At 38.4% G+C, this 72089-nt stretch overlaps 3 protein-coding genes across 10 annotated transcripts in view; all 3 read right to left on the bottom strand.

Moving 5' to 3' along the window:
• Positions 1–6139, bottom strand: part of c7h19orf47 (chromosome 7 C19orf47 homolog) — an 11437-nt gene extending 5298 nt beyond the window's left edge. For 3 of the 5 annotated variants that reach the window (XM_067390517.1, XM_067390518.1, XM_067390521.1), the window contains exons 1-2: positions 1837–1952; positions 444–558 (exon numbers count right to left, since the gene is read on the bottom strand). In XM_067390517.1, the coding sequence (XP_067246618.1) occupies positions 444–558; positions 1837–1952 (231 nt within the window). Of the gene's footprint in view, positions 1–443; positions 559–1836; positions 1953–6075 lie in introns of those variants that run through there. The other 2 variants (XM_067390519.1, XM_067390520.1) reach the window with 1 other exon arrangement.
• A 1391-nt stretch (positions 6140–7530) lies between these two features.
• fosb (FBJ murine osteosarcoma viral oncogene homolog B) lies at positions 7531–16008 on the bottom strand. Of its 4 annotated transcripts, none has more exons than XM_067390514.1 (6): positions 15762–16008; positions 15439–15626; positions 13959–14291; positions 13751–13858; positions 12133–12477; positions 7531–11993 (listed from the first exon to the last, which is right to left on the bottom strand). In XM_067390514.1, the coding sequence occupies exons 1-6, from the start codon at positions 15823–15825 to the stop codon at positions 11928–11930; spliced, it is 1104 nt and encodes a 367-aa protein (XP_067246615.1). In that variant the 5' UTR covers positions 15826–16008; the 3' UTR covers positions 7531–11927. The 4 variants fall into 4 exon arrangements, with proteins under 4 accessions (XP_067246615.1, XP_067246616.1, XP_067246614.1 ...); XM_067390515.1 differs by having other exon boundaries at positions 7531–11250; XM_067390513.1 differs by having other exon boundaries at positions 7531–12477.
• A 22216-nt stretch (positions 16009–38224) lies between these two features.
• On the bottom strand, positions 38225–71575 carry capn12 (calpain 12). The gene is made up of 20 exons (XM_067389415.1): positions 71390–71575; positions 69114–69183; positions 65613–65731; positions 61101–61234; positions 60724–60895; positions 59774–59863; positions 59110–59189; positions 58948–59025; positions 58448–58623; positions 56587–56843; positions 52772–52980; positions 52627–52663; positions 52446–52520; positions 52313–52358; positions 51815–51876; positions 50044–50112; positions 49675–49753; positions 48928–49044; positions 39948–40000; positions 38225–38341 (listed from the first exon to the last, which is right to left on the bottom strand). Exons 1-20 carry the CDS (start codon positions 71573–71575, stop codon positions 38315–38317), a joined length of 2136 nt encoding a protein of 711 aa, XP_067245516.1. The 3' UTR covers positions 38225–38314.
• Positions 71576–72089: the final 514 nt, after the last annotated feature.

Here is a 72089-nt window from a genome sequence, read left to right as displayed (position 1 = left end):
CTAGAGTTAAACGGTTGAGTTTTACCGTTTTCGAATCCATTCAGCTCGATTTTCATTTTCTGTCGGTCTTAGTACACGATTTAACTACAGAAGAGTCAAGTTTTAAATAGGAAAAATATCAAAACTCTTTAGTCATTTTTAAGCACGATGCTAACGGTCTAATCAGATTCAATGAACAATGCTAAGCTATGCTAAAAGTGGTACCGCCAGAACCGGAGATCGACTGAATGGATTCGAAAACGGTAAAACTCAACTGTTTAACTCTAGGGGAGTTGGAAAATGAGCCTATTTTCAAAAAAAGTGGAGTGTTCCTTTAAGTTAACCTGCCAAGTAATCAAATTCAATAATAAAATTGGCAAAATATTGGCAAATTAATTAGGGTTTCACTAATAGACATTTCACTTTTTGAAACCTTTACACCCTAATCCAACATTTTCACCCACCTGTCTATACACATGCTTTGCATGTTTGAGAATAGCTATGATGTCCCCGATGACTGTGATTCCCAAGTCCATCATTATTTCTTTACTGAGGTCCATGAGCATGTTTTTCTGAATCCTGGACAGAAAAAAAGCAGTTGAAGTTACTTTTTCGAGACATTCACAGCATCCAATTGTGCTACCTGTTGTTCAGAATGCGGTTTGTTCACATTTCAGAGCAAATCCGGACAGCTCAAAATGGTGAAAAAAATCCAGAAAACAAAGCATACACAAGCAGGCTGAGATCTTTTGCTGAATATTCTCTTAATAACAGGCAGTTTGGGGGGGTAATGCATTACAAGTAATGCAAGTTACGTAATCAGATTACTTTTTTCAAGTAACTAATAAAGTAGCACATTACTTTTAAATTTTACTTTTAAACTTAACTTTAAGTAATGCAAGTTACATTGTTTTCCCATTTATTGACCGACAGCTCTCCTGTCCTCATGTTGAGAGAAATCAGGAGTAACGGCAGAGGCGTTGTGTGTGAACATGATGGTTATTGTAGATCTAGACTAAATGTGAGCATGCTTTTACTCATCTCATCTCACAAAAAGAGATTCAGTATTCCTCAATATGAATAAAAAAAATGAAATGCAAACTCAGATCATTATGCAAACCAGCAATAACTAAATATGGTAATGTTCAACGATCCAATTCAACCATACTGAAAAATGACATGCTGGGTAATCGGGCTGATTTTGGGCCAATTTTTTTCATTTTCTGACAATCCTAGGTAATGTCCCGATTATCTTGATGGTTCTACAGATTATCTTATCAGATGTTTCTGTGGTGTGAGGAGTGTTAAGAGTGACAATCTGCTCAGGAGAAAAAGCAGAGGCACACCACATCCACACCACACACTATAGGCGCAAAATGGTTAAATCTTGGATTATTTGTCCTCATGTTTGTGATCTCTCACATTTTGAAAATACTTTAGTGTGTACCCTGCATAAGAGTGTTAAACTTTCTTCTCCTGCAATCCAGAATGGCAGTGCAGCTAAAAGGTTTGTTTGAGCTGCGCCCTCTACTGTAAAGGCATGAATTTGCATTTCCTTCAGCCTGAGGATTATTCATTTCACTTTTGGTGTGAAAGGGCCTTAACATTTGCCAAAAATAAAACTTTTCTGTTGTTGTTATAAAAAAAAACAACAACAAGCAAACCCAGCACAGGAGAAAAAGTAATGCAAACATAATGTAACATTACTTTCCATAAAAGTAACTAAGTAACAGTTACTTTTTAGGGGGGGTAACGCAATATTGTAACATTACTTTCCCCAACAGGAACAGTACAGATGAACAGTTCATGTTTATTTGCATACGATTACTACATTAAAAGGCAATCATCTGTTTTTACCTGTTATCAACAAATGACACAGCATAGTTGACAGCCAGTCCAGGAGGGATCCCAGCATCTTTGAAGAACTGGATCCATTCTGAGGTGGCTAAAGTACCAAAGAAAACAGTTATCATATGCATTATGAGAATACCTAACATTTTGAATTTAAAAGTGGTCTCAAATGACACACTATGCACTTCACTGTGTAGTGAAAGAATTTTATAAGGTTATTTTATCATTCAAAATCTGAGTCTGATATAGCACCTCCCCCTCAACTACGTCAGGAAAACTGCAACAGTTAAAGGTGCAGCGTGCAAATTTTAGTGGCATCTAGCAGAGAGGCTGCAAATTGCAATATAGAGAAGCTACGGTGGCCAACAGGGGACAAAGATGTCATTGTCTGAGACAGCAGAGAATAGCCAATCAAGCAATCACGCTCTGTAAAGCGGTTTGTCTGTTTAGGGCTACTGTAGAAACATGCCGGCACAAAATGTGTATGTAGATAGAAATGGCTCATTCTAAGGAAATAAAAACATAACGGTTCATTATGTAAGGTCTTTATACACCACTGAAAACATTTTATATGAAAACGTATATATCATATTGCATTTCTGTCAATAGATCCTCCTAAAATTTACACATTGCACCTTTAAGTGCATGAAGCGTCCAACGTTTCACACTAAGTGCACTTTGTTTTGTTTTTTCAAATTTTCAGTGTGAACACTACTTGCACTATTTATACTACAAAACGGCATAGAATCGTGCATAAGTATGTAAACTGGGATGCATCTAATGAGAAATGTGTGCATTCTTTTTATGTTACAAAGAACTATAAATTTAAATTAAAGCAATCAGCATTATTAAATTATCTTATTGTTTAGCATGGATTAGCCTCTGTTAGCTTTTAGATATGGCCGCTGTCAGATTAAGGAAAGTGTTGTTGAATGTATAGATAAATTTTTATTTAAAAAAAAAAAGCAATTTTGATATTCAGTTTTTTTTTTTTTCAGCAACATTAATAACTATAATTCCATAGATTGAGAATTTATTTTAATATGCATATTTGGAATTAATTGGATGACACTATTTTCATATGGTTATGGAAATACACCCTCATTCATAAAGGTATAAAATAGGCCTAGAAAATCTATTCTATGAGGTAATCAGAAAATTAGTGCAGACCACACTCCACATGGAGAAGAGGTCAGCAGCATATGGGACATGCATGACAAAGAACACATGGTCAGCCAGAGCAGCTGCATGGGTGTTATTTTTAAAGTTGTGAGACTTGTCGGTAACTGAATTCTCCTGCTCAAGGCCGTTCACAAGCTTAAAGGGATAGTTCACCCAAAAATTAAAATTCTGTCATCATTTACTCACCCTCAAGTTGTTCCAAACCTGTATGAATTTCGTTCTTCTGCCAAACACAAAAGATAATATTTTGAAGAATGTTGGTAACTAGACAATTGACCCTTCGCCGAGAGTTTGACTGACAAGGGATCTAACCAATCAAGACACCAAATCTGCCATTTTGTCCAACAAAGCAGTCAGGAGTTAGATTAACCTCAGTGGACTTGAACTTGAAAAATGGTGTGTACTGACGTCTTTCCGCATTTGAAACAACATTCCATCTCATGTTCATTCATGTGTATTTGATGCTATAAATTAACTAGTAGGAAGAGATGATCGGTTCACAAGCCGCTACAGCAATCTGTCACGACACATTAAAGAGCCACAAAACTGGCTGTTACCTTGGCCAGGTCTCTCTTGTAAAAGAGATTTTAAACCTCAATGAGACTTCCTGGTTAAATAAAATAAACATTTTTTATTGTTCGAATTTCTTAAAGGAACATTCCCCTTTTTTTAAAAAAATAGGCTCATTTTCCAGTTCCCCTAGAGTTAAATTTTAGAGCCCATATGGCTAGGAACTGTACTCTCGTTCCGGCGTAATAATCAAGGAACTTTGCTGCCTTACCATGGCAGGCGCAATGATATTATGCAGCGGCTGTGACAGAGAGCGTGCCTTGCAACCATGGAGACATTTGTGAGAGACGCTGCGTAATATCATTGTGCCAGAATGAGAGTATAGTTCCTAGCCATATCGGCCTAGAAAATCGCAACTTTTGATTTTCCGTCAGTCTTAGTACATGATGTAACTACAGTCAAGTTTTAAACAGGAAAACTACTGTAACCCTTTGGTCATTTTTTAGCACGATGCTAACGGTCTAATCAGATTCAATGAACTATGCTAAGCTATGCTAAAAGTGGTACCGCCAGACCCGGAGATCGGCTAAATGGATTCGAAAACAGTAAGGCTATTTCTCAATTCCAAGAACGCAGAGAACGGACTTGCGTTCTCGTGGAGTCCGGTCTTGCCAGGCGACCTTGAAAGAACGATCTCGGAAGGACGCGAGGACAGAGAACGCATCATTTGAGAATTGAGATGTGCTTCGATCTTGTTGCTCAACTGACCAACTGACCGTCCCAGCATATTATAAGTGGCTAATGCACAGTAAATACAACATAACATCACAAACAGATGTCATAACCTGTTCAAAAAAAATATTTCATATAATTATAGACATTGTTTTCATATAATTATCTTTTTATGTCACCGCGTGTATTTATGAAAATGAGTAGCCTTTGGCTGTTATGCTTTGTCAATGTTAAGATTATTTTTTATATGTCAATAAAAATACTGGCTTTCTTCAGGTTATCATTTTATTAAAATTAAGCAAAACAAACAGTTTACTTTCACGAGCCGTCACGTATTTGCGAGCTTGTAGCTGGAATCTCACAAGAAATTCAAAGCTTACAGGCTTCCGTACGTCGACCGCCGCAGCGTCTTCTGGGATTTTTAACGGTTCGATTCCCTCAAGTTTGCATTCGATGCATCCTCGATATCAAGAACACATCCGGGTACTTTCATGCGTCCTCCGTTCTTGAGTACTGGAATGAACTTCGACGGTTGATGATGACGTAAAGCAAGAACACAAGGACGCAAGATCGCTGAAGAACGCATATTGAGAAACAGCCTAAAACTCAACTGTTTAACTCTAGGGGAGTTGGAAAATGAGCCTATTTAAAAAAAAAAAAAAAAAATGGAGTGTTCCTTTAAAAAAAATTACACAACTTGAAAGCTGGGACTTTGTTTCATATCATAAGTAACCTGCTCTGTCTTGTCAGTGTCCTCTTTACTTTGCGATGCATTTTTCACTGCGTGTGGCACAGCGCCATGGCTTGTCGGAGAACAGTAACTAAGTGGGGCAGGTCTTTGCGAAGGGTCAACTGATGGGACCCCATTGACTTCCATAGTATTTTTTTTCCATATTATGGAAGTCAATGGGGTCCATCAACTGTTTGTTTACCACATTCTTCAAAATATATCCATATGCGCATATAAACATATTCTTCATAATATATTCATATATGCATATAAATTCTTATTTTGTTTTCAGCAGGATAAAGAAAATCATACAGGTTTTGAACAACTTGAGGGGTGAGCAAATAATGACAATTCTCATTTTTGGGTAAACTATCCCTTTAACAAAACTAGCTGCATTGATATAGTCAAATTAATTTATATAACTATAAGAAGTGAGAAGTTTTCAGTGTTCAGTGTGTCAGTCGTATTACTGGTCCACACTAGAGTATATTCTAACAAGTCTAAACTCGGCTGAAAAACTGCTTTAAAATGCCTAAAATGGTCTTAGTTGATCTCAAAGACTGGCTGGTCAGCAAACTGGCCTCACAACTGAAAAGGTGCCAAAATCCTTCATAAATCAGGCCAACCTCACTAGGCAGGGAGACTAGATAAGCGAAACAAACCAGTTTATTATTTTTTTTAGCGGAGGATCAAAATAATTCTTACTTACACATACAGAAAAACAATTATTTTAAGGGGATTGCTCTATAAACACGTTCACATACAGTAATACCACTCAAAATGACTTTAGAATAATACAACACAAACATTTCACTCTATTTGCTAATATGACATATTGAAGCAAGTGCGTGGGATAAAAACAGTATATTAATAACAATGTTGTCGTGTAAAAAAAGAGACAATAGTATTGCAACGCGGGGCCTGATTCATTGAAGCCAGCCGCTGTTTGGCGCTTTAGCCCTTCGTGAAGACCAAACGTAAATAATCTCCTATTAAAGTCTCACCACAGAAAGCTAAATATTAATTTAAGCCACCTCATGTACCTGTATAGTGACCAAATTCCAGACATAAGGGTCATTTCTTTCTCTTACCTGTTGTGACGGTCGCCATCTTCCCAGGGAAAAACCGACGCGTTGCGGAAATCTTGTGACGTAACATCCTCTCCGTCTTCGGAACAAATCGGCTGACCGGAATGTTCCGAATGAACTGAGCAATCACTGGCTCCAAAACATGTTTTATTTAACATTTAGTTGCTCCAGTGGGTCAATTTGAGTGTAATTACTGTTACAACTGGAAGGCTGTTATTAAACGGAATTTTCCATGACAACCTTAATCGCCATTCATTATATGGAAAAGAGATGCAATGCAAATGTTAACGGTGTCATTCTGTCTTACTCATCTATTTTTAATTTTCACATAAGAAAGTCTAACGGGTTTATAAGCAACATAAGGGTTAATAAATCATGATAATACTGTAATTTTTGGGTGAACTATTCCTCTGATTTTATACCTCAATGTGCTGTTTCTATTATATCCAGTAGAGGGCGTTAAAAGCTCATTAAAGGGTTAGTTCACCCAAAAATAAAATTTCTGTCTTATGTACTCACCCTCGCGTCGTCGCAAAACCTTAAAGGATTAGTTCACTTTCAAATTAAAATTTCCTTATAATTTACTCACCCACATGTCATCGAAGATGTTCATGTCTTTCTTTCTTCAGTCGAAAACAAATTAAGGTTTTTGATGAAAACATTCCAGGATTTTTCTCCATATAGTGGACTTCAATGGAGCCCAAACAGTTGAAGGTCAAAATTACAGTTTCATTGCAGCTTTAAAGCGTTTTACATGATCCCAGACGAGAAATAAGGGTCTTATCTAGAGAAACCATCGCTCATTAAATTAAAAATTATATACGTTTTAACCATAGACGCTCGTCTTGAACTAGCTATCTTCTTCTTCTTCTCTATTAAAATTCCAGCAGTGTAGACACTGCTAAGTGTAATGCTGCCCTCCACAGGTTAAAGTTTGAACTAATTGTTATATACTTGCACTAGCATATTGTATATGATAATTTAGTTCAAACTTTGACCTGTGGAGGGCAGTAATACACTTAGCAGTGTCTACACTGCTGGAATTCTAATACTCATGTGCATACATAAACATGGAAGCCTGCACTGCGTTCACTACATCAACTGTGTATGACCAAATTGTTAAATAAAGTCATTATTTTTGTTTTATCTTAACAATTTGTGTTCTGACGAATGTCTTACGGGTTTGGGATGCCATGAGGGTGGGTAATTAATGACAGAAATGTATTATTTACTAACCCTTTAATATCATATATCCTTGTTTGAGAGTTTGTTTTCAGATGCCACAGACCCCAAAATATAAACATCCCCGTGCAAGTGACCCCATCCAAAAATGGGCATCCAAAGGCACCTATATATAATGATTCAATTTATACTGTGAAAAATTAATATTATAATATGTTTTTAAAAAGTACAGATAGAAAGTCTTTGTGAATATGTTTATTTTGTAGACATTTCCTTTACAAGAAAAATTGGACATCATACAAAGATATTAAGATAGGACAGTACACCAAGATTTCACAGTCTAACAATATGAAATGTCCTTCTCCATTCATTAAAGGGCTAGAAATATAGCATAACGGAGAAAGGGTGAAAAGAGAAAGAATGTAGAACGACGGATTATATAATTCACAAGGGTTGTTCAGTATGTATTAAATATGCTGTTCAATATGAGAACTCTGAAAACACTCCGTAAAGCACTCTTGAATGTCCTAAACTCACAACCTCAAATCTCCAACGACACTTTTTCTTGGTCAAGAATATACAAAGACAAACAGTATTGAAAAAGCACCATATTATCTTCAGTTTTGTGATGATTCTTATTACATCTAACTTTCATTTCCCTTCAAAAAGATGATGTATGAGAAATAGGTCAGCCCTCTTTCTTTTAAATTGTGTAACATTAGACTATGATCTCTTAGATTCCACTCTATTCATACTGAAGGCAATCTTAAAATGTGCATTAGAAAGTGAAACAGTTCACCAATCAATCAATGCCCACTAAGCGCAAAATGGCACTGACGTTTTACATCCTCATAATGCATAACCCTCCCATCACTGAGGTCTCAGCAGAGTAAATGATACACAAGGTAAACTGGAAAGACAAAACCAATTGTCTCAAATCTTCACTGTGACACTGTAGCATCAGAAATGACTTTTATCATACAGTTCAGTTGATTTGCTACATGGTTTTCCTAGAGTATCTGAAATATTGCATTGCACCAAAGCACTGTGAATTTGAAAATACCTAGGATGATCTAAAACACGATTGTGCAGCTGAATCTAAACAAGGACTTTCTGCAAAGTGGAAGACCACAGAGTCACTGATACTGCATCATTTAACCAACATCTCCTTCTGCTATAATATCAGAGTCAGATCATATTTGTAAAGATACAGTAACAATATGTTTTGGTGTAGGAGTGGCAAAAGCACCAACAGCTGAAAGATCCAAACAACATAAAACTGTTGTGACACACAATAAAGTCTTTTGAAGAAAAGTTAAACATGGAGCTGTTTGACAATGTGCTTTCTGATATCATATCATGTCCCTCTTTGTGAAATCAAAGCTCTGCCTTCATTACGTCACTCTTTGAGATGCCATAATTCAACGTAATTTCATCAAATGGCTCTGTTGAAAAGAGCTCTCTCTGCTTATATTTGAAACTCTGGGTCTAAATTCGACCAACAAGACAATGGTGCACTTGTGTGTATAAATGTTTCACGAAAAGGCATTTCGATTTAAACAACTGTACAAATATACTTGTTTCCACCCCATAAAATACTGCAGATAAAGAAGCCAAAGTCAAAAAGAGCAATGGACCTCGACTGTTTTTAAAAAATACTTCCAATCTATATTCCGATTTCAATACCAAGTCAGTACTGACATGTTAAAAATGTGACGCTTTGAGTGCTGTTAAGCGAACACCTCTGATTGGCCATTGTGTTCACATGCTCAACATATACGTCTGTGATTGGCTACAATGATCAACGCACGGGAGCATTTGAATTCGAAAGCGGGAGCTGTCCGCTGATAGATGCCTGTGTGTATCTGTGTAACTGTGTGTTCACACCGCCGGCGGCGAGTGCGTCAAAGTGACGCTAGTCATTCATTTTCAATGAGAGCCGGCGGCGCGTCTTGGACGGTGAGGGCGGCGAGGAGAGTTGAAATCAGGTTAACTTTATGGTAATGAGCTATGACGCGGTTCGGCGGCAACCAATTAGAATGTAGAGGTCCTCGCTTGAGAGGCTTCCGATTGGTTGACGCGACTTGTCATTTACTTTGGCTCTGCTTTGACCCTCCCGTCGGCGGCGGTTTGAACGAACAGCACAGCGTTGTTGGCAGGGCGGCCAAGGCGGATGTTGACGCTCTCGCCGCCGGCGGTGTGAACGCACGGTAAGCGCTCGGTGAAGAGCGTCTTTGATGTATATTTACAACGTTTTTGAAGCGTTGATCCCAATCACAGACATATCTGATGAGTGTGTGAACACAATGGCCAATCAGAGGTGTTCACGAATCCGCTCAACAGCGCTTTTGACAACTCTCAATTAGGGCTGGTTAAAGTTGTCCATCAAGCCCTGACTATTACACACACACACACACACACACACACAGTCAAAGGGCACACAGCACACACTGGACAACACAGCTGAATATCAAATGCCCATCTAGAATACATTGAGACACTCAATTCATTTCTTCTTTTTTCTTTAGCATATTTATTGATTTGTTTACGCATTTATAGATATTTTGGCGTCCAGTGTGTTTTGTCCACAGGGGTTGATGAACAAGGGCTGTGGGACCAACCTCATTGACAAATCAAGCACAGCACAAACCTGTGATACACATATGTGCACCACAGTTTCAATACAGTCATCGTACATATTACACGTTTCCAATGAAAGGCAGTGACAATGCTTCTCATATCATAAGGGAAAGCGGGGCTATTATTGTTTATTATAATATATTTTTTGTTCTTTTAGAAAAATATCTATGTTTAAATCAAAACCAAGTGCATCAAGCTCTCCCTATCTGTCTTTGTTGACAAAAATAACATTTTCTGAACATTCATATATTACATTACAATCATTGTATATATATATACACTGAATATGTATATATATGCATACATAATATATATATTTATATATATATATATATATAGTTTTAGACATAAAAAGGTTCATAGTGCACAACATGCCTTTTTAGTTGCCAACATGAGATAACTATGAAATAATAATAATAATAATAACCATAATAACAATATTCGTGATAACTGCAGTAAGACAACAGTAACAGATAGAAGGAGCAGCTAAAAGCCCCACAAAATTCTTCCATTTGGCAGCAACGGCACAATCAAGAGCAAAAAAGCATAATGAAAAATCAGTAACTCAAAACATCAAAAAACATTCACAGGAAAGTAAACGGTTCAAATTCGAAAGCACATCCCGTCATTTAGGTAGGCCACCGTTACGAGTTCCTTCCATCTGCAGCCGCCATTTGTGCTTTTTCCATTTTAAAACCAACATCAACAACCCCCTTAAAGAAAGAAATCAACTGGACATGTAGTCCTCTGTGGCTTCCATTCACAATCAAAGCCTAGAGGTCTCAACTCAAGGACTATGTCAAGAAGCACAGAGGCCACTCATCCAAAACCAAGAGGTTGTCCTTTTTTTCCTTTTTTTTTTTTTTTTGGTCACTCATTATAATGCTCTTCAAACCACTCTCATATGGGATCATCAGATAAGCCACTTTTGAGTTAATACTATCTTTGAAACACAGAATGAAACAAGCAAACATACCCCTCAAGAAAGGGGAAAGGGCGTAACAGGGTGTGAAAGCTCTCAGAAGACCAGCGGGAGATGCGAATACTCTCATCATCTCATACCTCCACATTCCAAAAGCTTGCCAAAGCTCCTCCGCTGGCCTTGCCAAAGTCTAGCGATGTATTTTCTCCGCTCATCCAAAATCAAATCCTCAGTGCTGAGGAGGAATAAAGAGTCCCGTTCCTTTAGCCTGTGCTGAGATGGCGTTTGATCTGCGCGCTGTGGCTGGTTCGTTTAGATGTCTGCTCACTGTGGCCCGGTCCGTGCGAGGGGATTTGAGGTGTTGGGGTGTGGGCTGGCACTCAGTCAAGGTTCCATGGGCTTTCAGGGTCCAACGGACTCTCAGGGGCCGAAGGCTTCAGAAAGAACCCGAGGTACATAAAGACAGGAGAGAGGAGAAACAGATGTGGAGATGGACAACGGAGGGAGAAACAAAGAAAGATAGATAGGTAGAGAGTGTGTGTTCATGTCCTTTTGTCATAGGAAGACGTCAGAAGAGGTGTGGATGAACTGGATGGAGAGAGAAAGGGTTGCAAGGTAGGCCAAAACAATGGAAAAACTAAACAAAACCCACAAAGCAGTTCCGTGCCCCCTTTTTTTGCTTAGACAAATACACAGCAGGCACCTGGCGTGGATAGAGAGACAAGGAGGGAGATGGTACACCAATGTAAGCTGGAGCGAGAAAAGATAAAAGGGGGAGTGTGCTGATGTGCTTGCATTGTTATGTGTCAAACGGATTTAAATGTCTATGACAATTTAAGTGTGTGCGTGTGTGTGTGTGTGTGTGTGTGTGTGTGGGCTACTGACTCATCTTGATATTAAGCCTGAATTCATTGTGAATTAATATACACTTACATCATCTGATGAAGTCACTCAGACACTAACGCATCTGGGCCTTAAATCGAAGGGCTTAAATGTAAACGATCGATACAATGTCTGAGATGCGTAAATGAATTTGTATGTACGTATGTGGTGCTGTCGATAGGCAAGCAGAGGCAGAGAGATTCTCAAAGTGCAAGAAGCGAGGGTGAGTTCAGGGAATCAGAGGACTGATCGCTGCTGCTGGTTCGCTGGTTAGCGCTGGCCCCGCAGGCTCCCTCTGGGTAGGTGAACACAAATGAAGATGTGTATGAGGGGATGTAGCTGCCGGCGTCAGGGTTACCGCCACCGTCGGCAACAAGGCACGGGCCGTCCGGCGCCGGCTGGCCCTGCCCATAGAAAGAACTAGAAAAGGCTACCTCCTGCATCATCCCTTGCTGCTGCTGCTGTTGTGCTGGGGCCGGCTGAGTCTGCGTGGGCTGTGAAACCGGGACGTGGTGGTGGTGGTGGTGGTGGGACGAGTAGGCGGGCGGCAGGTAGAAAGTGTCCTCCTTCACAGTCAAACCCACCACGGAGACGGAAGGCGCCTGTGGGGACGTCTGCGGCAGCGGCAGTGGCAGCGGCGCGGGAGGCTGGTCCTGGTAGGGAATTTTGCAGCCGGGTTGGTGGGCGACCAGGACAAACTCAAGACGCTCCTTCTCCTTTTGCAGCTCGGATATTTCGGCCTCTAGCTCGGCCTTCTCCTCCTCCAATATGTCTGTCTCCTTATGTTGGAGAGACAAGAGGAGGACACAAGGGGACAGAGATTATATGATCGCATGAAATGAGGACAAAAACAAAGGTTTCTCTTTAGCATTCAGAACTACTTCAGAAATACATGTTGCTATGGTTTTAGAGAGCAACAACCCAATAAACGTCATTTTCTTAATTGCGAAACTGCTAAACTTTTTTGACAATATATTTACAGTGGGTTTATTTAATATTTGCTCAAATTAGCCATTTCTAATTACAATGCAGATGTGCGTTGGTACACTCTCAAAAATGCTGGGTTAAAAACAACCCAAGTTGGGTTGAAACTGGACAAACTCAGCGATTGGGTTTTATTTAATTCAACTATTGTTTAAACATTACTATATGGCTGGCTTAAAATGAACCCAAAATAGGTTGAAAATTAAAAATCAGACATAATTACTAGAGGCAACAATTATAATCAAAAGGTGAACCTTTTATTAATAACAAAGACTTTATATATAGAAAGACGGTGCACTCGTATTATTATGAATGGGAGAAAGTGCAACGCGCAATATGGCGGAATAAGACCCTCCTTTTAAATAAGAGCCAATCGCTGATTGGTAAAGTCATCGCGTCACTGCAGCGGCCGTTAGAAACTGAAACGTGTACTTAGGACTGTGCATTAGCTGAAATCCATGCATCCAGCCCGCATCCAGCCTGAAAAATGCTGTTTTTTTGAGCATTTAGAAACATAATTTATGAGACAGTTGTTGTCAGATTTCATTGGTGATTTAAAATATGAAAGCTTGGCAAACAGCTTTGGAGAATTTGATGTTACCTCATTCGAAGCGATAGGAGCTGCACTTGCATGCCTGAGAGGTGTTTCAAAGATGGCCGCTGAGTTAAATGACTTGTCTTAAAGGGCTTTTGTTAATAAGCAATTTAATAAATGTTTATTGTTTAATTATTATTAATTAAACTTATTCATAAATGTTCATTTATTAAACATTAATAAATGTTAATTTCCAACATACTTTGGGTTCATTTTAAGTAACTTTTAAACAATAGTTAAACATTTAACCCAACCGCTGGGTTTAAACAACCCAAATGCTGGGTTTGTCCATTTTCAACCCAACCTGGGTTGTTTTTAACCCAGCATTTTTTAGTGTATCATTTACAAACTGTCATTGTAAAAAGCAGGTTGGCATGTAATGAATCCAGTAATTATGAAGCCTTTGCATTCATCTGTTATCATGAATAAAATATTGTGGATGTGTAATTATATGCGAGTACAGCATCGCTCACCGACTGTAACCTGTCTGTGAGCTCACGCCGTCGGTTCCTACACTTAGCGGCGGCCAGTTTATTTCTCTCTCGTCTCACACGTCTCTTCTCCTCCTCCTCAGGGGTCAGCTGGGAACAGAACACATTTAGTATCTTATTAGTGTGTTGAAGATTGTTTTAGACTTTTCGAATCAAATGACTAACCATGCCGTCATGGTCCCCCACTCACCGATTCATCCCGTGCACGACGGCGGCTCCGAGACTGTCGCACTGGGCCAGGAGTATCAGAGCTTGGTGGGGTGAAGCTTCCAGGGGATGAAAAGCTTGGGCCTGGCAGGTCATAAGGATCAAGGGCAACAGGCTGTGTCATGGTGCTGGAGCCCGAGGCGCTTTGCCCTGGTGCCACGGAGGAGATGAGAGTGGGCTGCACCATCCACTGCAGATCCTGGCTGGTGGTGATGGCCGTCACTGTGGGTACAAATGAGCTGGGCATGTCCACCCCTGCCCCGGTGCCGGTTGACCCTCCACCCACCCCTACCCCGCCAGTGGCAGATACACACTCCTGGAATCCGAAAAACATAAGCAGTATAAAACTACGGGCCTCACCAACTTGCTTTCAACAGGATTATCATTAACTGTAAAACGTAAATCTTATTTTATTTCAGCGAAGGTAACACTTTCTCATTTTTGTTTAGTTTAACTTGAAATGCTAATAAATAAAATGAAATAAATTAAGCTACAACTAATAAAATTAATAATAAAAAAAAACTAGACATATTTGTTAAAAAAAAATATATATATGTGAAAAATCTGCAAAATTACTAAAACTTTAAAATTAAAGTGGAAACTATAAAAATGTAAAAATGAAGCCTAAGTCAAAATATTAATTATATGAAAATAACTTTGGCTGTAAAGCTAAATGTCCAGTGCCTTCATGTAAAGATAGACTAAACATTATGAAAATAGAAACAAACATATGAAAAACTGAGCTTTTTTATAGCATTCTGTTTGATTAAAATAAATCATTTTCACTAAAATGACAAAGAGGTGTTTAAATACAACTAAGCACAAACTTTGCGAATATTTTCTCATTTAATAAAATTATCTTATGCACAACTATTAAAACATATTTAGGAGACAATTCTATATTAGTACTATTTCTTTCTCTCTCTCTTTTTTTTTAGAAAAACAAGCCCACTGATGCCAGTGCGAGTCCATGTTTCATTAATATTCATATGAAAGCGTGTTACCCAAAGCGTACGCAGAATGCCGCAGCCAATCATCGACCTAGAGTCGCCCCTCCCGTCCCTGTTCCTCCGCCCCCGTCACACCCCCGGTGTTCCCCTTAGCAACACAACGTAACACTCCAAAATAGAACGCATTGACGTCACGTCGAAGTCTGAGAAGCGAGAGCTGTAGAACTGAGCGCGAGGCGGAGCTTCGTGTGCGAGCGTCGGAGAGTTCCACAGCTCTGTCATCTGTTTCGCGGCGTGCTGTAAACCTACCACGTTGCTACCGGCCTGAGTCCGCGCGCATGCTGACTTGTCAGTATTCTATTCAGACTTTATAACACATTTAAAAACACTCGAAATAATGCAAATGCACACCCTTAGCAGCGTCGCTCAGAAACGAGCAAATCTCGCAGCTACCGTGATGTTTACCAAAACAATTCTTTGAAGCGATGCTTAAATGTGTTTAAATGCACTTACTTGCGGTGCGCTGGTGGTGGGCGGACTCCCGAAGGATTCCACGGACGACAAGTACTGAGATTCAAGAGAAGGAGATGAGCTTCCACGGGAGCCGGTGTCGGGGTCTCCAGGGAACCCCTGATACATCTCCCCGGTGGAGCCGAGAGAAGCCGAAACACCTACTGTGCCCGGCGAGAACGGGATGTCACCTGTCACCCAACACAAGTCACACTGAAGCGTATTGTCAGGGCATCAACTATTCGCTTTTGTAAACCATAATGCATTATGAAAGAGAAACGCGTGTGCATTATACTTAAATATGTGTTTATATTAAAGTCACCTACCGTAACAAGTTTTACTTGGAGTCTTCGTCAAGATGCCCTTAGTCTCTTTCCAAAATAGTTGCATTAAGACATCAATCCAGTTCCCTGCTGGAGGAAACTTCTAAATTCCAATCTCTCCTTGGATAACACTTCCCAGGCCGTGGTACAATCCGTGAAATGCGTGAAATGTGCATTTATAAATCCATAAAAAAATAATCCGGAATGTGTTTATTACAAACGGGAGTAGAAAGTGGACGGTGTTTCGGCAGCAGCGCTTCTTCTTGTGAATGAAGCCTGAGAACGCATTGTAAAGTAGGGAGTCCTGGCTCCTCCTCTTACTGGTGTTCCGCTGACGTAGGTGCCCATATATGGTCCAAAAGCAGTGTTTTTGTTTTCGGTATCTAAGCAATATGACGTGTAAGGGATTCCCTCACCCACAGAAAGAGACAGCGCGGTCAAGAATAGGTTCGTTTACTATTACTTCCACAAGATATTTTTAAGTGTTACATGGTTTTAACGGACAATATTTAGAAACGACACGGTTTGTGCATATTTTGCCTATGCTACGTCAAAAATGCTTTATGTTTAGCTGTAGCTTAATGTTATTTATATGTCACTGTCAGGTTTAAATGAACCATTATTTTACAATACACTGTGTATTTAAATGAATACACTTAGAAAGAAATATTATTTATTGAAATATTAAAGACAACAGATTGAAACATTGAATAATAAACAAATAAAATAACCTCACGATACTGCCTTCTTTCTGTTGAGAGCTATACATACTATCCCTATACAAAAATAAATAAATACAATTAAAAAACACGGTCAATATATACCGGTTTTTGGCTACACTAACCAGTTTAACCATGGTGTTTAACTACAAATGTTAATCAATCCGTCAAAAAACATGGTTACTACACTTTTACTATAAAAAAATGTTAATTTTCGTAAAGGATATGCTGAACAAAAATCATTATGTCAGTGTAATATTTTTCGTTAAATTAAAAGTGGTCGATAAAGTGCATGTTTTATCTTTGGCACATCACTGTAGTGAGTAAATATAATAGTCTTATAGTAATAGTCTTAATATAATATAATAATTTATATATATATATATATATATATATATATATATATATATATATATATATATATATTAATAGTCTTAATATAATATAATAATTTACAAATAGTCAAGACAATGGATGAACTCAAGTTTATAAGTTTTTAAAAATTAAACTTAAAGTAATCCATTGAATATTTGTGAGTTGAAACAAAGGTTATCTTCAAGTTGAGTTAACTTATGTTTAGCTGAGTTCACTCACATTTTTAAGGCAGCAGGTGAACTTTCATTTCTAAGTTTAATCAGCTGAAAATGTAAGGCAACAGTTGAACTTTTGGCATTGACATGAAGTGCCCCAATCAACCTGAATTCACCCCTATATGTATATGTGGCACATTACAGAGCAAGAGAAAACACGTGAGCAATCGTAAAGCTAATTTAAAGATCTGCTGAGGTAAGCAAGAGGGAAACCATGTGTTTTGACACCACTTGTAAACTTTCTCACCGACACGCCCCACGGAATCCCCGGTAAGCTGGAGCTTCCTTCAGTCTTGAGAGCCGGTCAGAGCAGAGATTTAGCCTACATCGCCTGTTTACTGTTGAGGGTAAGTTTATGCATTTAATTCTTTATTATTATTATTATTATTATGTTATATAAATCTGCTGATCATATACCTCAAAAAAAGATTGTTATATTCAATGAAAAATATTTGTTTTGCAATATCTTACATGCTTAAAATGATTGAAATGCAATGTCATTCAGCAAACAAAGCGCTCATTATTATGCCCGATACCCTCGCCATTTACAAGAAGCGTGAACAAGTTCCAAGTCGGGCAGTGGGCTGTAGTGACGGAAGTCATAGTGAGTGTCACTTTTCAATTCATGTAGCCTAGGAAAAAAAGTGATTCATTCATTGCTCTGTGTGCAAGGAAACGAGAGTGGCTTGTTAAGAGGGTAACACTTAAATAAAGAAGAATAGATAAGTACACTGGAGTGTATCAGCACCTTATAGCTCGACGGTAGGGAAGGAAGGGTGGGGGAAAACAATTAGTCAGCAGCGCGTGAACGTCACCGGCGGAGAACGCCGTGTCCAGAGAGGTAGACGTTATAACGACTGAACAAGAATGACTAATGCGGAGTAGGATACTTCGATGTGAGGCAAACATTTCACCAATATCCGCCAGTCAGAACACCCCAGATTCGCATTAAAACGTCAGAGGAATTATATGTGGGATGCTTAAAGATAAACTAGATAAGGAGATGTGTCTATAGGTTGCTTTAAAGGATTAGTCCACTTTTACATAAAATTTTCCACTCTATTTAAGATGTTAATGTCTTTATTTCGTCAGTCGAAAAGAAATGAAGGTTTTTGATGAAAACATTTCAGGATTATTCTCCTTATAGTGGACTTCAGTGTCCTCCAAACGGTTGAAGGTCAAAATTACAGTTTCAGTGCAGCTTCAAAGGGCTTTAAACGATACCAGACGAGGAATAACGGTCTTATCTAGCGAAACGATAGGTCATTTTTGCTAAAAAATACAACTGTATATGATTTATAAACACAAAATATTGCCTTGAATGTACTTCAGGTTTCCGCATTCTTCAAAACTCTTACGCTGTACGCCTTTCCTATTCTACTTACGAAAAAAAAACTAAAAAAAAAAAAAAAACTAAACTGGCGTTTACAATAGTATACAATAGGGACATTCAGCGTAAGTGTTTTGAAGAATGCGGGAACCGGAAGTACGTTCAAGGCGATAATTTGTGTTTATAAAGCATACAGTTGTATTTTTATTGAAAATTACCTGTCGTTTCGCTAGATAAGACCCTTATTCCTCGTCTGGTATCGTTTAAAGCCTTTTGAAGCTGCACTGAAACTGTAATTTTGACCTTCAACCGTTTGGAGTCCATTGAAGTCCACTATATGGAGAAAAATACAGGAATGTTTTCATCAAAAACCTTGATTTATTATCGACTGATGAAAGAAAGACATAAACATCTTGGATGACATATGGGGGTGAGTACATTATCAGGAAAAAGTTAATTTAAAAGTGGACTAATCCTTTAAAAACAGTGTGACTGTGCTTCATAATGCAAATGTCATGTGTTAGGCCTAGTTTATCTCATTAAACTTGGAAAAAGATTGTGGCTGAGATGAAAAGTCATCATTTACTCATCAAACCTGCACTTTTTTTTCATCAAAATGTGATGTTAAACAGAATAACATCATTGTAGTGAAAGTGAATGGTGACTGAGTCCTGCCTAACGTCTTTTTTAAAGAAACTGTGACTTTTCATCTCTTTTAAGTTCCGTTGATCTGCACCATAACATTTCCATTCCAGTCAAGCAATGTGCAGAGCAAAGGGAAACAATAGCATAATAAACAAACGTCTGTTAACCGTCTCTCATTCTGTGGTTTAATGCAAAACAAACCGAACGGATTCTTAAAGCAAACAATCCCGCAACGTTTACAACCAAACCTGCGTATGTATACAACGTCTCGTCGCCGAGGAAACGCCGTTCCCGCACGTCTTACGCAAGGACGTCACGACGATTGGTACTTTTTTTGTTTTTGCTGCGTAGCAACCGGTTTCCGTGGTAACCCTTAAAGGGGCGGCGCAGTGGTTGAATGTTGCCTGTGGGAAAGCGCGCTTTCGGTTGTGTGTGTATGTTTACATTCTTTTGACTTTTACGAGATCTTAAGAGGCGCATAGTTACACGTTTTAGTTTATTATGAGCAGACCACACGTAGGCTTACTTCAGTCGTCGTGTATGTTTGCAGCTAACGTTAGTAGTCCCATTAGCCATGTAGCCATCGTGCTACATAACCGTGCAAACGGAGAGTAGCTGCACTAAAATAAATGATAGCTCTGTATCAAAACCACGCTCGATTAAAGGGATAGACTGATCGAAATGTGTATAATCTGTCGGATAGTAAGTTAACGTTACCTGTTATAGTACACAATAAAATAGTACTTTCTTTGTCTTTTACACAACTTTAGGTTTGCATAAACACAAAAGACTGGCTGGTGACCATTTAACTTGATTGTGGAACTGGATCAGGATCCTTTTAAGTAGTTTATATTCTATAAAACAACAACCCCCCAATATAAAATCAAGTTTAAGGTTTATAGATCTAACAAATCTCACTGAAACTCTGCAGTTTAAGCTAAAACTCTTCTGCACATGCTAAACTTTTTAATAATTGAAACATGTTGCTTACACAGCAGGAAATCCAGGTATAACTGGTTTAATTTAATGCACAAACTATGTGGACAACTTGAACAGTTGCACATTTTTGATTAAGACATTAGTAATTATTTAACTACTGTAATTAACATATTATAGAAATTGAGAGCAGCATCAAGCTTTTTTTTTAAAAAAGACACACAAGTATCACAGAATGATTCCATGTTGTATATTCTGGGTTTATACAATAGTGTATACAATTGAATGAAATTCTTGACCTTGGCTGTTGGTCTTCTATGCACGACTGTGCATTCGTGAGACTATCAGAGCCGCAGTTCACTTCGACTCACCCAGAAAAGGTGCACAAGTGATGAGAAATCAAGATACAAGAACTTGACATGAAATACAATCTATGCAACTTCTTCTCTGAGGTGAATATAGCTGTAACAAGAAGTTATCGCATTCACATCTGCCAACTGTCATTCTGACTGTCATCAGACAAATAGAGCTTTGGTCCGGAGATATTTAACTCAGTGAAGAAAGTACACAAATACTTCTTTAGCATTGTATTTCATGTTGTGTTTTTATTAATCTTGATTTCTCACAACTTTTGTGCTTTTTCTGGGCGAGTCGGAGTGAGCTGCGGTGCTCATGATCATGTAGTTGTGTACAAAAAAAACAACTGCCAAGGTCAGGTCATTATTAAATTTCAGTTTGTTTTTCACCAAACCCTATCGTACACCCCAGAGCACTTGGAATATACGGCATGTGTCGTATGGGATCATTCTGTGATACTTTTGCATAAAAAAAAGAAAAAAAAGAAAAAAGCTTGATACTGGTCACTATATTGGTTGCTATTGTACAAGCAAATTGATTCATGTTATACAGGATAACTAATTGCATCTAGTTATCTACAATCATCGTCAAAGAAATAGTGCAATTAATTAAATAAATCATGCCATTAGACCCTCGAATTTCCCTAACATTGTTGCATTTAAAGCATGATGCAGAACAAGGGTTTTTGACAGCTTTTTAAAAACGTGGCACCCATTAACAGCTTCATAAAAAAATGTGACACAATGGCACGAAACTAACTGCAAATGTTATAAAAGACAATGATCATTAATAATGCATCAAGTAATGACATTCCCACTTAACTGTTGTATATTGTGTATAATGTTTACAGTAGTATTTTTGTCTTTAATGTCGTGTGCTACAATACTGTCGTGTTTTTTAAATACATAAAAAAATCTGAACATTTAGGAGAGTGTTTTTCAATCCTGATCCATCGAGGCACTGCTCATTTTGTGTGTCTTACTTATTTAACACACTTGAGATCATCAGCTTGTTAGGAACTGAACTGAGCACGTCAGTGCTGTGGATCCCCGGCACTCGGATTGAAAATCACTGATTTAAGAGGTGCAGACTGTGCAGTAAATGAACTGGAAAGACTGACAAAACCAGAAAGTGCAGGAACTACAACCGAATATTAATCAAAAATTCTGTTAATCCATTGACCGTCTAGCTGTTCCAAAGACAGAAGCTGTGGTGTGAAACTGTGTGCTATGAAGTACAAAAATGACTCAGAATTGATTGACACTGCAAGTCATTAAAGCTCTAAAAGGCTGCAATGATATGGAAATGTAATGTTGAGCTTTACAGGACTAAAACAGGCCAAAGTTATGATGAGGCAGCCTAACATTTAGTGTTTTCTATTCATATGCATATTTTTACTTTATTTTTAACAAGTTATGTTTTTACTTGTAATTTGGTAACACTTTAGTTTAGGGTCCAGTTCTCATTATCACTATTAACTATTAACATGCATATTACTAGGATATTGGCTGTTTATTAGTACTAATAAAGCACATATTAATGCCTTATTCTGCATGCCCATATTCTAAATCCCTCAATCTTACCAAATACCTAAACTTAACAACCACCTTACTAACAATTAATAAACAGTAATTAGTAGTTTATTGAGGCAAAAGTCCTAGTTAACAGTTAGTTAATAGTGAGAATTGGATCCTAATCTTAATAATTTTAATATTTAAATAGTTTGTGCACCTATGCTATATTATATTAGCTGTTTTAAACATGCCGTAAAAATAAAATGTATTTCTCCTCCTTAGCTAAGCAAGTTAACCCAAGAGAAAACATATAGGCAGCTCATTTGGCATGCTGATTTGTCCTGTAATCACATGCACAGTTTACTCAGATGATCGTCACATGTTTTGTTGTTTCTTAGGTGACTGTAGTTGCTGTAGTTAATGTGTTACTGGTAGAACAATGAATAGGAAAATATGTTTATTTGCATTTCAGTTCAAACTGCCCAACTGCACTCACGGGTCATGGGTGTTCTCATGCATTCATTTGGCTTTATGCAAAAAATAAAGCTCAGTTTTCCTGTTTTGGCTCTACTTCAGAGCCATATTGTTTTTTTATTTTAATTAACCTTTGCCATCTTGCTACAGAAAAGTCCTCTAATGCAGGGGAGGGCCTTGTGTTTTGTTTACCCAACTCTCTCTGTTTTTGTCTCTGTGGTCTTTGTACAACTTGAACCCCTGCAGCAATCACGAGAGTGTCTTGTTTCCTGGAGAGGCGGGACATGTTTGCCTGGTTCCCTGCCCAAAATATTTGTAACCAGGCAACAGCAAGGCCCATCCCACAATAGCTCTGTGTTGTTGACACCCCTCTTGGCATGCTTGCTTACCCTAATGGCGTTGCATAACCTCTTTCTCTAACTTCCCAGTACCACAAATCAAAATTAGCCAAAACAGTCTCATAATTCTCGAAGAAAACTGCACAACCTGTATTGCTTCTGTGTTATTCCCCTGGACTAGCTTCACTGCATGAACTTCGTTTACTTTTTGGGCTTGGACTACTGTGTTTGCACAGACGCACGGAGTTGCAGAGAACCGGAACATCTGCAGTTGAACTGAAACTGACTGTCTGCGGCTGTATCCTCCATTAAAGTGGGGGTTGTTTACACAGACTTTGGCTTCCCCGCGGACATGTTGTTAAGTTGTTTAAGAAAACAATACTTGCATTGAAAGCATAAAGTACAGTGAGTGCAATGCTAATGTGTAAGGAAATACTCTCTGTTGTGAAGATGAGCTTCAATCTTTAAAATTACCCTACTGAAAAACCTTTTAAACCATGCTATAGGCTGGTTTGCTGGACAGAGCAGTGGTTCTCAACCTTTTAGACCCCATGAGGACCCCCATGACTCTTTTCACATTTTCAGAAGTGGAAGTCGTTGTAGTCGGATAAACTTATTGGTGAATAAGAGACGACAGCAAATATAATTTTTGTATTCCCATTTGCTCAAAGCAGTCAGGCTTCTCAAAGAGAGAATAATGTGAAATTTGCCATCACTCCATTAACCACTGCATTATAAACACCCTTGCAGTAGCATTATTTTGTAAAATGTAATAAACGATACTGTAAAAAAGTAATAAACCATTGATCTATAAATGCCATAGTGAATAACACAAATATAGCGTTATAAATGTATACACTAAAAAAATTATTTTCATGATTTATCACATTTTTTCTTTTGTCAAATCAACTTGGATAATTAATGTGGTCCAGATAATATAACATTTTGAGTTTTTGTAGATTAAACCAGTCGTCTTCATTGTATTATAACTCAAATTTTTAATTTTAATGGCATCCAGGTAACTTACTTTTTTAAGTTAAACCAACAATTATTTTTTACAGTATTAATTAAAAAAAAAAAAAAATTAAATAAAATTTACTAGATTTGCAATGTTGATAATTGTGTTATCACAGTCTGTGAAATTGTCTACAATAATACTTAATAATAGTTTTGTTTTCCTTTTTTTTTTTTTTAATTTACAGACACCAGGAGTGTCCATAGATTAAACTAGCTAAATAATCATAATTAAAATAAGTTTCAGAATTCCATACATTTTAAAAGCATATTTATATTCTTTATATTTCCCATTCTTTTTAACCAATTTTTTTTTTCCCCAAGATGTTTGTAATTTACTGGATAAGGATTTTTAAAAATAAATTTTACTCAAAATTTCTACTCAATAAAATATTTCAGAACTTGGCATAACTAGAAAAATTTATATAATCCTGCTTCTTCAAATAAAAAAACCATGTTTAGGATGTGAATTGTATTTTGTCTTATTGTAAATGATTTAAAGTCATTTAAGTGATTTTTGTGCCCCCTTTTTTTTTCCTGAGGCCACCAGGTGTGTTTAGAGGGGTTTGAACACTTTTCATCTGATCTAAACCAGCTAAACTTAGGCCGTTTTAAGTGGAGTTTTTTCAGCAAGTTGTACCTTAACATGAAGGAACTAGTAATCTATACCTTTGTCATGTCTTACTTGTAGTATGATCTTAGGTTTGATTCTTTGTAAATTATAATATATATATATATTATCTTTAACCATCACACCCCATAAAGAAACGAGTCTCCTTTATTCTCCCTTTGCTTCTGTCTCGTAAACGGGGAAACTCTCCGTCGTGTCTGGAAACATCTGGAGGGGCCGACAGTATGAGGTCATTGCTCTGCCTCCCAAGAGTTCTCATCATTCGGGATCGCCACGCATGTACGTCTGTCTGCTCTGAAAGAATGTGAGAGAAGCTTCGGAATTGACATTTTTGTACCAAATAGAGCCACGTGATTGGCTCCCCTGCATCTATGTTCTTTTTCTTGATAACTTGTTTAGACAATCTAAACTTCAGGATACAAAGGGAAACTGAGGATACAAATTAGGGATCTAAGATTTAAAATATATTGTTCTGTATTGACATCTATGGTTCCATGAAAAACTTTTCACATCCACTTTCAATTGCACAAAAGGTCTTTATAGTGGAAAAGGGTTCTCTACATTATTAAAATGTTTTAAGAAAACAATGGTAGGAACTGTTCTCTGTAAAGTTCTTTAGGGAACACTTTAGAAGATCCCGGTTTGGAACCTTAAACTCCCCCTGTGGTGAAAACTTTTAAGGTTGTTTATATGTGGTGTTTTTAATATGCTTTAAGACAAACCATGTGCAAATTTATAAGTCCGCACCATTGCTGAGTATTTTCTCTTTAAAACTGCGGTGATATAAAGATAGGATGGGAGTGGAGGCGGGGCTAATTTGCATATTCATAGAACTACGTATACAAAATGAGGCAAGGGTGTAGAGTTACATTCAAGCTGTTGAAGGCATGAAGAAGGAAAAAAAAAACATTTAAATGTGTCATTTTGGTGGCCAAAGACGAGTTTTAAGGGATAAAATGATTGACTACAATGGGACTTTAAGAGTCTACGGTTCTTCATGAACATCCTAAAGGTAACAGCGGTCTGGTCTGGGTGACCCTGACCTAGATAGTCAAGTATTTTGATGAGTACATTGCCCAATATTAAACCGCAGACTAGTGACGGGAGTTATGTGATTCTCCATTACATTCACAACTTCCTGTCAGGATTGCAGTCTCTGAGTGTTCGAGGAAACTGCAAAGGAAAAGGAAACTGCGTGCTGTCTTTGATAACCTGACGGAAAAATTTTCCACATTCAGACCTCTGGAATGTGTTTGAGGAAACAAACACTGATAAGTGCCTGAACAGGACCACTTTAAACAAGTTACACGTGACGAGAACGTCACACTATAATTTCAATTCAACGTTGCCAATTGTCTGTCTTAATCCAGCTATCACTGGCACTCCATTGTGTAGAAGAACATGAATTGCCATTTTGTTCCATGCAAGACTGCAATCCGGCCGGCTCAAGCATTACTGAAATGCAATCAGTGGGTTTAGTATTCAGCAGCGTAGTGTGACTCAGACAGCGTAAACCTCAAGCGCGTCAAACGTAGCCTACTTTCAGCAGGCCGCATGCCAGACAGAAAGGAACAGCGCTGGTTTAGAGAGAGAGAGAATGTACTCTTTTTCTACCACCTCTCTGCATATCCATCAGTCTCCAGCAATTCTTTCTCTCAACCCCCACATTCTCTCCTGCTCTTCGCATCCATCTCCCCCACTCCTCCAATGCTTATGCAACAGTTGCCCTATTTTTATGGGGGAGGTTGTGAGGGAAGCGAGATTGAAAGAGCAGGTGGGAGGGAATGATGGAGATAGGAGGAAGGGGGGTCCAGGAGTGCTGTCTGAGCACACTGCACACGTCAGGTGAAAGACAAACTGTCCCTTTCTGACTCCCCCTACCCCCCCGTGTGCCACTCTTCTTCTCCGTCATTACCTCCACCCCCCACCGCTCACCCACGGTCGAGACTAGACAAACCTCGTTCTCCGATTGGTGTTTATTGCAAACAAGGTATTGCTGTGGGACTCCAAATAAAAAGGTTACTTAGAACTCGTATTATACTGGATGTCACTTATATGCTTAGCAAAACTGGAAGGGAAAAATATTCAGTTTTAAGTGTCACATTTACCATTGCTCTGTGAAATTTCATGGACGAAATCCAGTCATTTCGATCGGGAGTTTCGTATGAGGGGGGAAAATTTCGCTCATGGTAGAGTTGGTCATGTCAGTTTGCCATGTTGACCAACAAAAAGCTGATTGGTTTGAGACAAAGTGACTTTGGTGTGAAAAGTGCTAGACATATTTGCCCATGACATTTCGCTAATGTGGCAGCACCTTTAAAGGTGAACTATTATGACCCTTTTTACAAGATGTAATATAAGTCTCAGTGTGTCCCCAGAATGTGTCTGTGAAGTTTCAGCTCAAAATACCCCACAGATCATTTATTATACCATGTTTTAACTGCGCCGATTTGGTGTATGTACCTTTAAAGGTGCCCTAGAAATTAAAAATTGAATTTATCTTGGCATAGTTAAATAACAAGAGTTCAGTACATGGAAATGACATACAGTGAGTCTCAAACTCCATTGTTTCCTCCTCCTTATATAAATCTCATTTGTTTAAAAGACATCTGACGAACAGGCGAATCTCAACATAACACCGACTGTTACGTAACAGTCGGGATCATTAATATGTACGCCCCCAATATTTGCATATGCCAGCCCATGTTCAAGCCATTACACAAGGGCAGCCAGTATTAACGTCTGGATCTGTGCACAGCTGAATCATCAGACTAGGTAAGCAAACAAGAACAATAGCGAAAAATGGCAGATGGAGCAATAATAACTGACATGATCCATGATAACATGATATTTTTAGTGATATTTGTAAATTGTCTTTCTAAATGTTTCGTTAGCATGTTGCTAATGTACTGTTAAATGTGGTTAAAGTTACCATCGTTTCGTACTGTATTCACAGAGACAAGAGCTGTCACTATTTTCATTTTTAAACACTTGCAGTCTGTATTCTTTATAAATCTCTCCAACAGTGTGTAATATTAGCTTTAGCCACGAAGCACAGCCTCAAACTCATTCAGAATCAAATGTGAATATCCAAATGAATACCATGCTTATGCGATTAGACATGCTGCATGACGAACACTTTGTAAAGATCCATCTTGAGGGTGATATTAGCTGTGTCAACTTTGTTTATGCTGTTTAAGGCAAGCGCGAGCTCCGTGGGTGGGGAGCTTGAGCATTTAAAGGGGCCGCAGCCTAAATCGGCTCATATTTAATGAAAAAATAAGCAGTTTAAAAAAATAATTAAAAAAAAAATCTATGGGGTATTTTGAGCTGAAACTTCACAGACACATTCAGGGGACACCTTAGACTTATATTACATCTTTTAAAAAGACATATAACAAGATCTCCTTCCTACATCGCAAGGGGAGTGAAATCAGAACGGCTCGTTTTTTTCACATGCTTGCAGAGAAAGGCTTACCAAAACAAAATCACATTTTATGGCTTGACAGATGCACCAGGGACCCGATTATAACATTTAAACATGGGAAAAGTCAGATTTGCATGATATGTCCACTTTAAAAGGATAGTTTACCACCAAATTAAATCATTTAATCTAAACCTGCATGTCTTGTTTTTTTTTTAATACATACAATAGAACTGTAGAATTGTACAGGTTCGGATTTGACAAGATTTTCATTTTTGGATAAACTTTTCCTTTAAGCAAGTAGCTTCCTCTCCTTTGAAGAACCACCTGAGCTTGTTTGTCTATCGCATCTAAGAAATGCTCTTCAGTAAGCTTAGTATCATCACAAATTTGAAACACACCCTCATTTGTTAATGTATTATTTCATTACTGCAGAATCTCCTGTGCATTTTGATGCAAAAATCTGTGTTTGTTATTTTAGAACTGCATTTAATTTTGGTTTCTGTGCTCTGATTGGCTTAGACGTGCTGGGAGAAGAAAAGAGCGTGGTGTTGTCTTGAAGACGAGAGGGGTGTGAGTGAGATGAGTGAACAAAACTGTGCAGAAATCTGTCATCTTTATACAGTATATATGTCAAATATTTCTGTTTTATAGGTTTATGTACTAATAGCAAAATCAAAATCTTGCCAAGAGCCTTGATCTATGATATATATTAAAAATATGTTAAAAATAATTGTAGTATTTAATTAAATTTATTATGACTGAATCTAATTTAACATGAGGGGAAATTCTTGTATTAGGGGGCCTGGGCCCAACAGTTTGTCAGTAAATCTGTATAAGGAAATGTTGACTTTTACTTGTGTGATCTAAACTTTTAAAAGTCAGAATTGTGAAATATAAACTTGCAACTGCGAGAAAAAAGTAAATTACTTTTTTTAAACTGTGAGTTCTGACTTGCAGTCTGTCAGTAACGCTCTGGGGTGCGTTTCCCAAAGCGAACTATGGTCGTAAATTCCGTCGCTACCAATAGAGTTCAATGGGACTTATGACCATAGTTCACCAACGATGCTTTCGGGAAATGCACCCCTGTTTAGTTCCTGTATATATGAAGCCCCTCCTTCTGAAAAGCGTAATGTGCTCTGATTGGTCGGCCGGACCAGTGAGTTGTGATTGGTCAATCACTTCTAGCTTGTTTGGAAACACACTACAAAATCAACCAGGCCCGCCCCTTTTTTGTGTATGCCTTGGGCAGAAATATTGTGATGTGTACGTTACCGGAAAACTACGTTTCAGAGAGTTCAAGAAAAATTCTGATATAGAGAATAACTCCCTTTGGGGTGACTTAGCGGACCTTTTTCATGCTCAAACAGCAACATTACATACTAAAGGATCTTAATATGTAAAAAAAGCTTAGTATGTATGACCGCCTTCATTTGACACAAATGAAAACGAGGTTGTGATGGGGTACACAACACTATGACATATTAAACAAACTGAACATTTGTCCCTAACAGCCGTGTTTTGATTTGCATCAGATTAACCATGGCCTTTTCTTTAACAAAGGTCCATAGAGTAGTGAAATGTGCCTCTGAGAGCTGAATCCTGGCTATTCAGGTGAATTTGGCATCGTGCAGGTGAATTTTGCCTCTGACAAGAGCAGTTCTCAATCAGAGGGCTAAGGAGGCCTCAGCAAATTATTTAGATTAAGAAATTGATATATTAAAATAATCTAATTCTAATCTTAATTAAAATGCTAAAAATACTGAACAAAGTTCTGGAATACAGCACATGAATCACAAAGTGAATCATGATGAATTACTCTAATATATTTGATTAACTGTGTTAATGAATCAATACAGCAATAAAAAAAAAGTTTGAAAACAAGCATAATTGTCATAATGACTTAAAATATTGTGTGGGATAACGGGGCATTTGAATCCTGGTTTCACATCTTAAGCCTAGTCCCAGACTAAAATGCATGTTTGAGCTGTCTTAACTGAGGCAGCTTGCACTGATATATCTTAAAATATGTCACTGCCATTGTTTTGTCTTAAGATGCACACCAGTAATGTTTTTTTTCTAAGGCACGTTTATAAAAGCTACTTAAATATCCCAATTTAACTAAGGCCTGATCCTGGCTTAATCTAAACCTTGTCTGTGAAACCAGGCCATTTTTCTTAAATGAGTAAACTCGTTAAAGGGAGCCAGTGCAAAAAAAAAAAATGAAGCATATTCATTGTGATGGACTGGACTGACAGTTGTTTGCCATGTAAAATAAAACTCTTTAAACAGAAACAAAAATTTTCTTCTGTGGAACATAAAAGAATTTATCTGTTTTTTATCTATACAAAGTTCTGTCATGAAACTCTAGATGGCGCAGGCTGAGGTCCTTAACTCAATTACTTGCAATCACATCATTCTAAAGGGCACAGCTGATTGGCTACTGATACAGCGGGAACCAATGAGCTTGCTGCTCAACCTTTAAATACTTGGTCAGCATTCCGTTGCAGCGCGCTTTCAGAAACCCTCCATCTTCCCCAGCTCCACCTGTATAGATCTGCTACGGGTAATTCACATATGCTTGATATATATTGTACAGCAGCATGTCTTACTTGCTCACAGCAGCATGTTGTGTATTTATTGTGTCCTGTATTTGCTCTGCAGCAGCAGCGTAGCAGACCTATTCCGCCAAGACCAAACATATCAACATTGTCATATCCATTACCATGCCAAACACTCTAATAGTTGTCATGACAGAAATATAATTAAGGTCAAGGGGATCTAATGTTGTTTGGTTCCCAATGTTCTTCATAATATCTTTCTTTTTGTTTCCGCAGAAGAAACATACAGTTTTGGAATGACATGAGGGTGAGTAAATAATGACAGGATTATCATTTTTTTGCATGTACTGTCCCTTTAAATAAAATGTTCTGGAACCAAAGACTGTATAGCTACAGTAAATGTCCCAAACTGTTTTTAGCTCATGGAAAGAGATCACATAATCCCATATTTTAATCAGGCAAGAGTGATTATAAATTTTGGAGATAACAGCTGTGTAAATCACAAATTTAGGTTGAGATTAAATTTTAAGCGTCTGATGGAGCACTCTAAAAAATGCTGGGTTAAAAACAACCTAAGTTGGGTTGAAGATGGACAAATCCAGCGATTGTTTTGTTTTTTTAACCCAGCAGTTGGGTTAAATGTTTGCCCAACCTTCTGGGCAGTTGTATTTAACTCAACTATTAAATAGGTGGGAAATTAAAAATCAGACACATAATTACTAGAGGCAACACTATTACTGATTATATGATTATTGTTTAATTATTATTCATTAAAGGTGCCCTAGAATTAAAAATTGAATTTATCTCGGCATAGTTGAATAACAAGAGTTCAGTACATGGAAATGACATACAGTGAGTCTCAAACTCCATTGTTTCCTCCTTCTTATACAAATCTCATTTGTTTAAAAGACCTCCGAAGAACAGGCGAATCTCAACATAACACCGACTGTTACGTAACAGTCAGGATCATTAATATGCACGCCCCCAATATTTGCATATGCCAGCCCATGTTCCCAACATTATGAAAGGCATTACACAAGGGCAGGCAGGAGCAGCACAGCCGAATCATCAGACTAGGTAAGAAAGCAAGAACAATAGCGAAAAATGGCAGATGGAGCAATAATAACACATGATCCATGATATCATGATATTTTTAGAGATATTTGTAAATTGTCTTTCTAAATGATTCGTTAGCATGTTGCTAATGTACTGTTAAATGTGGTTAAAGTTACCATCATTTCTTACTCTATTCATGGAGACAAGAGCCGTCTTTATTTTCACTATTAAACACTTGCAGTCTGTATAATGCATAAACACAACTTCATTCTTTATAAATCTCTCCAACAGTGTAGCATTAGCCGTTAGCCATGGAGCACAGCCTCAAATTCATTCAGAATCAAATGTAAACATCCAATTAAATACTTTACTCACATAATTTGAAGCATGCATACAGCATGCACGACGAACACTTTGTAAAGATCCATTTGAGTGTTATATTAGCTGTGTAAACTTTGTTTATGCACTGTTTAAGGCAAGCGCAAGCTCTGTGGGCGGAGAGCACGAGAATTAAAGGGGCCGCGCAGCATCATATTTAATGATGCCCCAAAATAGGCAGTTAAAAAAATGAATAAAAAAAAAAAAAATCTATGGGGTATTTTGAGCTGAAACTTCACAGACACATTCAGGGGACACCTTAGACTTATATTACATCTTGTAAAAAAACGTTCGATGGCACCTTTAAATAAATATTTATTAATTAAACATACATGTTAATTTCCAACCTATTTTGGGTTCATTTTAAGTGAACAATACAATCATTTTTAAACAATAGTTGAGTTAAATAAAACTACCCAGCAGGTTGGGCAAACATTTAACCCAACTGCTGTGTTAAAACAAACCAATCGCTGGGTTTTTTCCATTTTCAACCCAATTTGGGTAGTTTTTAACCCAGCATAACACAAACTGTACAGTTTTCAGTTTTTTTAGTGCTAGGACACAAGCCTGGGAGATGTTTACTAATGGCCCATGGCATTATGGTTGTAAAAGGTTGACATTTATGCAAGAAGATTCATTCCTCAGAGATTTGAAGCTTCTTTGAGTGCATGGTTCACACAAAGTATTCAAATTTGTCAGCATGAAATGTAGTCGGGCATACGCATGTAGCCTAAATAATTGAGCAATTTAGGCAAGACCGCACTTTTGTCATTATACTGAACTAAAGGCACTTCAGTCTGTAATTATATAGCATTAACGCACCTTTAACAGTGCAATTACGAGCAATTATCGTAGTTGTTATTCAATAAATACAGATGAAAGTTAGCAATTAGAACAGGGCTGAGAGAAGAAATGTACCTGCTGGTTATCAGCGTATTACTTTGATACCATTATACTCTTTTCCTCCTGTATATGCAACCTCACTGCAGTGGGCACACAAATACCAACACCATCCTGCCAATTTATCAGTATGTATTTTTAAAACATGCATAAAAATGTACCAAGTTCACCCCAGTTTCATTAATGCGTCAGCCCTTAATGAGTTGACGTAAAAGTGAACATTTAACAAAGTACTCAGTGTGGGGGCAAACAGTCAAATGCAGTTTGAGTGACGCATTAGTCAGTGTGTGATGCACTCACACCCAAAAGAGTTGACATTTTACCCATATTGTTGCTGTTGTTCATAGGCAATGACTCCCAAACGCTCTCTTCATTTATAGTACAACTTTGCGTGAAAACGACTGATACATATTCTCAGCGTGATGAAGCCCAGAGACAGACGCTTTCTGGCTCAAAATGACACAATTGCCTCGTCAATACATAAAATCTTTCAAGTAAATATCTATAAATACATCCAGTGACATCAATTTCAGTAGTATTGTGTTCTCCAGCCAGGTCTAAAAATGCATCTTGGCAGTCAGCTTAAAGAAGGCACCTTCCTCAAGGAGCTTCCACTCTGGAAAACGCTCCCACACACGCTGCACTACAACTCTGGAGCTATTCCTGTAGCCACCCCCATAGAACTGTACCAAATTACCAAGTGTCGGCAAGAAATAGAGGCAAAGCATGTCACTGCGGCGCACCAATGGGATCAATGGGGGAATGAAGCGAGGGGTGACGGAAAAAGGAATTATAACATGAACACAGATGGAGGGAGGTGGAGAAAAGGTTGGAGTTTATTCATTCAACTCTGCGATTCTGAATCAGTCGCACGAACACATGTTCGGCAAGCTGCTGTGCCTATTTCCTCCTTAGTAATTAGATTCAATCAAAGTAAATGTTCTGCCAGATACCCTGAGTCTAATTCTTTGGTTATTTTCGTCATTTCTCCGAAAATCCCCCCACAGAATTCCATATTTCTGGCCATCTGTCATCTTGGCTTGTACATTTTCAGGTAGGCAAACTTTTGAATAGATACACAGAGCTTTCTAAACAAATCAGCTTTATCTGGTTGGAGAGCAAATCTGATACACATGGCTGTAGTAAAAGGTTCAAAATATCAATCATTGCGTCAGAGACAGATTTCACATCTCAGTGAAAGGAAGAATAGCTAACAGTAATAATTATTATTATTGCACAAAAAATGCTAATTTAATACGGTTGTTTAATACGGAAGAGGGTTAGGGCCAAGCAATGATAAAAAAATAAAACCATCTCGAGATTAAAGTTGTTAAATTTCAAGAAAAAAGTCGTTAAAAATAAAACCATCTCGAGATTAAAGTTGTTAAATTTCAAGAAAAAAATGTTAAATTATTAGAACAAATTCGTAATTTAACGAATTTGTTCTCGTAATTTAACGACTTTTTTCTCATAATTTAATGAGTTTATTCTCAACATTTTATCTCGACTTTTTTCTCAAAATGTAACATTTTTCTCATAATTTAACGAATTTGTTCTCGTAATTTAACTATTTTTTTCTCCTAATTTAATGACTTTATTCTCAACATTTTATCTCGACTTTTCTCGAAATTTAACAAGTTTTTTCTCGTAATTTAACAAGTTTATTCACAACATTTTATTTCAACTTTTTTCTCAAAATTTAACAACTTTAATCTCGAGATGGTTTTAATTTTTTATTATTGCTTGGCCCTAATCCTCTTCCGTAGTTTTAACCCAGCTATTGGGTTAAATGTTTACCCAAAGTGTTGGGCAGTTTTATTTAACCCAACTATTGTTTAAAAATGACTATATGGCAGGCTTTAAATGAGAGGCAACAATAATAATCAAAAGGTGAACATTTATTAATAAGCAATTTAATATGTTTACTGTTGAATTTTTATTCATTAAATGTTAATTTCAAACATATTTTGGGTTCATTTTAAGCAAGCAATACAATCATTGTTAAACAATAGTTGAGTTAAATCAAACTACCCAGGAGGTTGTGCAAACATTTAACCCAACCACTGGGATTTAACCCAACTTGAGTAACCCATCATTTTTTAAAGTGTTTTTAATTATATTAAATTCTGCTGCATTTTTCAGATGGTTAACAAATGAATATTTCTTCAAAATTGTTTGTCAAATGCAATATTTGTACAGAAGCTACTGTGTCTGTGTGAATAACCTTGGTCTGCAGTGTTTTTGGCAGACACTTTCATTCTGTCCACAGGAAAACACTACCTTCTGTTTTAATGCTTCTATTTTAAGCCAAATCACTATGATAAAACATTGTGACTCCTTTAGAATGGTATGTATTTGGTGGCATGGCACTTATTTTGTAGTTTTAAAGTAATATTCTTACTTTGAGGATAAGTGACTTTCATGGATTTCATTTGATTATTATCACGGTTTGATTATTCATTTGATTATTATCCCATTTGACTAGTATCCCAGGACTAATTGTAAAGTGTTTTTCATTGGCGGACAGAACATATATACATATATATATTATTTAAATGCAAGAATGTTTGCAAGTAGATGCCATAAACAGTGTTGGGGAAAGTTACTTAAGTAATTACAATATTGTGTTACTCCCCAAAAAAGTAACTAATTTTGTTAGTTACTTTTTATGAAAAGTAAAGCATTCCATTATTTTTCGTTACTTTTTCTAAGTTGGGCTGGGGTTGCTTGTTTATTTTTTTTTATAACAACAAAAAAAAAAGTTCTATTTTGTCAAATGTGAAGGCCTTTTCACACCACAAGTGAAATTAATAAGCCTCAGGCGCCTGTACAGTAGAGGGCGCAGCTCAAACAAACCTTTCACTCTAAATTGAAGAAGAATAGGACACAGGAGGAGGAAGTTCAACACTCTTATTTCTAAATCTAATATAAAGTCATTTTTGCTGATTAGTATGGTTAAATTGGATAATTGAAGGTCAGCAGCAAAGACATTGGTTAATAAATTGAGATTAAATACATGAAATATATTTGTGTAATTTAACACAGTTAATTATTTATTGAGTTTGCATTTCACAGTTTTTATTCATTTTGAAGAATACTGAATGTGTTTGTGCAAGTAAGAGGAGTAAACGCATGTTCACATTTAGTCTAGAACTACAATAACCATCATGTTCACACACAACATTACACAGCACTTTATTTCTCTTAAAATGGGGACAGGAGAGCTGTCGGTCAGTAAATGTGAAAAAGTAACTTATTTGAAAAAGTAATTTTGTTGTAAATTGAGAAAGTAATGCGTTACTTTACTAGTTACTTGAAAAAGTAATCTGATTACATAATGCAAGTTACTTGTAATGTGTTATCAACACTGGCCATAACTATACTATGGGCCCCTAAAAGCAACTTTCTTCATTAGCTATGTTTCCATCCAAAGTTGTGAATTTAACAAAATTGGAATATCGCAAAAAAAAAAAAAAAACTGGTGAATAAAGCAATCCATCCAGTTTTTATGCACATTGTTAGAATTTATGGTGTTTGTGTAATATCCCAAAATGTGCATTAAAATAGGTGGGCCCTATTTTAACAATCTAAGTGCATGGTCTAAAGAGCGCGGCGCAAGTGCACTTAGGGCATGTCCGAATCCACGTGCTAGTTTAACAAGGGGGAAAATGGTCGGCGTGCCCGGCGCATGGTCTAAAAGGGTTGTCCCTGTTCTCTTAATGAGTAATGGGTGTGTTTTGGGCATAACATGCAATAAACCAATCAGAGTCTCATCTCCCATTCCCTTTAAAGGCCAGATGCGCTCGTTTCATGGCCGATTCGCTATTTACAATGCACCTGAACACACCTCATTTTCAGACCAGCCCGCCCATGGGCGCACTAATGGGCGTAAATGCATTTTCTATTTAAGCAACGTGGCGCAGGACGTGTAAAGGATAACTGTGTCAGGCTGAAACTAGCAAAAAACAGTTGCGTCGCCAGGTGTATGATGGAGCCCATAGTATTTACAAGTATTTCAGTATTTCATTACAGCGAATGTTTTACCAGTGCCTAATGATTTTAGTTTTTTTTCAAAGGTTCTTAAAAGTGTAAAATGGACACTTTCTGATTTTCACATTTCAGATCAACTTTAGCGTAGTCAGTCACATGGCAGCCGAAATGAGCAAAATGGCAGATATCAAATCGCATACTTATGGTCAACACTAACGGATGACTTTCTCCAGATATTACTGAAAAGTTATTATTATGTATCACCTCACAGGCAGGCAGAGAGCAGGACAGGGCAGAAAGGGATAACCAAGTCAAGAGCAGCTTTTAAAAAAGCCAATACACAAAGGGATTATGGCATAAAAAGTACAAGATGTAACTGGTAAAGAGAGCAATGACAGACATGCATGCCTGCTTTTCTAGCTGTTTCCAGAGGCGCTTGGACTGTTGCTGGGGGCAACCTCTGTTCGGTCACCTTACGGCAGGGAGGAAGCATTGTGTGAGCAAAGGATTCTATTAATAGGAGCAGCGGGAGAGAGGACAAGAGCGTACGAGTGTGTGTGTGAGCAAGCATACGCGCATGTGTGAGCGAGCGAGCGCAAGGTACACGAGGAGGAGGAAGCAGATTGTGAGAATGAGACAGTTACTAGAGAGAGCTAGAGGGAGGGATGCAGGGAGAGCGTAGCGGAGGAGGGAGCGATGGCGTGATGACGCTGTGCGTGGCGTCAGAGCGATAAGAATAGAGCCGGTGCGTGCAGGGCTGCTGAGACATCGCTTTTAATACCCACAGCTACTATCTCGCTCCCTGAACAATGTGTGTGTGAGAGTGTGTGTGTGTGTGTGTGTGGAGGTGTGGGTATACGCACAGAAAAAAATTTAATATAGAAGTGCCCTGTGATGAAAGATTATGACTTGTGCTTTTATATTTGGAAGCATAAAAACATCCGCAACTTCTGAAGACATTAAGCAGAGAGACATAAATGTTCATAAGAGGGAAACAAAGTAGAAGAGGAAGTACGAGTCATGCTATATGAATGAAAAAAAAAGCAATTAGGCTGCTTGTTACAAGAAATATATCAATATTTGCTACCACTGAATCATACTAAATCATTAAATTGGTAGCTCTATTAAAAAATGCTTTTTAGATATAGATTTAAACACATTGTATACCAAACATTTTACATTTTGTCATCATTTATCTTCATTATGTATTTCTTTCTTCCGTGGAACACTAAAGTAGATATTTAGCAGAATGTCCAAGCTGCTCTTTTCCATGCAATGAAAGTGAATGGTGATCACAACTGTCCCTGGTCTCTAAAAGAGCAACTTGGACATTCTGCTAAATATCTTCTTTTGTTTTCCACAGAAGAATGAGAGTCATATGGGTTTGGAATGTCATGAGGGTGAGTAAATGATGACAGAATGTTCATTTACATGTAAAATATCTCTTTAAAATATCTAATAATAGGAATATCTTTAAAATAGGGATGAAATGTTTTGTATCCAGGCAGTAATGACCTACATGGTCATAGACCCCAACTGATGGAGCAGTGAGTGGGTGGATGCAACTGCAGGGCAAAGGTCCGCAGATCACAAATGAGATAGAAGGGGGTGATGTTGGAGACGTAGGCCCAGATGGATGACGTCAGAGTAGTCTTGGCCTAGCAGGTCTGTCCCGCTGAGGTGTCGGGTCTGGACAGGCTCACACAGCCAACAGCCTGAGCAGCCACTGCACAAAGATCAGAGAAACGATTCAGTGAATGTGCTGTGCACATTAATAAATACATGCTTATATTGTACATACATAGTATAGATGCATATATCCTAAGGAATAGTTCACCTAAAAATGTAATTTCTGTCTAGGAGTGTTTGGCGTGGTAATGGATGTGACAGTGTTGATATGTTTGGTCTTGGCGGAATAAATCTGCAACGCTGCTACTGCAGAGCAAGTATGGGTTCTATACAGCTGGAGCTGGGGAAGGTGAAGGGTTTCTGAAGCTCGGTTGAGCAGCAAGCTCATTGGCTGCTGATACAGCAGGAATCAGTCAGCTGTGCCCTACAGAGAATCATGTGATTGCAAGCAGTTTGGGTTAAGGACCTATCAGCTTGCGCCATCTAGAGTTTCATGATAGAACTTTGTATTTATCCCTCTGGTGCTCTTTTGTTATGTTTTATTGTATGTATGTTTGTTTGCTTGTTTGATTTTTATTTTATCGAAATGGTACGAAACTTGGTAAAGGTTTTGGGACTTGCTATGTAAACACAAAAATAAATAAATAAATAAAAATAATGGATATGATACGAAAAGGTTAAATGGTCATGCTTGTACTCCTCGCGGTCAAAAATGCCCGCATTGGAAATGAATAAGAAACGGATTTTGTCTAGTGGAAACGTTTGGTACTGCGCCCAAACAAAATCTTACTGAAAGCTAATTTTTTGAGATATCAAACTCAAATTTGGAACATAACTTGTTTAGATTTATGGCTTTGATTTTTTCACAGTTTTAGAATAAAACATGTTTTGGAAAATATATATTTAATATAAAAATTGAAAATAGTATTTTTGTGTCTTCTTTAAAATGAGACAAAACTTAAGTCTGTGCTCCAAGGCATGCAAGATTTATGACAGTTTAAGTTGGAAATTTCATCTTCAGGTCTATGCTCAAAACTGGATTTCAACTACTGCATAAAAATAATTTAGTACCATAAAATCCCCCAAACATAAAATATTAAATAAAAAAACATTATCGAACTAAAATATATTACATTAATTTCACTGAAGAAAAAAAACGGTCATTTTTGACCGCCAAACAAAAAGCACGAGAGGGTTATTTACCCTAATGTCGATCTAACCGTGTATGATTTTCTTACTTCTGTGGAATATAAAAATGTTTAAAAAAAATTATGGTAACCAATTTCTCAAAATTGTCTTTTATGTTCCACAGAAGAAAGATATACAGAACGACTTGAGGGGAAATGATGACAGAATTTGCATTTTTGGGTGAACTATACTTTTAAGTGTAACTGTTGAAACCATCTCTAGGATAAGAATTCAAAATAGGATTTATTTATTTTTTATTCTATCTATTTTAGTAATAATAATAATAATAATAATATGCATTTAAAAAAAAAAAATCACTCAGCTGTACTTTTATTGACTAGAAATATCTGCAAGTCGTTAATATCGAATTGCTCTTGGTTATATCTGGACATGCCGTGCGTGATTGATATTTTTATATTGTGTTAATCATTTTAACATTAGTCAAAGATGGCTGTGGAAGAGATTGAAAGAACTGAGCTGATTTTGACAAACAAGGCAGCTGGAAAAGATCTTACAGCGTTGATGCCCTTGTCCTTCACCTCTGGGTTGGTCTCCGACTCATAGAGATCTGAGAAGAAACAATCAGCGAACTGAATCCTTGCAATTAACATGTTTACAGACAATGTGCACACTGCTAACGACGTCACAGACATCCTCGTCCACAGCCAATAAACCTCATGATGAGATGCAGTGCTACACGATTATATTTACCTTCACACTGGATGCAGACAGTGATAACCATATGTTAATGGGCAAACCGTATATTCAATCTAACAAATTTAATAAATAACAAAATGGCTACAAATTTCTAATAATAAATAGCATATGAATCATAATGGATAGTGTTTTTGTCCTCAACCCGTTATGAAAGTGACGTATCTGATTCAATGTTCATTTTGTTTGTGTGTGTGTGTGTGTGTGTGTGTGTGTGTTTGAATGAGCAGCATTCCAGTGCTTACAGGGGATTAAAGGATACATCTAAGCCATAGATGTGTAGGAAGCAGCCATAGATTCACACTGTCTGCAAGAAACTTCATCTGGATGTCACTGAAGAAATGGACTCTTTAGACCAAGCAATGTTTTTACAGTCTTCTACTGACAAGTTTTGGTGAGTTTGTGTCCACTGTAGCCTCAGTGTCCTATTCTTAGCTGACAGGAGTGGAACATGATCTTCTGCTGCTGTAGAACATCCACTGCCACATTTGACACGCTGTGTGTTTAGAAAGGCTCTTCTGCATAGCGCTGCGGTAACGTCTGGTTATTTCAATTACTGTCACCTTCCTGTCTGCTTGAACCAGTCTGGCCATTCCCCTCTGACCTCTCTGAATAAGAAGGCATTTTTTGTCCACAGCACTGCCACTCGCTAGTATTTTTGTATTTTTTCCCCCTGCCATTCTCTGCTGATTCTAGAGATTGTCATACACAAAAATCACAGAAGATCGGCAGGTTTTGAGAAACTAAAACCATTCCGTCTCGCACTAGCAATCATTTTTAAGGTCAAAGTCACTTGGATCATATTTCTTTCCAGTTCTGTTTTTTTAGTTTGAACAACAACTGATTGTCATTCAAATGTGTGAATGTTTTTATGCACTGATTTGCTGCTGCATGATTGGCCGTTTGGATATTTGCATTAACAAGCAGGTGTACCTAATAAAGTGACTACTGCATTTATATATTATTATAATTTTTTATTGTTTTTGAGGTCTCTTATGCTGACCAAGGATGCAATTATTTGATCAAATGAGTACAGTAAAAACACTAATATTGTGAAATATTATTACAATTTACAATAACTACTTTTTATTTATTCCTGTGATGCAAAGCTGAATTTTCAGCATCATTTCTCCAATCTTCAGTGTCACATGATCGGTCAGAAATCATTCTAATATGCTGATTTGAGACATTTCTCATTATTATTTATGTTGAAAACAGTTGTGCTGCTTCAGATTTTAATATTATCTTAATACTTTGATGAACAGAAAGTTTGCAAGAACAGCATTTATTTTAAATAGAAATATTTTGTAACATTATAAATGTTTTTACTGTCAATGTTCAATACTGCTGAGTAATAGCATTAGTTTCTTTAAAAAAAAATCTTACTTATCCTTACTTTTAACAGTAATGTATGATGCCTTCAAATCACAGTGAGTCACTTTCTTAGTTTTAGGCATTTCAATTGTAAAATCATACCTATGATCAAAGGCTATGAAATTTAGTCATAAAGCATTTTGTACTGTTGATAAAGAATGGAAAATAAGGTTGGCAGAAAACTCATCGAGGCAGTTAATAAGGCGACAGACTTGTGTGATGAAAATACACTGTAAGAAAAATCACAACAACGGAAAAGGTACTGGTGACTTTCTGCCCGGACATTATCTGTTCAGTTTACAGACATTTCCTTTGAGCCTAAAAAACAAAATGTAATGCATAATACAAAATACCGGTAAAACACCAGTGGAAAATGAATTCGGAAAATTCCTTCATGTTAACACATATATACACTTTCCATCATACCCTGTGAAAGCAAAAGTATGATATAAAACACATATCATCAATGAAACACCTAATTGTACATCTTTTACTTTTCATTATGATGTATTAGCACTAGAAATCCTCTCATCTCGGTCAGAAAGTGTAAAAAAAGTGCTCAAAAAATCTATTTTATCCTAACCAAAATTGTTTGTCATAATTATGACATCCAAACTCTTAGTCGGCATGAAACGGAAGTTGCTATATGTTTTCTTCCGTATTGTGACATATCTGAGTGAAAGGGCTTCTTGAAGAGAAAAAATATAGGGCGGGACTTAATTTTGTCCATCGGGGATGGTTGTGGTTTGCTATTGGTGAGTGACAGGTTGTCCCGCCCTCGCACCATGTCAAGTTATTTTGATGAAAGATTATAAGGGAACATGAATAACAAAAAATTATGTGCACAGACAAATCATTTATAATAAATGTGACCCTGGACCACAAAACCAGTCATAAGTCGCACGGGTATATTTGAAGAAATAGCCAACAATACATTGTATGGGTCAAAATTATAGATTTTTTTTTTTATGCAAAAAATCATTAGGATATTAAGTAAAGATAAATAAATACTTTGATTGTTGTGATCCTATCAGACTTATGATAGTAACCTGATTCGTAACAAAGCACTGTTCACCAGAGGAGAACTGGCCCCCCGACTAAGCCTGGTTTCTCCCAAGGTTTTTTTCTCCATTTTAACACCTATTTGCCACTTGTTTGCCACCTGATGTCACCTGTTGGAGTTTGGGTTCCTTGCCGCTGTCACCTTTGTCTTGCTTAGTTGGGGACACTTGACATTTGATTTGACATTTGATATTCAACAGTATTCTTGACATTTATTCAACAGCGCTTTGATCTGTCTGCATTGACACTATTCTTTAAGAGCTGCTGTGCAGCAAAAATGATGTACCAGTTATCAATGTAAAGCTGCTTTGACACAATCTGCATTGTAAAAAGCGCTATATAAATAAAGGAGACTTGACTTGACTTGACTCAAAGATCATGTTCCATGAAGATATTTTATACATTTTCTACTGTAAATAAATCAAAAATGTATTTTTGTGAGTGGATATGCATTGCTAAGGACTTCATTTGGACAACTTTAATGGCGATTTTCTCAATATTTTGATTTTTTTGCACCCTCAGATTACACATTTTCTAATAGTTGTATCTCGGCCAAATATTGTCCTATCCTAACAAAGCTTATTTATTCAGCTTTCAGATGATGTATAAATCTCAATTTCAAAAAATTGACCCTTATGACTGGTTTTATGACCAGTGTCAAAAATACTGCAATATTTCATAAAAAAATAAGAATGGTCAATTTTGATTTCATGGTGACTTTAAAGGGATAGTTGACCCAAAAATGAAAATTCTATCGTCATTTACTCGCCCTCAAGTGGTTCAAAATCTGTATAATTTTCTTTTTTCTGTTGAACACAAAGGAAGATATTTTGAAGAATGTGTTAAACTGAACAGTTTTGGGGCACCATTGACTTACATAGTAGTTCCCTTTCGTGGGAACTATCGACGCTACGTCAATGACGTGATGGGAACCCTCTGCATTTTGTGTTCGTGAAGCACCTCTGTATCCAACCAATGAGAAGATGTGACGTCAGAGGCGGGTGACGTCACGGACCAGGAAACTATAAAGCATACCCAGAAACAGAGAACGCCAGCTTCTGTTGTCTTCAGCAAGCTCTATCTGTATCTTGTCTTATTTAATGTTGTTTGTCCCTGCACACTGCACACACTGATCTCTTCGTCTGAGGACAAGAGTTTCACAAGCACAAAATAAGACAAAAAATATATATAAATGACGGAAAAGCAGCAAAAATTTACGAAGTGTGTTCCTCCCTGTCCGCGCTTCATTACGGACGGGGATACACACGATATGTGTGTAAAATGCCTGGGAGTTGAGCACGCACAGGCAGCTCTCGAGGGAGCTGTCTGTGTACACTGCGAGAGGCTCACTCTCAGAGTGCTGCGTTCACGCCGGGTGCTCTTTGAGGAGGGTGCCGCGGCGAGTGTTCCCCGCGGGTCCGGTCCCGCTGATGCTGAGGCACAGCGAAGGCTGCGCCCGTGGGGTTCACAAATGGATTTAGCAGAGAGGGGAGAGACGGGTCCTGCCCTATCGCTCCCCTTACCTGCTGAACCCAGTGTCTATCCTCCTCTGCGGTTTCTTCCCCCCGGAGAGAGACACCGGCACTCAACATATCTTCCTCCGAGGAGGTTGATGTGGAGGGTGCCGAAGAAGGAGATGAGGGACCGCCATCATCATCTCCAGCGCACGAGGAGCTTTTGGAGGTAGTGACCAGGGCAGTTGAAAAGTTAAGCATAGACTGGCCCGTAGAAAAAAGTGAAAATCAACCTAAAAGCAAACTTGATGAAAGATTTCTTCCAGCGCGGTCATTACCCCAGCGCCGGGGTCTGTCATTCTTTCCCGACCTCCACACCGAGGTGTCGAGGTCGTGGAAGAGACCAGTACAATACCGTGTTTACAGCCCCCAAACGTCATTATACAGTAACATCATGGGGCTGAAACACCACGGCTATGGGGCGATGCCTCGGGTGGAAGAGAAGCTCGCGAGCTATCTCTCTCCCGAGTCTGCGTCGTCCCTTAAGACCCCGACGTTGCCCACTAAGCCATTAAAAACAACCTCCAGCTTAGTGGGCAAGGCTTATTCTGCGGCAGGTCAAGCGGCAGCATGCCTGCATACAATGTCTATCTTGCAGGCATACCAAGCCGATCTGCTGGGGGAAATAGATGAGAGCGGGGAAGCATCATTTGAAGCCATACACGAACTCAGAAAGGCGACAGATCTAGTTCTCCGGGCCACCAAGGAGACGGCCAAATCAATCGGCCGCTCTATGGCAGCCCTGGTGGCCACGGAGAGGCATCTATGGCTTAATTTATCCGATATAAAAGAAAAGGATAAAAATGTCCTGATGGACGCGCCGCTGTCTCCTGGTGGCCTGTTCGGCGACGCAGTGACATCTGTCGTCGACAGGTTCCAGGAGACACGCAAACAGTCAGCGGCGTTTCAAAAGCTTCTCCCCCGTCGCTCTCATCCCCCCGAGACTGCTGGGCGGGAGCAGTCACGGCAGATAGCCAGCTCCTGGGCGCACAGGGCGCAGCAGAAAGCCAGTGTGGCCACCGGGACCGGGGCGGTCAGCACAGGCGAAGCCAAGAAAAGGTCCTGACGCCAGTCATTTGGGACCTTTGAGGGCAGTCCCCTCCGGGGTAATTCAATTATCATCTCGGGTGCCCGTTCTACCCCGGTGCCCTCAGGGGGCTGTCCTGCCAACCCTGCCACCCAGTGTGCGTCAGGGCGCAGCGGTCTGCACCGATCCTCCGAGGGGGATCGGTCAGCGCTCGATTCATTTGTCTGCCGGTGCGCCGCGTCAGATGAATGAGCCAAGTGCTCAAAAAACACCAGTGACCAGTCTCGAGAGACTGGTTCCCTTAGTAGAATATATGGAAGAATGGAAACGTCTCCCGAACATTTCAAAATGGGTGCTGCTCATGATACAACAGGGTTACAGAATTCAGTTTGGTTCTCGACCGCCCAAGTTCAATGGGGTTCTCCACACAGTGGTAGCCCCAGAGCAGTCTCTGGTGATGGAACATGAAGTTACGACGCTTTTGCAAAAAGGAGCTATAGAGAGGGTTCCTCCTCCCAGCAAAATGTCAGGCTTTTACAGCCGTTACTTCATTTTTCCAAAGAAGGATGGAGGGTTGCGTCCGATCATAGATTTACGTGTGTTAAATCGAGTTCAAATGCTCACACTCAAACAGATTATCCCAGAGATCAGGTCCGAGGATTGGTTTGTGGCAATAGACTTATTTCCATGTATCCATCCATCCTTCTCACAGGAAGTTCCTCAGGTTCGCTTTCAGGGGCGAAGCTTACCAATAAAGGGTCCTTCCTTTCGGCCTATCTCTATCACCCCGCACGTTCACGAAGTGCGTGGATGCAGCGCTGGCTCCGCTGAGACTCCAGGGCATCCGCATACTGAACTATATCGACGATTGGTTGATACTAGCTCAAACAGAACGACTAGCAGTTCAGCATCGAGATGTTGTTCTGTCACACATAAAGAAGCTTGGGTTGAGACTCAATGCCAAAAAGAGTGTGCTGATCCCGAGTCAAGTTGCGAATTATCTAGGTGTAATCTGGGATTCCACTACGATGCAGGCGCAATTGACTCCTGCTCGTGTGAATGCCATTCTCGGGGCCGTGAATGGGGTGAAGTTAGGCCAGTCACTCACTGTAAAACAGTTTCAGAGACTGCTGGGTCTGATGGCAGCTGCGTCCAACATTATTACTATCGGCCTTCTGCACATGAGACCCTTACAGTGGTGGCTCAGGACCAAGGGGTTTTCCCCGAGGGGAAATCCTTTTCGTATGATCAAAGTCACGCGGCGATGCCTTCGTGCTCTGGTCATGTGGAAAAAGCCTTGGTTCCTGTCCCAAGGACCCGTGTTGGGAACTCCTCGTCGTCGCGTAATGCTAACGACAGATGCTTCCCTCACGGGCTGGGGGGCGATCATGAGTGGTGGCTCAGCTCAGGGTCTCTGGGAGGACCATCAGCTCTCCTGGCAGAAAAATCGGCTGGAGATGATGGCGGTGTTTCTAGCTCTAAAACACTTCCTCCCAGACCTGAGGGGACACCATGTGTTGGTCCGCACAGACAACACTACGGTGGTCTCATATATAAACCACCAGGGGGGTTTGCGGTCTCGCCTGCTATGCAATCTGGTCAGCCGCATCCTCCTGTGGGCCCAGGGAAAACTCCTTTCACTGAAAGCAGCATATATTCCCGGGCGGTTGAATGTGGGAGCAGACACTCTGTCGAGGCAGGGCGCGAGGCCGGGGGAATGGAAACTCCACACCGAGGTGGCGGAGTTGATATGGAAAGTCTACGGACGAGCTCAAGTCGATCTATTTGCCACAGAGGAGTCAACTCAGTGCCCTCTGTGGTACTCTCTGGAGCACCCAGCACCCCTAGGGCTGGATGCTATGCTACAGACGTGGCCGAGGCTAGGTCTGTACACATTTCCCCCCAGTCTCATTGCTCCCGGGAGTTCTGGACAAGGTTCGCCAGGAGAGGGCCGACCTAATACTGGTGGCTCCTTACTGGCCAACAAGAATATGGTTTGCGGACCTAATATCTCTCCTTCACGGCTCTCCAATGGAGCTTCCTCTCAGACAGGATCTCCTGTCACAAGCAGGCGGCACGATTCTCCATCTCCTCCCAGAAATGTGGAAGCAATGGGCCTGGCCTCTGAGGGGGCAAGGCTCATAGAATCTGGTCTCCCAACCGAGGTTGTGGAGACCATCCTTCAATCCAGAGCTCCCTCCACGAGGAAGTTGTATATGTACAAATGGAAACTGTTCGCCACATGGTGTGGCCAGCGTAATATGGACCCTGTCCACTCTCCTATTAGCTGTGTGCTACAATTCCTTCAGGAAAAAATTTCAGAAGGCTTAACCCCTTCAACATTGAAGGTATATATCGCAGCCATCTCGGCTTATCATAATCCTGTAGGGGGCTCCTCGGTGGGTCGAGACCCCCTAGTTATACGCTTCCTTCGTGGTGCACTGAGGTTGAGGCCTTCGGTGCGCACAAAAACTCCGACCTGGGACTTATCTATTGTGCTCAATTCAATAGAAGAAGTGTCAGATAAATTTCTAACACTAAAAACAGTCTTTCTGTTAGCAATTTCTTCCTTGAAAAGGATTGGTGATTTGCAAGCGCTGTCAGTCGCTCCATCATGTTTAGAATTTGCGCCTGGTATGATCAAGGCTTTCTTACATACTAGACCGGGCTATGCGCCAAAGGTCCCCACTAGAGTCCCAGGTCCCATTGTACTGGAGGCTTTCTGTCCTCCACCATTTGAAAATCAGGATCAGGAAAAACGTAATCTGCTTTGCCCTGTGAGGGCGCTGGATGCCTACACCCACAGAGCTGCCCTGTGGAGAAAAACAGATCAATTATTTGTATGTTACGGGTCCCCTAGAAGGGGGGGCCCAGCATCCAAGCAGAGGATGAGCAAGTGGGTGGTTGAGGCCATCTCACTCGCATATAAAGCAGTGGGACAGCCATATCCCTTAGCCGTTAGAGCTCATTCTACAAGAGGTATGGCCGCTTCTAAAGCTCTTTTGTCAGGAGTGTCACTGGACGACATATGTGGTGCAGCTGGATGGTCATCCCAGCACACTTTCATCAGATTTTATAATCTTAATAAAAGTTCTACTCCAGGTTCCTTGGTCTTGCAAGATAGCAGCCAGGCACTTGAAGATACGGCGTAGTTGGGACAGCGTTCCCATCACGTCATTGACGTAGCGTCGATAGTTCCCACGAAAGGGAACGTCTCGGGTTACGAGTTTAACCCCTGTTCCCTGAGTAAGGGAACGAGACGCTACGTTGCGTTGCCGTACCTCACTCATACCTGGAGCGCTTTGCTTCAGACATATTCCAGAAGCTGGCGTTCTCTGTTTCTGGGTATGCTTTATAGTTTCCTGGTCCGTGACGTCACCCGCCTCTGACGTCACATCTTCTCATTGGTTGGATACAGAGGTGCTTCACGAACACAAAATGCAGAGGGTTCCCATCACGTCACTGACGTAGCGTCTCGTTCCCTTACTCAGGGAACAGGGGTTACACTCGTAACCCGAGACGTTTTTTTCCTACTATGGAAGTCAATTGTGCCCCAAAGTGGCCTGGTTACAAACTTTCTTCAAAATATCTTCCTTGGTGTTCAACAGAACAAGGAAAATTATACAGAATTTGGTGAGTAAATGACGATAAAATTTTCGTTTTTGGGTCAACTATCCCTTTAAGTAGTAGACATTTTCCAGGAGCACAAATAGATAGGTTTAAGTTCCCAGTAAGTATGGGCGGTTATTTATTCATTTATTTTGACTATAGATTACAGTATGGATTCTCTGGTCATGGACTTACCAAAGAGCACCTGCAGTCTGGCAACACAAGACACAAAGCCATAGAAGGGCAGGTACTGTTCACCGGCACCAAACCTCTCCCACAACAACTGCTCCACAACGTTGTCACACTCCACACCTGAGGGTAAAAACAGACACAGAAAGAGGTGGAGGGAACGTGAGTGCAGTGGAGAAGTGTAAAGACTGTACATTTCCCTTTGCATATAAACACAGGGTGTGGTGTTTGTGTATGGCTACATGTATCACACTGTCAGTTTTTGGGATTGATAACCGCATTTACTTACAGGTGAGAGTATTGAAATGTCTCGTTCACACAGCAACTTACAGTAGCGTCTCGGATACTGTCTGTATGAGCATTTGACAGGAGTCAAACCCATATTCTCTTACCAGAAACCATAATCAAAACTGACGGGAGCAGCTCTGGTGGAGAACAGTGACTGGATCGAAAACCCTCATATCTCCGTGACTGTAAGTTACCAAAACCACACATGAAAACCTGCAACACGAGGTGTTTGTGCAGCACAGAACGCCGCTCTCGCACTGTATGACGTGACAGAAAACTAGTTGTCCAGTCCGGTTCTGTTCACAGAGCGCAGGTTTTCCGAACATGAAAATTTACAGGTGTGAGTTTGGTCATAGAATGCGGTTGTCACCCCATAAATAACTGAACTGTGTGTGAAAGTAACCGTATTAAAGACTCAGACACAGGACTGACAGCTGTATTCTGCTGGCCCATATATGTGCTCACCTGCAGCATTCAGCGCCAAACTGAGTTCAAACGGACTCATAGTTCCTGACGAATCCTCATCAAACTGAAAAAAGATAGACTGTGGAAGAAAAAAAATGTAGATAAGTAATTTCTCCATATTTTTTGGGCACTTGAAAGGAAGCCAGTGATTGGGCTCCAATATGACACTGGCACAAAGCATTAAAGCAGTTGAGTTCGTCAAAAGGATAAACAACAACAACAACGTTTCAAGGTCTTTTGGTCTGTGCAAGACACGCTCCATGTAACCTAACACAACCTGATAATTGTCACAGCTCAGTGTCCTCGCCGCTCTCTCTAACACTGTGCCAAGTCTTAGAGTGATCTTTTCACGCATGAGAACTGAGATACCTGCAGATTGCGTAGGGAAGTGAGCAGCTTCTCAGCTTGAGCTCTGTTCAGACGGCCTCTGCCTCCAGTCTGCAGTACATACCGCAGTTAAGAATATCAACCAAAAATGGGACATAGACTATATATATATATATATATGTGTACACACACACTCTAAAAACTAATTCAGGGGACCTTTAGTCATTACTTAAATATACATATTGTTGTGAAATAAAAAATCAAGTTCTGAAATGCTGTTAGACTTTTTGCTTGTAATTGTTATTTTATTGAGCTTGGATGATATACAAATTATACCTATTGATTCGATATATTATCATGACTTGTCATAGTTTAACATTTTCAGTTAATCAAAAATGTATTTAATTTTAAGTTCTGTTAATATAAAATACAACCTGATCACGTGTAAACGTGTTTCATTGTTTTGAGTTGTATGAACACTTTTTTTAATTTAGACGAACTTAAGTGAAACTGGGCTTGGATTTATATTTCCCATCATGCTTTGCCCATGGCACTTGAAAGGGAGAGTAAATGCTAAAATTAAGTGTTATATAATATTTTTTTGCACAAGATTAATGGTAAGGGAGATTTAGCAGTAATTAGGGTTTTGTTATGCTAATTTAGAAGAGTTTACCATCATGGTGACAAGCGGTGCTTGGTAAGTTCATGTTACTTAGAAATGCATTTTTATTGTGTCCAAAAAGCATCTTCACCTGACTTAAAACATTATGTTGGATCAACTTAAATAGTTGCATTCATGTTGACAATTATTAAGTTCATGTTACTTAGAAATGTGTTTTTATTGTGGCAAAAAAACATCTTCACCTTACTTTATGTTGGATCAACTCAAAATATTGATTTGAATTCATGTAATTCTCCCAATTGGCTTAAGTTAAAAATTCTAGTGGAAAACGTTAACATATTTTTTGTTGTTGAACCAATGTTTTATTTTTTTAGAGTGAACAACCATTCAAAACTTCCTGATCATTTAGTAAAAATTTAAGCTATCTTTTCTATTTTAATATTTTTTAAAATGTAATTTATTCCTGTGAATTTTCAGCATCATTACTCCAGTCTTCAGTGTCACATGATCCTTCAGAAATCATTCTAATTTGCTAATTTGCTGCTCAAGAAACATTTTATTATCATTGATGAAAAAAGATGTGCTGTTTAAGATTTTTGTGGAAACCATGATACATTTCTTTAAATAAAAACGTATTCAAAAGATCAGCATTAAAGGGTTAGTGGCAGTTTGATACACACTCCGAACCACTGATTCGAAACAAAAGCTTCAAAGCTTCATGAAGCAGTGTTTTGAAATCGGCCATCACTAGATATTGTTGAATAAAGTCGTTATTTTGTTTTTTGGTGCACAAAAAGTATTCTAACATTACATTAACATTAAGGTTGAACCACTGTAGTCACATGAACCGTCTTTAGTAGCTTTCTGGGCATCTGAAAGTGTTAATTATCTTGCTGCCAATGCAGGCCTCACTGAAAAATATCTTAATTTGTGTTCTGAAGATGAACGAAGGGCGTGGTGAGTAAGAAATGACAGAATTTTCATTTTTGAGTGAACTAACCCTTTAATTTAAAAATATTTTTTTTTGTAACATTATAAATGTCTTTAATGTCACTTTCGATCAGTTTAATGCATCCTTGCTGAATAAAAGCATGTTTTTTTAATAAAAAAATCTTATTCCAAACTTTCAAACAGTAGCATAAAAGTATATAATAAACATAATTAAAATATTGCTAGATGGAAGAAGGATACATCTTCTCCAAAGATGAGCTGTCTGCAGGTCTCCAGGGGAAGTTCATAGTCTTTTTCCAGCACTAAAACATAATTAAAACACATAAACTGCATAAGCACTTGTTTTGAATGCACACTAAGAGCTCTTGGATTATTCTGGCACCTAGTGTGAACCAAAAGCAAACATATTTGGTTATTAATAGTTTTTGCAAATGCAGCTGATTTATTCTGAAACTGAATTTGTCTGATAACTGATATGGATGTTAGTGTCATGTGAGTGTAAATCATTTTGTTATATAAATATATTTTTATACAGTAACAGCACTAATAATTTATTAAAAGGGTAAAACATTTTTAGTCTAAATATAATGAAGTCTTTATACAGTGAATGAATGTATAGCCAATACAGTGCAACTGGAGTTCATTCTAAGTGACGCTACATGATACTTCCACCTTGTGGCCATTTATGGTACAGCAACCATGTGACTGACAGCTTGTGCTAAATGTGTAAATCCTGACCTGAGTTCACCAGATTCATAAATTGCACAGCATTCACTCTGTCATCCTGGAAAGTGAAAAACAATGGCATATTTGAGGACACAGAATACCACAAATATCTGTGAATTTCACTGGATGGGATTGAGATTCTTACAGATCCAGCCTTTTCATCAAACCACTTCTGCACCCTGAACTGGTCCTCGGGTAAGACTGGCTTTGACATGACCATCTATGGACAGACAAACGCACACACATGTATATATAACACATAATAATATCATATTTATGCACATATGGTTGTTCTTCTTTCTCATTTTAGTCAGTACATGTCTTACCACAGAGTAGTTGTTGGTGCAGGGGAAATCCTGGAATCTGTAAAGCAGATTCGAAACTTTCATATGGTTAACCGCTGTACAGACATAAACACATTATCACATTATATAACTGACAGAAACATAAGATGTTTGATGTTCTTTGTACCCCTGAATGTTGCCGGTTTTGGTGTAAATGCGGAGGAAGAACTCCCCCTGCTGGTTGGGCCTGTATGTGGAGGCTAGGATGACATAACTGCCAGGCTCCAGGTGAACCTTCCGCCACACGCTCCTGATGCTGCGGTACTTTCCAGAGCGAGCAACCGGACGGTTGTTGGAGAAGAACTGCTGGTCCAGAGATCCTGGCTTGTCCGTCAGCTAAACGTAGAGAAGGTGTGAAAGAGTCATGTGTATTTGTTTATATATTAACAAATGTTTTAGATGAGTGTTTCAGATAGTTACGCAGCGAGCATATATTCATTCAGCTGCTCACCTCAGAGGGGACCTGAAAGAGAGAATGAAGAGATAAGATAAGGGAGAAATACAATTTGTAACTATAGCAGGGACCTTTAAAGGGTTAGTTCACCCAAAAATTAAAATTCTGTCATTTATTACTCACCCTCATAACCGCACCTGTAAGACCTTCGTTAATCTTCGAAACACAAATTAAGATATTTTAGTTGAAATCTGAAGCCTCCATAGGGAGCAATGACACTTCCTCTCTCAAGATCCATTAATGTACTAAAAACATATTTAAATCAGTTCATGTGAGTACAGTGGTTCAATATTAATATTATAAAGCGACGAAAATATTTTTGGTGTGCCAAAAAAACTAAATAACGACTTATTTAGTGATGGCTGATTTCAAAACCCTGCTTCAGGAAGCTTCGGAGCACAAAGAATCAGCATATCGAATCATGATTCGGATCAAACCACCAAACTGCTGAAATCACGTGACTTTGGCGCTCCGAACCGCTGATTCGACACAAAAGATTCATAACGCTCCAAATCTTCCTGAAGCAGTGTTTTGAAATCGGCCATCACTAAATAAGTCGTTATTTTGGTTTTTTTTGGCGCACCAAAAATATTCTCGTCGCTTTATAATATTAATATTGTACCACTGTACTCACATGAACTGATTTAAATATGTTTTTAGTACATTAATGGATCTTGAGAGAGGAAATGTCATTGCTGGCTATGCAGGCCTCACTGAGCCATCGGATTTCAACAAAAATATCTTAATTTGTGTTCCGAAGATGAACGAAGGTCTTACGGATGTGGAATGGCATGAGGGTGAGTAATAAATGACAGAATTTTCATTTTTGGGTGAACTAACCCTTTAACTCTTTCCCCGTCAGCATTTATATATATATATATAAAGTTGCCAACCAATGCCAGAATTTTGATAGTTTTCACAAAACTTTCATGGCCCCCGGAATATTTTGTTGTATGAATATGTGAATATACAATATATCAAAAGAAAGAACAGAGCCTCTGCTTTAAAAAAATATTCTAGCTTCATGCATTCTTTTTTATCAACACTTGAATGTGGGTCAGTTTCATAAAAAGCAACATTTTAAACAAAATGCTGAGAAAATCACGTTTTTGCCAAAGACTACAGCATGACGATCAAAACAAGGATCGAGCAGATCAAGTCCATCAACACACAAAGCTTGTAATGCTTCCTGGGTCGACATTTCATTCATTAGGCAGTTTTAATTTATATGCGGTTTAATGTTTGATGATCACGTTATTTACATGATTGCTTTTATCTGCTTGTTCTTTGCCTGTGTTTTGATCCGGAGATTCTGTACTCTTTCAGAAGATGCATAATAGCACCCACTACTGTATAACAGTGAAAATATGAATTGCCAAAAAATTGCCAGTGGCAGGGAAAGAGTTAAAAGGAAGATCTCACTTTTTTTTAAATAAATAAATATGCATTAAACAATAACTTCAACCAAAGCTAATGTTACAAAGCTAATGTCTCTCCCACATAAAATGTAATACCTTTACAACAAGGCTGAATTAAATTAATGCATTAAAAGCAGTAATAATGTTAAATATTACAATTTAAAATAGAATGAGAATTTTCTATTTCAATATATGTCAAAAAGTAATTTAATCCTGTGATGGCTAAGCTAAATTATCAGCAGTCATTACTCCAGTTTAGTCTTGTTTTTATTATTACATTATTTTATTATATTAATTTAAATAAAAAAAATCATGTATGTTTCTATACATCAATAATGATTGAGTTAATGGCTTTGCATCATAACAAAGTACAGTGGGGCAAAAAAAGTATTTAGTCAGCCACCAATTGTGCAAGTTCTCCTACTTAAAAAGATGAGAGAGGCCTGTAATTTTCATCATGGGTACATTTCAACTATGAGAGACAAAATGAAAAAAAAAAAAAAAAAAAAAATCCAGAAAATGTATTTGCAAATTATGGTGGAAAATAAGTATTTGGTCAATAACAAAAGTTCATCTCAATACTTTGTTATATACCCTTTGTTGGCAACGACAGAGGTCAAACGTTTTCTGTAAGGTTTTTACACACTGTTGCTGGTAGTTTGGCCCATTCCTCCATGCAGATCTCCTCTAGAGCAGTGATGTTTTGGGGCTTTCGCTGGGCAACACGGATTTTCAACTCCCTCCAAAGATTTTCTATGGGGTTGAGATCTGGAGACTGGCTAGACCACTCCAGGACCTGGAAATGCTTCTTACGAAGCCCGGGCGGTGTGTTTGGGATCATTGTCGTGCTGAAAGACCCAGCCACGTTTCATCTTCAATGCCCTTGCTGATGGAAGGAGGTTTTCACTCAAAATCTCACGATACATGCATTCTTTCCTTTACACGGATCAGTCGTCCTGGTCCCTTTGCAGAAAAACAGCCCCAAAACATGATGTTTCCACCCCCATGCTTCACAGTAGGTATAGTGTTCTTTGGATGCAACTCAGCATTCTTTCTCCTCCAAACACGCCAAGTTGAGTTTTTACCGAAAAGTTCTATTTTGGTTTCATCTGACCATAAGACATTCTCCCAATCCTCTTCTGGATCATCCAAATGCTCTCTAGCAAACTTCAGACGGGCCTGGAGATGTACTGGCTTAAGCAGGGGGACACGTCTGGCACTGCAGGATTTGAGTCCCTGGCGGCGTAGTGTGTTACTGATGGTAGCCTTTGTTACTTTGGTCCCAGCTCTCTGCAGGTCATTCACTAGGTCCCCCCGTGTGGTTCTGGGATTTTTGCTCACTGTTCTTGTGATCATTTTGACCCCACGGGGTGAGATCTTGTGTGGAGCCCCAGATCGAGGGAGATTATCAGTGGTCTTGTATGTCTTCCATTTTCAAATAATTGCTCCCACAGTTGATTTCTTCACACCAAGCTGCTTACCTATTGCAGATTCAGTCTTCCCAGCCTGGTGCAGGTCCACAATTTTGTTTCTGGTGTCCTTTGAGAGCTCTTTGGTCTTGGCCATAGTGGAGTCTGACTGTTTGAGGTTGTGGACAGGTGTCTTTTGTACTGATAACGAGTTAAAACAGGTGCCATTAATACAGGTAACAAGTGGAGGACAGAGGAGCCTCTTAAAGAAGAAGTTACAGGTCTGTAAGAGCCAGAAATCTTGTTTTTTTGTAGGTGACCAAATACTTATTTTCCACCATAATTTGCAAATAAATTCTTTAAAAATCAGACAATGTGATTTTCTGGATTTTTTTTTTCTCATTTTGTCTCTCATAGTTGAAATGTACCTATGATGAAAATTACAGGCCTCTCTCATCTTTTTAAGAGGGAGAACTTGCACAATTGGTGGCTGACTAAATACTTTTTTGCTCCACTGTATGTAAATGCATTACTATGGTACTATAGGTATATTATTATAAGCCTGGCTTAAAATGCACCACTTTTATACATTTGTAACAGGCTCCCTGCTCCATCTCTAAAGAAGGTTGAAGGTTGAAGTAGATTATAACCAGTCTCTTACCTTGTAGATGTGAAATGCGATGTAGAGGAAATTGACTTTATCTTTCTGTCTGCGGTATTTCTGGAGAAGCTCCACCAGTACCGTGCACTTCTTCTTTTTCTCTCCCTGTTTCTCAGTCTTTTTCACCGGAGCCACTGTGACTTCTTCATCCTCTTCTCCATCCCCTTCCTCCACTTCATCATCCTCTCCATAGTCATGGTCATCCACATCTTTATCAGGCAGTGTCATCTGGAACTGAGGGTTTTTCCAGAAAGATCCTGCAGGGATGATTATTATATTATATTAATTATGTTGGGACAGTTTGAATAAAATGAAAACTAAAAGACTTTCAAATCACATGAGCCAATATTTTATTCACATATCCTAGATAACATAAATGTTTAAACTGTGAAATTTTTACAATTTTTTGCACAAAATGAGCTCATTTCAAATTTGATGCCTGCTACAGGTCTCAAAATAGTTGGGACGGGGGCATGTTTACCATGGTGTAGCATCTCCTCTTCTTTTCAAAATAGTTTGAAGACGTCTGGGCATCGAGGTTATGAGTTTCTGGAAATTTGGTATTGGAATTCGGTCCCATTCTTGCCTGATATAGGTTTCCAGATGCTGAAGAGTTTGTGGTTATCTTTGATGTATTTTCCTCTATAGGTGATGCCATGCTGTTGTAACAGCTGCAGTATGTGGTTTTGCATTGTCTTGCTGAAATACACAAGGCCTTCCCTGAAATAGACGTCATCTGGAAACCTTTTTATACCTTTCAGCATTCATTGTGCCTTCCAAAACATGTAAGCTTCCCATACTGTATGCACTTATGCACCCCCATACCATCAGAGATGCTGGCTTTTGAACTGAACGCTGACGACACGCTGAAAGGTCTTCCTCCTCTTTAACCCGGAGGACACGGCGTCCTTGATTTCCAACAAGAATGTCAAATTTGGACTCGTCTGACCATAGAAAACTTTTCCACTTTGAAACAGTCTATTTTAAATGAGCCTTGGCCCACAGGACACGACAGCGCTTCTGGACCATGCTCACATATGGCTTCTTTTTTGCATGATAAAGCTTTAGGTGGCATCTGCAGATGGCACGGCGGATTGTGTTTACCGACAGTGGTTTCTGGAAGTATTCCTGGGCCCATTTAGTAATGTCATTGACACAGTCCTGCTGATGAGTGATGCGGTGTCGTCTCAGGGCCTGAAGACCAAGGGCATCCAATAAAGGTCTTGGGCCTTGTCCCTTACGGACAGAGATTTCTCCAGTTTCTCTGAATCTTTTGATGATGTTACTTTTTTTGAGACCTGTAGCAGGCCTCAAATTTGAAATGAGCTCATTTAGTGGATAAGAGTGTAAAATTTCTTCGTTTAAACATTTGTTGTGTTATTTATGTTCTATTGTGGATAAAATATTGGCTCATGTGATTTGAAAGTCTTTTAGTTTTCATTTTATACAGAGGAATTTCAAATTTCATTATTTCAAATTTAAAAAACGTCCCAACATTTCCGGAATTTGGTTGTATGTTTACAAGCTGTTTAATTTATAAAAATTCATTAAAATAAAATTAATTAAAACTAAATCCATAAAATGTTCCCATGCTGGGAACTCCTTAAAGGTTCTATATATGATGCGCCTGACAGAAGTTCTATATAGAATCTTTTCTGCTAAGAGTTTGGGAAGTCTGTGGAAACGCTGGTTCTTCAAAGGAAAAGAACAAAAAATAGGAAATATCTTGATTTTAGTTATGTTATTGTTTTATTGTCTAAATCATTTTAAGTCATCTCGAGGCCCTTTGGAAGTTCGCTGAGGCCCCCTAGTGGGTTGAGATCCACTGATATAGACTTATTCGTAATAACCATGCACTTACTGGGGTATTTTCGGCTGCCCCCTGCAGAGCACATTGGGACCCAGGTGCCTTGATGTGAGCTCAGCGTCCAGGACGGGGTGGTCGTGTCATCACTCGCCTCCCCTGACATAGAGTCCGGATTCACGCTGCACATTTCCACTGTATTAAACAGACGGCAAAAGTCCTCTATTCCAATCCTGGAAAACATAAGTGCTTATGAAGTCCAGATTTTAACTAGATGGCTTTTTAAGGGATGCATTGACTGCAGTGGCAGTTATTATTTGTTGTAGTATTAGTACAGTTATATAATTCTTGGCATTTAATTGATTCAGGTTTGGCAGTGCTCCACAACAGAAAGAGATAGAGATGTGTGTGAGGAAATCACTCCCATAATACAATCAAAGGCGCTGTCTATTTAAAATATGTTTGTGTGCATGTGCCATGATTAAATTCTACAGGAGCCCCTGTTTGACTATTTGAGTTATGGGAAAGTGTCTTGTATACTGGGAACATTTACCTACCAGAATTCTCCATCTTCAACTTTGGCCAACTCAAGTCTGGTCTTCTGAGCACTGTCTATAAGGTCCCAGTCTTTACACCTGCACAGAAACACAAATGCCCAGTCTTTAGCAGCTCTGAGGTGCAAACCTTGTATCAAAATGAGCTGCTGAAGTCTTTCTCACCTGTCACTCCAGGGTCCACAGTACTCAATAAACCCCCAGGGGTTACGCAGCCTCACCAGTAAGACCTCTTCAGACTCCCTCTGGACCTACACACACACACAAACATGGGTTTCATGTTTTATGGGGACTTTCCATAGACATAATGATTTTTATACTGTGCAAACTGTATATTATATCCCCTAATCTTAACCTTACCCCTAAACACAACCCTCACAGAAAACTTTCTGCATTTTCACGTTTTCAAAAAACATTATTCTGTATGATTTATAAGCTGTTTTCCTCGTGGAGACCAAAAAATGTCCCCACAACGTTTGGATTACCGGCACCACACACACTCACACTCACTCATATACACACTCTCTCTCTCTTTCACATTCTCTCTCTCCCCCTCTTTCTTACACACATACACACACACACACACACACAAACAAGAGCATGTGAAAACCTATTATGGTCTCAAGTGTTTACCAAAAGCTGGATGTAAAAAAATCACTAATTGGATGAATCATTCAAAATTTGTCAAGAAACGCACAAGTATTTCACCCTAAATTCACACTAAAAGAAAATAATCTCACAATGCAAAAAAAAAAAAAAAATCTTTATCTTTCTTTGTGAAATTCCCACAAAGCCCATATTCCTGAAATCATGTGTATATGCAATATACTCGTACCTTATCTGTATCAGTGATGGCATAGGCATGACCTTTAATGAGACCCTCTGATGTCACAATGCCAATGTCCTTCACACTCGTAGCCTGTACACAAAACATGGGTGTTTAAAGGGTTAGTTCACCCAAAAATGAAAATTCTGCCATCATTTACTCACCCACATGCCTTTCCAAACCCGTAAGACTTTTGTTCATCTTTGGAACACAAATTAAGATATTTTTGATGAAATCTTAAAGCTTTCTGTCCCTCCATTGACAGCAACGTTGACGCTTCAAAAAGTTCATAAAGAAAAACAAATCCAATGTAAAACTAATGTAAAACTGAACTGAGCGGTTTAGTCCAAATTTTCTGAAGAGACACGATCACTTTATATGATGAACAATTTAGGCTTTTATTCACAAATAAACATTCATCGATGCGAACATCAGTTATGGTAATCATGTTTTCTTGACACGTGCGAGAACCAATGAGTGTTACGCAGCACGTTTGAACTTCCGCAAAAAGTTTGTTCTTGTGCATCATTCAGCTTCGGTTGAGCTTCTGTTTATGTTCGCTGATGAATGTTTATATGTGAGTAAAAGCCTAAATTAAATCTGTATATCATAAAAAGCGATCAGTTCTCTTCAGAATATTTGGACTAAACCACTCTATTACTGGAATAGTTTTACAATCTCTTTATGAATTTTTGAAGCATCAAAGTTTCAACTGCATAGGCTGTCAGATTTCATCTAAAAAGATTTGTGTTCCGAAGATGTATGAAAGTCTTACGGGTTTGAAACGACATGAAGGTGACAAAACTGATGTATTTGGTGTAGCTGGTCCACCAGCACTCCTGCAAAACATATCATATGCTGGTGACCAACAATGCTGGATTTTTTCAGCAGGGCTATCATGTGTATATATAATGTTAGGGTTAGGGTTATACATTTATAACCGTAGTCCATACATGTATGAAGCAGCTGATCAGGCTGCTCCTGGCCAGGGCAGCAGTGATGGCTCTCCAGAGCATGCGTGGGGGCCGAGAAGACACAGGGAGGGAGTATGCAATGCCCCCTGTGAAATCCTCCATTCCCTCTGAGATAATCCCTCCTTTCAGACTGCCATAAGAACCAATCAGCCTTTAAAAACACACAGACACACACACACATATTACTAATTGGCTTCTATTGGTTGAATTCCACATTTATTACTCTGCAACTGGATGTTTTTTCTAAAAATATCAGTCCTTAAATAACACAAAGGAACAATGGCTTTCACGTGAGAGGTGTCACTAATGAATAGTCACACGCCCACACAGTCGAGGACACATATGCTGGAACTGACTTGGCATAAGCTTTCTCCACCAGGGCGCTCCAGAACTCGTTGGTGGTGCGAGAGTAGCTGAAAAGCAGACGGCCCTCTCTCACAGGCAGCCTGTCATCCACTACCACCTCCACCCACTCACCATACTGCCAGAACTACACAGAGAGAGAGAGAGAGAGAGAACAGGGTTATGTCTGCTCTGTACAAGCACATTCGGGTGTTGATGCACCTGAAAAAGTGGGATGTTTTACTGCTTTATGGGTCTCGAAATTATCTGTTTCAGATATGTAAAACATTTGGGCCAGTTTATTTCCATCGTTTTAAAGGAATCATATAAGGAGAATCGAACATTTACTTGAAAATTTTATGAAAATATGCAAAGATGTGGGGTTGGTAATATTTTTACAAAACAAAAATGCAAGAAAAACAGTAAAAATTTTGTTAGAATTTAATGGTACACTATCTAGCGGATAAAACAAAACTGCATGCATTTTTCTGAAGAACATAGTTTTGGTTGTGCTTCGGCTCTGCGTGAATGTGCGAATAAATATGGTTCTTTCATAACTAAAAAAGAGAGATTATCCTACTAGGATTATAACCAGTTTATATGGAAAGGATCTCAAGCTGACTAGCTGAAGACGTAGATATACCCATTAACAGACACGGTACTTCCTTGAAAAATAAATTCCAGCACAGCTCTACAACAACCTTAATGAAATGAGGCTTTACAGTGATCTCTGTTAGAGAGCTACATATGGCAATTTATCTGTTCAATAAATACCTTACTAACCTGTTGAGTAATAAAAACAGCATCTCTGCATCACTTTTACAACATTTTAAATCCCTGAGTTCTCACCATCTCTGAAAAGCCAATGTTTATTCTTGTTTTATTAAAAGCTCTGCCGCTTTCTCTTTTTGCCAGCAGACTCTCCTCCATTCAGCATTTGTTTAAAACGGGTGATTCCCTTCCACACCAGACAAGTTTTCTCTATTTACGGATATGACGAGACACGGTGACACAGGTGAGCGACGAACTTCCTGAGAAAACCATCTAGATAGGACGATAATATAAACACTTAAAATAGTGAAACAGGCAAAAACTCATTTTGGAAGAATTGATGATGTATTGACTCATTTAAATTTTGTTAAAGGTAAAAAAAAAAAAAAGGTATATTGTGTACCTTTAAAAACTTTTTTTCTATTTAAATGCATTTTAAATTATAATTTATTCCTGTGTGGGAATGCCAAATTTTTAGTATCCATTATGCCACATGATTCTCATTCTAATTGCTTTTTTTCTGCTCACAAAATATTTCTAATTATTTTCAAAAAATTGTGCTGCTTAATACTTTTGTATAAACCATGATATATATTTGATGGATAAGTTCATCAGAACATAATTTATTTGAAAGAGAAATCTTTTGTTATGTGTTTACTGTCACTTTTGGTTAATTTAATGCATCCTTACCGAATAAAAGTAGGGCTTGGAACAATAAATAGTTGAATCGCGAATCAAGAAATGATTCTGAGCTTATTTTTTAAAAGCAAATGGCACTGCATGCTTTAGAAACAGCAGTACCTGAAATCGATACACACACCACTTGAACCTTCTGTAAAATAATCATTCATAAAGTTCAAAAAAGTTGAAACTAATTACGAGGGTGTTCACAGTTGGTTGTTTACATTAATCTTGCATCATAAAAACATTCTGAGCTGCAAGTACATATAGCTGAATGCTCAAGCGCTCTTCTTCATGAGCATTTGAGCACGCAGTTAAAAACTAGCCTAGAGCGCCATCTGCTGTTAAAAACCAAGCTCGGAATCAAACTAAGGAGAATTGCGATGCATTCGGAAAATCTCATAATTGATCCACGAATCAATTTATTCTCCCATCCCTAAATAAAAGCATTCATTTCTTTCTTTTTTAAAAATAAATAAATAAATGAAATAAAAATAATACTGACACAAACTTTTGAACGGAAGTGTATTTTAATTTACATAAAAGTCATAAAGGCACAGCAACAAAACAGACTATTTAGGGTGAAAAATATTCATAAAGAACTAAATTATGACTGTTTTGTTGTAAAACACTTTAGTAATATTAATAAAGTAATTCAACTGTATGAATGACCCCTTAAACGTAAAGCTGAAAGACTTTATGTGATGTTAGACAGGCAAGAATGGACATGTTATCCTTCAGGTAGCACTAGGTGTGTGTCCACATGTCTGTGTACATGTCCTTAGGCTACAGTAACAAGCCTAGACATTTCAGAAATCATCCACCATCAACAGTCCTCTAACTCCTTCTCATTTCTCTTCTGTCACTCAGTTTTTGATGTGTCTTCTTTCTTTCCTCACCTCTCTAACCTTCCTGGATCAGGTCAAGTCATGTTGCGCATACCTGTTTAGCCTCTAAATGTAATACTGCGGCAATGTTATTATATGATGAGAACGGCATAACAATTACATAATGCTGACCAACCTTCAATAATAGCTCTTCACTGCTAATATGTTTTGACTGTTTAATTAACTGTGCTGTTTTCTCACAAGTTTAACCTCAGTTTACAACCACGCACACAACAGCACACAAGCCACGAGAGCTGTAGTGGCTTGTTTTATTGCATGCCTTGTCAAGGTGAACTCTCTGAAACAAATAGCACTGCAGTAATAATTATACTCACAGTGGTTCATTCGTCACTTTGTGCTTCAGAAAATGTAACCCTGAGGAGTTGGTGAGTAAAATGTGTCAGATGGTAATTTATTTATCGTATATACCATCTCATTGTATACAAAAGCCTGTAATTGAGAGATGCACATGAAAAAGTGAACAGCTAAAAAGTTTAGTTTTTTGTAATTTTCTACATGGTGTTTGAAGTGAAATTTATCAGTGAACTTATCTAAGTCTAAATATATTAATAATACTTTATAAATAAATTAGCTTAATGTTAACATTTTGTCTATGTAAATACTGTAAAATAATTTACGACAGAATTATGCATTAGTAAATGTTTTATTTTTTTCTCATTTACTATATAATTATGTGCATATGATTTTCCTTTCTGTCTCATTTCTTTTTCTAGAGAAAAGCTTAAAGGGGCTATATGTAAGACTTTTCATGTATCAATTGCTTTTTTATTGCCAATGTGTGAATCTTGTAGTGAATTTTAAAAAAACGAGGCCTCCCCCGACTTCCTAGGTTGTCTATGAAAGCCTGTAGACAACGGTTGCCAGGTTTTCGCAACAAAACCTGCCCAACTGTTATTCAAACTAGCCCAATCACATTTCAGGCCAGTCCCGTGGTAAAAATCGTGTTCCAGGTGGCTAAATATCATATTATTGCGGACATGAAAAACAACCTGCGGCAACAGTGTTAAAGTAGCCAAATTCTGGGGGGAAACCTCTGACATGGCTACACCAGGTGATTCTATTTTCACCATGTAAAAGTTTCAGTTCTTTGCAATAATAGTAAATATTAATCAGATGCTATCTATATTGGCAGATACTATTTGCACCTCAGTGTTTTTGTACATTAACAGTATGTAAAAATATCAGTAATGTGCCACACCTAGCCCATATCTTAAAGATGTTAAAGGCAAAACACTGGGTCAGATTCCCCCAAAACTGCACCCTGTATATATCTTGTGATGTGACTGACAGGATTAGATGAACAATCTCCGCCCATTTTCATGTTGTCTGGAGCCTCACAGTGGGCCTCTTTTTCTGGCTACCAAAATACAGTAAGTGCAGCTTTCTTTTTGTACGTTTATCTCTCTCTGGTGGTTCCTGCTCAATAACAAGACAGACAGCATTCCTGAGGGGTGGACAAAATAAGGACTCTTCTGGCTGTTTGTTCTTAGTAACGGTGGAAACCATGTAGGAAAGCAATCATACATGAGAGTTTGCAACTTTAGGATCATTTTAAGATGTGTGGTTATTCCAAACTTTGGATTTTATTGACCAAGGTGGTTCCAATCAGATCATTAGGAGACTAAGCGAATAGGATGGATGCTTATTTTAAAGGGGTCTGCAACAAATTTGCAAACAGAAACACAATGTTCCTTCTCTGTGAATGAAAAACAGACAACTGAATTATGATAATTTTTATGCCAGTTTAAAGGGGGAGGGACATGCAGATGTACATGTCACCGGGACAAAAGGAAGATGACGGGAGCCGTTTCTGGAATGAACCTCAGCTGTTAGGGTTGGTAAGGTCAAAGAAGACTGATTCTAATTACCATTCTCCAGCTAGAAGTAAATCTAGATGCATAAGCAGACGTTCAAACGAAGATATAAATTCAAGCCTGATTCGACCCTCTCTCAAACCCCCACTTGGACTATAAAAAATGAATCCCTTTATGTAAAATTCATGGGTTCTTTCATGTATTCCCTATCAATCACTCATTTATAGTCACTGATCTAGTTTTATATAAGACTAAATGTGGAAGAAAAACATGATTTCTAAAGAATAATCTCATAAATTTGTGAGTGTCTCATAATTGTCATTTTTATTGTGGGTTTCCTGCTCCCCCTTACCCTGAAACGGAAGATGCCGGCGTAGGATTCACTCAGGCTTTGTCCAGATGGAACCACTTTGACAAACAGAGTCGGGTGCATGGTGAGACAGGACAGGGCCGCCAGCAGCCAGCAGTTACCTGTAGAAGGATACGACGTTACACAATTCTGACAAAATTTATGTTCTTCCACCAACGCTTTGAAGAAGCAGGAGACATGCTGTCTGTCTCACACAGAGACATTCCTCTGTAACAGGTAACAGCTGTCCGTTTGCTCCATGTGGGGGAAACAGCACACTTCATAAAAAACATACTTAACACACCAGCTCCCATAGGAATGACACCAAACAGAGCTCTACAATGGAGGACGCCCAATTAATCTTGGACCGCTGGATATGTTGATGTGAAAAGTCACTTGAAAACAAATAATTAAAATTTCTGCTTGAAGTGCTAAGAATAAGGCATTATTTCCATTCAAATTAGATTATTTACATGCGTTTGTTATTCTAGTGATCTGTTGCGATGTTCATATATTATTTAGAGAGGGCATCCAAATCCTGAGTGATTTAAGCACAGATCCGCCTGCTTTGACACAAGATGCCCACAGTTCTGTGTTTGCATGCATGCAAGAGAACTCAGAAATGTTGAGTTTCGCAATAAATTGCAGCCAGATGTTGCTTTGACAATGGTAAGTATCCCTTAAATGATACTGTTTCCAGGGGGATACCAAAAGAGAAGAAACCCTTTACTGGTAAATTATGTGTGAACAGGACCTTTGTGAAAACAAGAAATGCAAGGCAGTGGAATCTAAGTATGCCAAAAGAGTAGTATGTCCGAATACATAGGCTACGTCTTCGGAACACAAGTTATGATGCCGATGGCTCAGTGAGGCATGCATTGCCAGCAAGACAATTAAAGGTGCCCTAGAATTGAAATTGAATTTACCTTGGCATAGTTGAATAACAAGAGTTCAGTACATGGAAGTGACATACAGTGAGTCTTAAACTCCATTGTTTCCTCCTTCTTATATAAATCTCATTTGTTTAAAACACCTCAGAAGAACAGGCGAATCTCAACATAACACCAACTGTTACGTAACAGTCGGGATCATTAATATGTAAGACCCCAATATTTGCATATGCCAGCCCATGTTCAAGGCATTAGACAAGGGCAGCCAGTATTAACATCTGGATCTGTGCACAGCTGAATCATCAGACTAGGTAAGCAAGCAATAACAATAGCGAAAAATGGCAGATGGAGCAATAATAACTGACATGATCCATGATATTTTTAGTGATATTTGTAAATTGTCTTTCTAAATGTAAATGCTAATGTACTGTTAAATGTGGTTAAAGTTACCATCGTTTCTTACTGTATTCATGGAGACAAGACTGTCGTTATTTTCATTTTTTAAAACACTTGCAAGTCTGTATAATTCATAAACACAACTTCATTCTTTATAAATCTCTCCAACAGTGTGTAATGTTAGCTTTAGCCACGAAGCATACTATCAAACTTATTCAGAATCAAATGTAAACATCCAAATAAATACCATACTTACGCAATTAGACATGCTGCATGATGAACACTTTGTAAAGATCCATTTTGAGGGTTATTTTAGCTGTGTGAACTTTGTTTATGCTGTTTAAGGCAGTCGCGAGCTCGGGGGCGGGGAGCACGAGAATTTAAAGAGGCCGCGCAGCCTGAATCGGTGCATATTTAATGATGCCCCAAAATAGGCCGTTAAAAAAATGAATTTAAAAAAAATCTATGGGGTATTTTGAGCTGAAACTTCACAGACACATTCAGGGGACACCTTAGACTTATATTACATCTTTTGAAAATGCGTTCTACGGCACCTTTAACTCTTTCAATTCACATTTTTAGGATGCTGCGTCATGCAGGAGACACGAGAGCAGTGGTAAAACATGTCCATCTAGTGCATGTTTACATTGAAGTTACGTAAAAAAAAAAAGTGTTTGTTTTCCACTACACTACTTTTTAATTCTACTAAGTAAAGATGCACTAAACGGACGTCTTGTTGGTCGTATCTTGCATCCTTTTCCCATTCATCAATGTTGCTCTGCAGTTTGATAATATCGTGTTGCGTTTCACGTTTTTAAATGATAAAAACGCATTCTTTTTGATTAGCACCTTCGCCTACCACTTGAAGTAAAAAGAAAAAAGTAAAACCTCCAGAGATCGCATTTGTTGGCCACATACGTCTTCGAGGCTGCCTCATTTCAGAAAAACAAAACAGCGTAGCATCCAAAAGTAATTTCTAATTATTGACAACACAGAATTTACTGGTATTTTGGTGTGAATAACATCTTAACGCTAAAATAATTCAAGCCCTTATTTGTGTGAACAGCAGATCTGGTGTACTTTTACCAGAAGTCAATCCAAGAAATATGCGGTAATTTACAGTTTAATGTGTAAAAAATGGCTAAGTGAGTGGGCCTAATTTCTCAGAAAAATGCTGTAAAATTCCACCTTGAAATGTAATTTTGTTTGCATAAAAGCATCTACCAGAAATGTAAACATTAAAATGTCTTTTACATGTTATTTTCATGTGAAATAAAAACTAAATGAATGAAAAAAATGATTAAAAAAAATAGCAATAAAGTAGTTTCATGAGATCATTCTGTCCTTTTAAGGGTTATTAAATTCTAGAGGATACTTGAAAATTTGCTGTATTACATGCATCAAAATGTATGATAAATGAAACACTGAACTCGTTCAGCAAAAACTACTATGTGGACAGGAGGACATTTCATTTCTTATTTACTTATTAATGTAAATTATGATTTCACTGTATACTTTGTTGAGTTTAAAAGGCACACATTTTTGGTTTGGTGTTGATAAAGAGGTACTTAACCCTTTCTGATGGATCTTTTGGGATACGTAAAACAAAAAAGGTTGGGAAACACTAAACTGTAGAATAAAGCTGAGCATGTAAACATTGAACATTGTACGTCAACAAAAACACTTTCCATCAACACCAAATCAACGCCATATGTGGAGAGGAAGAGAGGCAAAACAATAAAACAATACCCGCTGAGCACAATAATTGTTATTCTTTAGGTGGGTGGAGATGGGGGGGAGGTACAGATGATGCCAATCCAACCTCTCGCTCCCTCCTTCTTCCCTCTGCTTTCATCCCTCCCTGTCTCTAGTACATTTGTCGTGTTTTTGATGTGAGTTGCCTGCGGCGGCTCCGTGTTGCATCTCTCAGCAGGAGGCTCTGAGATCTGTGCAGTGTCTCGCGGCTACAAGGGCAGAATGGGGATAGTACATTAAGCATGATGAGGAAGATCTGGGTGGAAGAAGATGGGGGGAGGGCATCTGCATGATAAGGAGAGGAAGAGTGGGAGCGTTGCCAAAGACGGATATTTCTCTGATAGCACTCATGCCTTGAGGGCGCTTTCGGGTGATTTGGTTTCTGAGAGGTGCAGAAAGGCGTTATCCCATTATCCTGGTATAAAATATGAACAACCGTGTGCTAACACGAGCATGCACTTACCCAGCTGGCCCTGGCAGATATCGGTGGTGCCCATGGTGCCCTCGACAAAGACAGCATTACTTGTGATTTCCTAAAGAGGGGGAGAGGTGGGGTAGAAGAGATGGGTGTGAGCCAAAAACAATTTGCAAGTACATGCAATGGGCTGATCAGGACATCTGAAAACACATGCATGCGTAGGAGAACTTTTCAGGTTCAGGGTCTGTCGGACTGTCTTAAAGACATAGTCAACACCAACATGAAAATTCTGCCATCATTTACTCACCCTCATGTTGTACCAAACCTGTATGACTTTCTTTCCTCTGTGGACTCCCATTGTATGGACAAAAATAGAATAGAAGTCAATGGGAACCAAAACGCTTTGGTGTTCAACAGAAGAAAGTAATGCATACAGGTTTGAAATGACATGAGGGGGAGTAAATGATTTTATGAGTTTTGTTGTTGTTGTTGTCTTTGGTAGACTATCCCTCTTCTCAATGCACTCTTTAAGTATTTTTAAATTAATTATAAAACAACTTAAGAAATTCCCCATTTTTATATATATATATATATATATATATATATATATATATATATATATATATATATATATATATATATATATATATATATATATATGGGTCATTTACGAATAAGGTTTTTAAAAGTGTAAAAATAAACATAATGGAGATATGATTAATTTTGAAGTTTTATTAAGTGTTAACAATGAGATTATGTGTTTTTTATAATCAATTAACACTGCTTTTGTCATTTTTTACAAGATGGACAAAATTTGCCACCAAAAAAGTAATTCAGTTTAACCAAAATTTTGGTTATACCGAATGACGAGATATATATATATATATATATATATATATATATATATATATATATATATATATATATAAAAAAAAAAATGCTAACAGGCTGATATCTAGCTAGCAAAAGTACAATCAAACATTTTATATTTAGTACAAGTTTTTTAAATATTACAACATTTTCCATGTTTTATAGCAGTTGTACCAAATGACCGGATGTTTCGGGACATGCGTACGAGCAAGTGAAAACATGATTTTTTCAAATAGTTAAAAGAGAGTTCGTTAATTTGCTTTACAACCATGTGGTCCTCTGCAGGTGTCTGAATGATGTCACATCCTGTCACATGATATTGATGGCATGACTTGATCCAAAATGGTCCCTTTATATTGGTTACTCCGAATGACATCAATGAAATTAATTTTTCTGAACATTTTTCTCATAATAAAAGCAAGGACTTCTACACATAATTATAATACCATTTTGCACTATGTTGATAAATGATGTTATAAAATCATGCTTAAATAAATAATATATACATTTATTACATTTTAAGATATTTTATTCACAAATTAAGTGACTGTATTGGCCTTTGGATGGTTAAACCGAATGACATTTTGACACTTCAAAATCTTTAAAATACATTTGTATGTATAATCAAAAACTTTTGGATTCGATAAAAGAGATCTAGTTGTACTACCTTATACTTTGGATGTCATATGTCATATCATGGACAAAAAAATGACCCGTCACGTCATTGACCCATATATGAAGAGAATTCCCCATATGCAAAAAACATACTAAATCACATTATATAGACTTTTTCAGAGCACTTGTCAACCATCAGACACAAAACCTGATGGAGTTGACAAAAGTGATTTTTTTTCCACCTTAACCACATGTTGTACAATGAAGCAATGTTGTTTTCTATATATATATATATATATATATATATATATATATATATATATATATATATATATATATATTTGTTTTCATCCATTTAACTTTTCTATTGATTCTATGTGCTGTCATATATTTCTTTAACCAGGTTCCAGGTTGTAACACTGATTTTACCTTAAACATTTAAGGCAGTAATTAAAGTTTGTAATTTCAGTGGCTTGATTTAGTGGCTGTTTTAACAGTGTAAACTGAATTTTCCCTCGAGGTGCAACATCACCTTTAATGACCTCATAAAGTTCTGTGGGCTTTAGCTTGTTATCAGTGAAAATTCCTCCTGTTTTCTACTTCACTTTCTGAAGTGTCTCAATTAAATAGCAACGTACTGTTAAATATTGTCAGTAATGACTTAATTAAATGTTATACTGTTACAAATTAAATCAATCTGCAGTAAATTCACGCCATAGACACAATCTGAACCTATAACATTGTCTTTGGAAAATCAATAAAACCCATTTGAGACTACGTTATGCTGATCTGATGATAAAAAAGACTATTTTCATAGTAGTCAGCTTTAAAGGTACCTTCGGGCGCAGCCACTTTACAGCCTTTTTAGGATCAGGATCCACAGGAATACCGAGGGAGCTTTGGTTCGCTGCAAACACCGTGTCTGAGAACAGAAGTGCAGATTTGAGACACTTCTGCAGAAGGGAGTCGTAGTCTTGATCCTTGAACTTCACAGGATTGTCGATGGAGCCTAACTCAGACATGTCTTCAGATCAGCAGAGAGGATCAGATGCGTCAGTTCTGTCACAGCCTGTGCTGAAGTTTCTAAGCTTTGCCTCAGAAAAGTTTGGAGCAGCACATCCCACTTAATTCCCACCCTCTCATGTTTACTGGCCCGGGAGGCGTAGAAACTTGAGACGTATATGATAATGTCAGACTACTTTGGCTTCCTGTGCTGCTATTCCATCTAAATTAGTCATGTTAATATTCAATTCAAATGTCCGTTATTCGCTTTGATACCAACATTGCAAGCCATTGAGGGATATTTTGGGGCAAAAACAATTAAAATATAGGTGTCGCCGAATCTTTAACGTCCTTTAAAAAATATTTTATTCTATTTATACACCTGGGAATTTTATTTGAACAAAATCAACATCCCTGTGTGTGAAATAACACATTCACCACTAGATGGCACTGCGATGTCACTACCTTAGGTTCTCAGTTCTCAATTCACACGTTCTCAATTTCTTCCCAGCTGTTGTAATAGCCTAATAAAAC

This window comes from Chanodichthys erythropterus, chromosome 7 (genome assembly GCF_024489055.1).
Source record: "Chanodichthys erythropterus isolate Z2021 chromosome 7, ASM2448905v1, whole genome shotgun sequence".
In the NCBI taxonomy this organism is placed as follows: domain Eukaryota; kingdom Metazoa; phylum Chordata; class Actinopteri; order Cypriniformes; family Xenocyprididae; genus Chanodichthys; species Chanodichthys erythropterus.
Note: the sequence above shows the minus strand (reverse complement) of the source record. Positions and strands in the feature narration are given on the sequence as shown.

Excerpts from the sequence above, each read along its gene's own strand:
- fosb (XM_067390513.1), bottom strand. The coding sequence starts at position 15,825 with ATGCAACTATTTTGGAAAGAGACTAAGGGCATCTTGACGAAGACTCCA. Across the intron at positions 13,859-13,958 it reads GTCGTGCACGGGATGAATCG|CTGACCCCTGAGGAGGAGGA; the intron begins GTGAGTGGGGGA and ends TTCTGTTCCCAG. Across the intron at positions 12,478-13,750 it reads TCACAGACAGGTTACAGTCG|GAGACAGACATATTGGAGGA; the intron begins GTGAGCGATGCT and ends CTCCAACATAAG.
- capn12 (XM_067389415.1), bottom strand. The coding sequence starts at position 71,575 with ATGTCTGAGTTAGGCTCCATCGACAATCCTGTGAAGTTCAAGGATCAA. Across the intron at positions 59,864-60,723 it reads TGATCAGCTGCTTCATACAT|GCTACGAGTGTGAAGGACAT; the intron begins GTATGGACTACG and ends TTTTGTGTACAG. Across the intron at positions 52,981-56,586 it reads TCGCATTTCACATCTACAAG|CTGACGGACAAGCCAGGATC; the intron begins GTAAGAGACTGG and ends CTCTACGTTTAG.